Here is a 72,089-nt window from a genome sequence, read left to right on the forward strand (position 1 = left end):
CACCATACAATGAATTAGCCATGCACATAATCAGGTATTTTACATGCGAAGGTAGATTTTCATACCTACATGCACATCATTTCAAGATACTTAGTTGTGTAAGGCATAATCTTGCTGTGAATATTCCAAACTTCTTGTATAATGTGTTTTGCATTAGTGTGGAGGAGACTCAAAAAGGAAAAGAGAATTTTGTTATTGATCATACTTAGATTAAGTTGTCAATAGAGAGGTCATTTAGGGATGTATCCCCCTTAACATGGGATGAATTTGTACAATTTAAAACCCCGCAACCCGAAGTTGGCCCTAGTGAACAGCATAGTGAAGGAAATGTAGCTCCCACTAGTGAGCCTGCCAAACAAAACATTCAAGAGACTAAAGCTGAAAAGGCCGAAGGAAATTAACAAGAAACTACCCCTATTCAAGAAAATGTGCCTCCACCTGTGCAAGAAATTCCTAAACCTACTATCAGCAAAGCTAAGAGGAAACAAAAAATCCAGAAGAAATTTTTGTTCATCAAGAACTGAGCCCTACTATTGTAAAACAAAAAAGAACAAAGAAGGGTCCTATAGAAACTGCTCCTATAACAAAAAAACCCAAGGGGAAAGGTAGGCAAAAGGTTGTAACATAGAAAGAAACCCCTGTAAGGAGAAGCCGTAGAATGAAAGGGAAACTTTCTAAGGATCCTATTCTGTCTAAAACATCCATCAAGGAATCCTTTGTGCAAATTGTTTCCGATCATTCTCCTTCACATCCTAAGATTACAAGCACTCCTGATAATCTTATTGAAGAGTGTAGGGAAGAAATTAAAGAAAATCTGGATGATACCCCAGCAGACTTACCAAGCACTTCCAACTGTAGGGATGAGACAGTTCCTAAATATGTTGATCCAAACACTGCCTTAGTTACACATAGATCAACATGGATCACTGGTTTATTAGAATATCTATGGTAGGAACAAATAAAGAGGAAAAGGGATCATGAAGAAGACAACAACACTATCACACTACAGAAACTCCTCTTTCAATTGTATGGACAATTTTTTTTGTTGAGAAATTGTGGAAAGAAGAAAAGAAAAAGATGAATAAGATTATAATATCTTAAAATGAAAAAATTGCAGAATTAAAGAAATAGTTAGCAAGCCAAAAGCAACAAATGGACCATGCTCTTAAGCTAGCTGACCAGGCCCTTGCTTGTAGGCCACCACCTAGAGTTTATGCTCTCTGCTTGAAAGAGCAATATCTTTTGTTTCAATTAATGTTAACCCTCAAGAATGTGAATGTAGAGTTTAAATTAGAACATAAATTTTATGGACTATATCAAACTCTGCCACCATGGCAACATAACTTATTATGTGAATTATATGTTCATAATTTTGTTATTCCTTTGGAGACTAAATGGAATCCCTTGCTTTATATAGGAGATGTACACCTAAAAGCCCTTATGTCATGGATGTCCAATTAAGTGAATTATGATAGACAATTGAGTAACTATAGGGATGAGGAAAGAATAGACCCTTTACCTTTAAGAGCATAAAGTAGCAAGCCGGATGAAATGCTCAGGGATTGGTTCACATTGACCTATGGAAAGAAGAATCCAGAAGTGAGGGAGAAGATCTTTGCTGCGAAAACTAAGGTTTATGCTGAAAATGAAAATTTTCCCTACTTTGCATTTTAGAGAGCCATGACCGATGCTAGGAGTAGGTGGGCTACACTACCTAAATCTCTTAAGAAGTGAGAACCACACAGCCCTATTCACTTGGAAGTAGAACTTCACACAGTTCCAAAATATTTAGAATTAGGGAAGTAGCCTAGACCGAAGTTGTGGTGTCCCTTAACAATGCAGCCTCCAATGTTCCTATGGCCCTTGTATGACATTAATGTTGATAGACTTGACAAGTTGCAGGAAGATCATAGGAGAGAAGTGTGGGAGAGAACCAGAGGATTTTACTACACTTTCAAGAGCAATAGAAAAGGAAGATCAGAGGTTGGAGAATTCAGGTCATTAACAAGGAAGTGCAATGCTTGAGGACAAGCATTAGTTTGGCATGGAGCAGATGATGAGACCAAAATTTGCCTTTATTTTATGATGTTTAAGATACTACATTGATACTTTATTTTATCTTTGTCAAAACATTTGTGTACCTATTTTTACCAAACCTATGATAAACCTATGGGGTAGAAACTATGCCATCTTTTGCTAATATTATACATAGTATGCAGTATTTCATATAGTTATCAGAATGTGTGTTCTTATATTTGAATTTAATTTGATAAATTTTTATTTGCAAACATGTTTTGAATTATAACTAACCTATTAATGAAGATTGAAAGATGATTGGAGGAATTCAAAAGCTACACATCAAAAACATTTAAGGAGAAGAGAACGTCAAGGAGAAACCAGGGTGGAGGAAGTTGTAACGGTTCCAAAAGACACAACAGTGAGTAAGGAGGAACTATGAAGACTTATTTCCTTCTCTGCATTTATTCTTTGGTGAGTGGATGTTCAAACTTTATTATTCATGCCTTGAGTCGTTATTCCCTCTTCTCGCCTTTAGTTATTATCCTCCTATTTTCTCTCTTGCGGATTTAAAGCTAGGTCATTTACTTTTCTATTATGGAATAAATGTTGATTTCCTATATATATATGGATCAACCCAAGTGTGTTAAGTTTTGGGAATTAGTTAGAAGAAAGATTTTCTCAGAACAAATTGTTAACTTTTACAATTGTGTTTTTACATTTCTATGTTATGCAATGAATTTCTAAATTGAATGGAATAGTTTTTTTGCTTCTATCCTGTGTTAGTAGTTTAGAGAAGCCAACCAAGAGGTCCCACTTGGAAGGTGGATTAGATTAGGATAGAATAGATTTATTTCCAAGGATTCTTAGTTCTATAATTAGAAGTTGTAAGTTCTCTCCTATAGCATCGCACTTTGTGAATGTTCCTGCAGCATATGTGAGAATAGTTATTATGGATGAACCAAGTTGGAATATTTGTCATCTTTTCATTGTATTTGTAATATTCATAGAGTTAAGTATTTTAGTTTCCTATAGAAATAGTGTAATTTCTTTTGCTTGCATTTTTACTTTCCTACAACATAAGCTTAGTGACTCATTAAGAGACCTAGTGCACATACTGTGCCAACCATTTCAAGTATATGTCCCTAGGTTGATAAGATTAAATGCACCTCATAGTGGGAGAAATAGTCCTTAGTTTGAATATATCATTCCTAAGAAAGGCCTAGTGCATGACTATGATACACCTATTGTGAGGCAGGTCACCCTTCATGTCATTGGATGGCTCCTTGGTTTGGATACTTACACCCTCATAAGACTTCATGATGAAGGTGGCTTATCTTTGTTGTCTTAGGGGGGTGGTGGCCCATGGAGATTGGAGAAAACTCTAGCACCCGTGGATCTTACCAAAGATAAATTTATTTTAGTGTATGGCCCTACATGATTTTATCCTCACAATTGATAACCTTCAAAAGAGAGGGTGTCAGCTAGCTAAATGTTGTGTCTTATGTAATCAAGAGGAAAACTCTATCCCACACCTTCTCATCCACTGCCCTTTTTCTTCAGAAGTGTAGATGGGAGTCCTTGCCTTATGGGAGGTCCAGTGGCATGCCAATGAAAGCTTGTAGCCCTAGCTCTTCTATGTGGAATGAGAATTGTGAAGATAAGAGGAATTTAAAAAGTTAGCTATTGGGAGGAATTCAATGTTAATTATTAAAGTTGTTAAAGGGGAGGGATAAAGTAGTTGGATGATCAAAGCAACAATAGAAAAAATATGCAAGTTGATGGAGGAGTGCCAAGAGATCCACGTGGACCACATTTACCATGAAGGAAATGGCATGGTGCATGAGTTGGAAATATTTGGCCATAATATCATGTGAAATTTGAATGGGAGGATGTCAATAAAATTTCATCATCAACTTAATTGATGATGGAACATGAGCATACTTCTTACAATGCCACATGAATCATCACAATAGGTGGCACAACTCTAAGAATCCATGTGGGTGGGAGGGCAAGAGGATTTCCCTTCATTAAGTGATAGTTTGGTAAGATTGCATGAAAATTTCCTCTTATGATCCTCTTTCCATGAGCTTTAATTATTTTTATAAAAGGATGAATAGAGTGGATTTGTCAAGATTTAAAAAGCTAACAAAAAAATGATAAAGACTCTTTAATCAAACCCCACTCCAACTAAACCTGGTGAAGGGTGATCATAGAAGGAAAGGGACTAGTAACACATGTTGCTAAGGGAGGGTTTTTGGTTTTTGGGAAACCTTGTGGTATTATGATGTGTTTTTACTACCTTAACATTTTCATCTTGGGTGCAATTTATTTAACCTACAATGACTATCAAACCTAAAACAACATGATTTCAGAAAAATATGAGGAGCTTGTGGTTGGGCTGGGTGGAGTTATTGGCACCAGTGACTGCATTGAACTAGTGGGGATTAAGGCTTACATCTGTAAGACTAGAGTTGTGATGGTTTGTCTTCATGAAGTTTGTTTATTACTATTTATTGAAGGGATGGAAAAACATGATGAAAACATCACAACACAATTCTTCAACTCGTTGAGTGACAAAAAAGTGAACATCAATGGGATGAAGTTCAAAGTCACAAAATAGGTTTTCCCTAAGGTTGGAGGGTATTCCCTAGAGGGCAAGAAATGGCACAAGAAAGGTAGAGCGAATGATGAAACTAGTCTACAAAAATTCTTCAAGTTCAATGAGGAACTGGTTTGAATGTGTGGTGGGTTTTAAAGAGAGGATATTCCTAAGCCCTGAGATGTTATTTGCTATACCATAATAAGGTATATTACTCTCAAGATTTGGTTCCAAGTACTCTATTACTATCATTTCCCCATTTTAGGAACTTGGATCAGATTTCCTTTCCTAATGGAAGATAGTTTATATAAGGCTAGGAAAAAGAAAGAGCAGAGTAATCCCTTTTATCTCATTCACAAAGGTTTCATAAATAAAATGTATAACTATCATCTTTCCTTGAGCCCACTGCTTTTGGTTGACAAGCTAGCTACTATCACTCCCCAAATAACTATGAAGTTTGGCCCTGGCTCAAGTCACAAAAAAATCAATAAAACCTCTACCCCTAAGGTTAAAATAATCCACATTGATTTGGATAAAAACATGAGGAAGAGCAAGTAGAATACTCAGAGAACTATAAAATGTCTCCAATTGGAGAAATTCAAGTTCACCCCCCACTAAATAGGATTTTAGATTTGAGTCTACTAAGAGTGAGATAAAATCCACTAAGAGGAAGAGACCTCAATAGGACATTGGAAAAATGCCTATTTCTAGCTCTCCTAGTCCCTCACATATCTCGAATATCCTTGAAGCTACCCCATCTCTAGCTAGAAGTCGAGGGAAGGACATCAGTTCCCCCATGAAAGGCACTCCCACATGTGGGGTGAAAAAAGGGAAGCATAGCCATGGTTAGAGCCAAAGAAAGGCTCAAGTGCATAGGTTGGAGAAGTCAATGAAGGAGATGGAAGACAATCACATTGGCATCTAGCAAAAGAATGACACATTGGTGAATTCTCCACAAATTTTATGCATTCTACTACCACCATTCTTTACTTCTTGTAGGTGAATAAGGATGTGTAGGACTCAAGAAAGGAGAGAGAAAACACCCATTCCATTTATGCCTTTCTAGTGAAGGACTAGCTGAAGGTGCTACTAGAAAAATCTATCAAACAGGAGGGGATGGACATGAACAAGGACGAGCCTAAGGAGAAGAAGAATGAGGAACTAGAAAAGAATGAAGGAAACTTTCCCTAATTCTATTTTTAGTTTTTTGTTCTTATGTTCTTGATTAATCTTAACTTGGTGCCCTATCGAGTTATATTATTTATGTATGTGTCTAAGTGTTGGACTAATAGTAGCAATTTGTTCCCTTGCTACTAGAATGCTTTTGTATTTTCTTTGTAGATTAGTAGCATGAATGCTTTTCTATTTATTTTTTTGAACTTATATGAGTATAAAATTGGTATTGGTTAGATGATTGGGAGGTAATCTCTGGCTGATCTAGCCTTTTTGTACTTTGGGGTCAACCCCCATCCTTTTGGCTGCTATCTCATACTTCAAAAACAATTTTCTCTTAAAAGAATATGGACATTTGACTCACTATTCGCCAAAAAAATTAATTCAAACACCACTCCACACCTAGAGTGCAAATAATGGCATTCCTTTCCACTTGAAAATTATGTCATGTCCATCAACATTAAGAGTATAATATTCTTTGGAACCACATTTTCCTAATAAAAATTCAGCTTGATACATAGCTTCAAAGTTGAAGCTCTTTTTGTTGAACCCTGCTCATTTGAAGAACCTCCACACTATAAATATTAAAGAAGCAAAGAAATGAAACAAAATAGTAAACAACAAAGATGAACACAATAGAAATGTATTTATCATGGCTTAGAAAAACTAGCCCAAGCCCACACTCCAATAGGGAATTCTTGTATTACATAAACAATGTATTACATGGGCTACACAAAGCCTTTATAAAGAGCTTAATGAATATGAGGAGTTGAGGAAGAATGAACACTTAGTCACAAATGGGCTTAATATCCCAATAAACTCCCTAGTGTAGTCCAACTACTACACCCATGTGCATTACCATCCCTGCTTCCCATTTCAAATTTTAGAAAATAATAAGGTCTCGAGACGATCTCCAGGTTGTCAGAGTTTTCTCCAACACACTATGGATAAGTCTTCTCCACATTAGGTCAGAATCATAAACAGCTTCATTTCCAAAAATAAAAATTCCTCCATAACTTTGTGGTGAGACACCACTTTGTATAAATTCAAAGTACCTTTCTTGTCCATTAAGTCTGTGAGATACTATTGTAAGTTATTCCCACTTACTTTCTTGATTAGGAGACATCTTGTCACTTTTTGATAGCTGAAAACACTGGAGGAAGCCCTCAAACTATTATTTTACCTAGCCACATATGTCATTCTTGTCTACCTCTTCTTGCATCCATTCTCAACCTATATGCAGAATTTTTCCATCATCCAATTGATGATTATTGGCATTCAAACTCAATGTCTCTATTGGAAACATCGCAAGAGATCTAAGCACATTTCCATATTGTAGGGCATAAATATGGCATTACCATTTATAACTAGAAGTCTTAATAAGAATCTCATAGTAGCAAAAAACCTTCTTATATGTCTCATCTTCTCTCAATACTATGATATGTCCCATGCCATATGATACATCCAATCTAGATTCATGTGACAAGTTTGAGTTGCCTGCTATTATGCTCACATGAGAACTAGGTGAAAATGTTTCTATTTTATAACAAATCTTTTCACCCAACACAAGATGAAGAAAAATTCCCCTTACACATCACGAGATGTCCTACATATTCACTTTCCTACACACCATTACTTGGGGTTCCACTACTGCATCAATGATACTCCTACATTTCTTACCACTACCATTCTCATCTTCATTATTTGAAGATAATAACTTCTACAAGGGCCCAATCAAATCCTCCATCACCAGCTCCAACTTTATGACTTCTTCAAGCCAATTGTTATCAAACATCTCAACTACACTCCCACCCATTTCATGTTCACTCAAGCGTCTATACATCTTCCCATTCATTTGGGTGTAGGTTTGGTCATCCCCATCCCAACTTGATTTGTCATGCATCATACAACATCCTTCAATTTTCTTGTGAGAATCATTGTCTTCCACATGTGAAGGAAAATAAAACCTCCCACTTACCAATATCTTACGATATCCTTTACTTGGCTCCTTTCGAGCTCTTCCATCTTTAGAAGACAACATTGACAGATTATCTACTTCTTCTTGTCAATGAGCAGTAGTTTGCACTTCTTGACCTTCTCCTTGGTCAATATACATGCCTCTCCTTTTGGCCTCCACTTTTCAAGTTGCATCTCGCTCAACTTGAGAGGCAAACTCCAATCAATTTTGACCTGGGACTCTAATGAATAATCTTTTGAACCTTCATTATTCATAAAACCAGAAACTATCTCGCCCTTCAACATAGGAAAATTAAGTTGGAAATTTGTCTTACAAGGCTAGCTATTATTCTAAATAAATGTCATAGTTGCATCGATATTGTGAAAGGAAATAATTCCATCTTTCACCTTGTCTTCATTTGAGTCCTTTTTCTCTTTTCCAACCATCCCACCAGCATACACGATGTTCCTTTCTTACTTTCACATACACGAGATCTCTTTCTAAATTATCAGCAAACTCATTGATAACAAAATTAAATTCATCTTCTTCCATCTTTGCTCAACTTCACCTGGTGCTGATACCAGTTGTAAATATTAAAGAAGCAGATAAATGAGATAAAATAGTAAACAACAAAGATGAACACAATAGATAGGTATTTATCATGGTTCAGCAAAACTTGGCTACATCCACATTCTAACAGAAAATTCTTATAGTTAAATGATGTATTACATGGGGTGCACACAGCCTTTATAATGATCTTTATGAATATAAAGAGTTGAAGAAGAATGAACAGTAAGTGACAGTTGGACTTTATATCCCAACACATACATCAGTTCCAACATGCGTAACAAACCTCTCCTTCCCATGACAGACTATCATATTCCTTATACGAGTTCAAGGTAACAATCCTTCACGCTTCATCTTCCTAATATCACTTCTGTCCGTCATGCTAACATCCAGCAGATTAAAATAGGCCTTGTAATAGAAAAGCACCTCACTGAATCTTTTCGTAAAAGATGGAGAATTATGCTGCACTTCTGTTTCAATATTCACCATGATTCTTGGCCTCAGTTTCCATATAATCCTTAATAGATTTTCAACAATGGCAGGGTTGTGTAAGAAACTTTTCAGAACAAATGGGGCATGAACAGCCAATGCCTCGTCAGATTTCATCCCGACTGTTGTAATCTTGAGAAGCTGAAGCGCTGGGAAATCAGAGGAAATGGATCTGTGCGCCAGATATTCCATAAGTACCGTCCAAGGTGACCCAATTCGCATGTCCAGATCAATTACATGAATTTTCTAAGCATTCCCAACGACATCAATGATTGCCTGCACAGACGTGAACTACGTCACTCTGGCAAAGCGAAGAACTCTATTACAAATTTTGCATCAATGTTGGTGTTGTATTATCATTAAATACAAAGAGATATATAGAAATTCTGCATTAATATTGATGTTGTAATCTCATCAAATACAACGTCGGTGTGATTCAGATATACTCATTGTACAAAGTAAAACCAGAAACATACAGACTCAAATTAATCTACACTCGTAGACATATCTGTAAAATGAGGCACGCCTTCGAAGTATATTCGAAGCGTTGATCCTTTCGACAGCCCGAAATGGGGCTGTGAAAAAGACCGCTTAAACAATTGTCTATGTAGCATAATTATTATTGCTTAACCCACACTTATTCAATGGGGGTGTATGGTAGAAGGTGACTGGTTTTTAATTTGGAAGTATAAATTCATATAACAATAGAAAGTGGAAATGAAGTGTTAACCTACAAGTATGTATCGCTGTACTGGAAATCTTGTAGATAGTAGCACTCATTTTGGATAAATCAAAATTATTGTAGTACCACCTAATTTTATAGTCTTGATAGAATAGTAAATAATATATCGACCAAAATCTAGATCAATAATTATGTTATTTATGGTGTAAGATTTTAACAAAATGAAATGTTAATGATACGTCCATAATGAGGGTCTGACTTAAAGAGCACACACTAAGGTTTGACTCTTTAGGTGGCTTGTGGGCCCACCCTTCTATGTTTGTTAGATTTTCTTGTTTCATTCCTTATTCCCATTCCCCATTTGTTTTCTATTGTGCTAGTCTTAACTCTGAGTCAGTATTATCACCATGTTGGTTAAGTTTGAATCTCAACTCCCACGCAATCTAGTGAAAGGATTTCTTTAGTCCCAGATTGATAAATATTTTCCCTCTTGTGAACCTAGATGAAAATAGTTTTGTATTTGTTGTTGGGTAGAAGTAAACTAATTTTGGATGGAGGGTGTCCATCATCTCAGCTTAAATTGTAAAGAGTCATTCATTATTATGACAGCCCAAGTACTGGAATTGAACTATATTTTCTACAATTTCATGATCATTTGGTTTCCAATATATTTTTTTTTTATAGGATAATGATTTATCTTTACAAGTAATAGGTTAAGTTCTTAAAGAATTATAGGCAATACACAAATGAATTTTAGGAAGACAAAATATGTGAGACAATTTGTATAGAAAGGAAGGTAAAGTGGGTGTTGAAAAAATGTGAAACCTAGCCAAACTAGATTAACCTCCTAGTTGAGAAATTAAAGAGCTCCACCTTGTTCCCAACTTAAAGAATATTCAAAATATTGTGATTTCTCCTTAGTTTCCATTTCCATGGTTTCATTACTTAGTCAATTATGGAGAAGATGGGTGCACTATAATCATTTTGAATTCTTTTTTGTAAAATAAAATTGCTACCGTACTTACATGGAAAGCATAGTTGGTATATTACTCCCACCATGGTTTCACCCTAACACCAAAGATTTCCACTTAAAAATATATGTCATTCATGCATGCATCTGTGTGTAATCTAATATGGTTTTACATCATATATTCTCATTACCTTAACAGTAAAGGTGTTAGAAACAAAATTTGTATTTAAGACAGTTAAATTAACTAGTAGATTTTGTAGAATTGGACGCAATAATTTACACCCCCACCCCATACTGGTTGGGACCAACATAAATTGTGTACTACATTATATGATGTACTACATTGTTGTACACATTTTTTTTATAGGTTTTCTTGAATCTGAATGGTACTGAGATAGTCAAAAAATGAGACATATTAAAACATAGATTATAATCACTCTATTTGATTTTTTAATTTTAATGTTGGTTATATAACGAATCACTTTTAGTCATCAATTATGCACTCTTATTTATGATTGAGGTGTTCAATATGGATAGTTAGCCATTATGTATTAAGTGAGGGAGTTCCCATCGTATGATATTTGTTCTATCCCGGTAACAAATCTTGCATTATGATTATTTTTATGAGCTTTGTCTTTCAAGTTTGTTTAAGCATTTTTCATTTATCTGCTTAATTTCATTTCAAGATTTGCATGAATAGGAACATATAAAATACTTATTTATTGTTTAAGAAGATGAATTTTCAAATTGAATGTTAGAACATGTATTCATTCATCATCGTAGTGTTCTTTGTATGTTAAAAATCATTTATAGGATAGAATTTTTGTTCAACATGACGATTCTATTCCTTTTTAGAGGTCTTTATACTTGTTCACAATGTTTTAGTTTCTTGAAATGATGTCTATTATAAATGATCTATCACTTTGTGATCATTCTATTTTATCCTTTTCCATGTATAACTAAACATAGAAATAAGAAAGGTATGCATAATCAATTCTAATTCTTCAATCTCAGTGTTGTCATTTGTGTAGTACAAGGCCAATGTTTTTTTCCGCATTATAAAGTAGATATGATATCTTTGATAAAGTTTGTATCTCTTATCATATGATGTCTTCTATTTCAAGAATTAGTTTTTATATATAAGGATACTTATCCTTTTCCATATTTTTATATTCTTGTTTACAATCTCTTATATAATTGGATGTATGCATCTTGTTAGAAAATATCTATTTCTCTAGCTAGAGATGGAGCCAAATTTATTGTAGTAAATTATAGAAACCTTGATAAAGTATGCATTTATAATTATTTATTAATGGTTCTAGTGCATGCCTCATTCTTCCTTGTATTAAATAAAATTGTTAAATATTTATTAAATAAATCAATATATATCATTCACAAACTTAATTCACTTGTGGACCCTAAATCATAGGTTTGATCCCTTTTTCAATATCTTTTATTTCAATCATCTAGAATCTATAAGAAATATTTCACTTTATGTGGCCTTTTGTGTGTATGACAATATTAAACAATGATTTCATGTAAATTTGAAAAATTATCATTTCATGATTGATATTTGATTAATATTTCATACCCCAATTGTTTGGTATAGGGAACCCCATAAGGCCCATGGTGATATAGGTCATTCATTATTTCATGAGACACTACACACCCAGAAATTTAGCCCCAAATATGAAATGGGGAATTAGGATTCCTAAGTCATGGTTGGCCATTTTTACTTTTTTGCTTGAAATTATTCAAATATGTATAAAAGAAATATTAGGTCCCCCTCATTTCAACATCCAACCATCTACCAATCAATTAATCATAATTTTCTTCTATCCTAAGAATTGAATTGAAGAGAGATGAAGTGATTCAAGAATTCAAGCCATATTAACCTACCATATCCTTAATCTTCTATCAAGTTAAAATGGTCATTATGCAAGCATGTTTTTTGCTACATCCTTTTAGCTTATTTGTGGTGTCCAATTATGCCATTAATAGTTATCATTTATTTTCAAGCACGATTGGATCACTTGATGTACAATACACCTTCTTGTTTTACTCAAGCCTCTACTACTAACATTTCAATTTCTTATTTTGAGTATTTTAAGTCAATTTCATAGTTAGTTCCTATAAATGGTTTTTATTATGCAAACTCCTTTCTCTACATACTTGCCTCATTTTCTATTTTTAGGTGATAGGTGGTACAAGTTGATTCATGACTATCACTAGATCTAATCGAGAGTAATAGGTGGCATATGTTTCATTAGAAGCTATTAGACTAAAGGAACCTCTAGTGAAACTCTTCAAGTTTGGTCACTCCATACAATCCAGGTCATCAGTGACCTATTATTCTTATCTCAAATTTGGAGCATATCTTAGTCTTCATATTAGATATCTAAATCTAGTATCAAAATTAGGTTTAGAACTTGTACTCTATCTTTATATAATCATTGTATTATATCCTTACTAAACATCTTTCACTTTCAATTTTACATTTTCATCAATATCTTTTTAATGGAAGGAAATCCATTGCATCTACTTTAAAATGCTTCAACATATTTTAGCCTAATGGATCATATTTCCCTCCAATGTAAGATATGATCTGGGTGTGGGATTCCTAATTTTATAATTCTTCCTAGTGTTTGTTCATTGCATCCTCAATTTCCTTTTCCATAAAAGCACTTTCTATTTTGTTTTGTTTGAGAAATATAAATCATAGTGTCTATTTTTAAAATTTATTAGGAAACACATGAGTCTTTCAATATTTTACCCCATAATCTGGGCTATATCTTAAAACTTCTCTATTTGTAAGATAAATTGGGTATTGTTCATGTCCTTGAAAAGAATTGCATAATAGGAACCATTACAACTCTATAATATGTAATTGATAATTAATTTCTAATAATATGGTTCCATAATTTTTTAGAATACTCAAATTATATACACTAATTTAATATGCTAAAAACATTAATTTAATGAAAACAAAAGTATTTACACATTAAACTGCCATAACATATAAGAGAGACTAAGACAAACCTTCAATTGAGAATATGAACCATTAAGAGGTTCTCTCAATAAGGCCTTTCTTGTTTTGGGGATGAGTCTATTTGGATATGGATTTAGGATGTATGCTCAAGGTACTCAAACTATGCTTCAATGGAGATGGATTTGGGATTTTTGGTGTGGATGTATGTAAAAGTATGGATTTGGCTTCTCAAAATAGCATGGTAACTTTAGCTTAAGGATTGTGTTGAAATGGCTTGGGAGGGGATTCAATTTATAGGCTAAGGGCTTGAGGGTTTGAGGGCTAAGATGTAAGGATGGGGAAAAGATTATGGAGGGCTCAAATTGCATGAGACAAGAGCACATGGATTGTGCTTTCTTACAGCCAATCAGGGAGTGACACTTGTCACAAGGTCATTGGTTAGAGCAAGAGGGATTGAGGGGTCAACAAAGGAGGCTCAAAGCTTATTAAGACCTTCATAATGGCTTGTAAGAGAAATGAATGGGCTTGTAAGAGTCATTAATGGCTTTGTAAGAGCATTTATGGCTTGGTGGTTGGGATATTTTGAGGGAAGACTTTGGCTTGGCTTAGGAAAGTCTTAAGCTTGTTTAGGATTGTGCAAATGATTAAGGGTAGGAGTAGAGGTGGTTTAGGATTAGATTAGGGATGTTAGGGATGGGCAAGTGGATGGCATTTAATGAGGGTAGGTGAGTTAGTAGCTAAGCTTGGTTAGTATGGGTGGATGGGGTGGATTAGGCTAAATGTGGGATTAGAGATAGGCTTAGGAAGAGGATGAAGACTTTCTAGAAGAGTCTAGAACTTCCTAGGATGAGGATAAATAAGGTTTATTTATCTCAAACATTTCGGTTGAGGAGATATTTATTAAGACATTGTTAATAAACATGAGGATTAATATTTAATCTTAATTAAATAGTTTGAGTTGGGATTAGGGTAAAGAAATGATGGGATTAGCCTTTAATCAAAATTAAAGAAGGATTAGAAGATTTTGGAAGAGGTTAGTGGTCTTAAGAAAATTGGCCAAGTTTTGGGCAAAAAATAAATAAATTATTTATTTTGAGATTTTTGGTCAATTTATTAATTAAATAATTAATAAATAAGGAAATAATGTTTAAATAAGATTTAAACATTTTTTGGGAGGGATTCCTTAATTAAATATTTTTAATTAAGAAAAAGGGATTTAATGGCATAAAAATTAATTAATTAATTAATTAATTAATGATGATGTCATCATGGACTTTTTAGAAAATAAAATACTTTATTTTTTAAGGGATTTTAGGTGTCTACATTTTGCCTCTCTTTGACATAGTGAAGAGCGAACACTATTTCAAAGAAGTTTAGATATAAACAACATGGAGATGACTTTATGGAGCAACACAGTTGCCCCAGTCTCGGGTAGAAGAGAGTGAATGGACTGCAAGGTGCCCCCTCAAGAAGGTGGCGGGGAGAGAAAACAAGGCTTGACGATTTCTTGAAAAATACAAGAATTCGAGATGAGGAAGGAGACTTAGATTGGCAAGGAGAAGGGGCTGAATTAGCTCAAACTCTCACTACGGGAGAATGATAAAGGGAGAATCAGAGGCACAAGAGTAAATAAGCTTAAGACTTTCAGGAAAGGTGGAGGATGAAGGAGTGGAGTGCTATAAAGAGGAATCTAGGATAGGGAGAAGGATGAGGGGATTATAAAAGTTGATGCAATAGGATTTCAAAGAGTCAAATTGGTGGAAGATGGGTTTCGAAGATCCTTAGGACTAGGATTGTGGATCTGGAAAGATGAGGCTTGGTGGATTGATTTGATGGGTGGATCCCTAAAACTAGGATAGTGCATCCCTAAAGCTAAGAGTGATGATTGAGTCTGAGAGATACAGTTTGCACAAGCTAGGGTAGGAGAGACGGATGTTGGATATGGATGAGGGATGATGGAGATGAAGGGAATCCATTGAAGCTTTTTGAGCAGGGGGATACTTCAAAGAGAAGTACCACCATGTAGTTGAGCACTAGATTTGCTATAGGACTATTGGTTAACTGCCAAGGTTACCAAGAACATCAAGGCCTTTTCACCAACCATCAACAGGACTGACGAATTGACTCAAAACAAACACGCAAGGATTGCCCCAGCATCATAGATGAATCTCAGAAGAATCAGAGTGGAACCGACATTGGGTAACCAACAAGAAGAAAAGAAAAACAAACAAAAGAATTGATCAAGACCTTACACCTAGATTGCCCCATTCACAGTATACCATGATATGGAAGATCATGGCAACCTTGAGGAGGGAACAAAAAGATTGTTTGGAAAAGATACTTCAAGACCCAAAAGGGAAGATTCCAAATCAAAAGAAAGAAAAAATCCAAAAGAGAACCATTTGCCAATGAGATGGGTGGGACGAGGTACTAACGAACCAAGAGTAGACATGAGGAATGCTATATCCTACAAGGATCTATCAAAGAGCACCTAAACTGATGGATTTGGATGAGTGATGCATCTAGCAAGTTGAACTAAGAAGGATAACACTATGGTGACAGGAGATCTAGCTAAAGGATGCATTGGAATAGCTAACAAAGGGTTGTGTGATGTGTGCAAGATGCTGATCAAGGATGAACCTACGCGAAAGCTGGATAGATACAATGGTACTAGGCTAAAGAGGATGTACAAGCTGATAGACCAAGATATGTTACAAATGTACAAGGTTGTTCATGTTTTGGTTTTGTGAGATGGAAATGTTTGTGAAGGGTGGGATGTATGTAATAGTTGATAGGTGGATAAGTAGATGGTTTGCAAAAAGCTTAAGTGAAAATGGGGTTCTTTGTGTGCATGTGATAGGATACAAACTAGGTTACAAGCTTTGGTATATAATACAAGTTGGAATATGGTACAAGCTTTGGACAAGATTTGGATATACAAGCTATGATACAAGGGATGATACAAGATTTACAAGCTGTATAGGAGGTATTTACAAGTTTTATTAGATTTTGGATATTTGGTTAGAACACCAAGGGAACAAGTAGGTGTTTTATGGGATGGTGGGTGAGTGAATGAGGGATAGGATAGTGATAGATAATGGATTAGTCTTAGTACACAAGGTGCCTAAATTACCATGTTTTCACTAAGGTACCTATCCAAGGTGCTTGAATTGCCAAGTTTTCACCATTGGATGCTTATTTCTCTTTACTATTTTTTTTTTGTATTTTTCAAAAGCTGGGTATACCAAGGATCTTCAAGCATAGAACTTCTTGATATAAATGATGTTAGTAGGATCATTCAAGAGTTCTCCTTCTGGTGTAGATAGCTGATAGGCTCTAGAGCCAAAGGAGGTAGTGAAAACATAAGGACCAAGCCATGTAGGTTCAAACTTGCCTTTTTTTTCTCGATCAGCTTGGACTTTCATATTTTCTTTGAGGACCATGTTGCCTGGTTGAATGTGTCATGGAAGCACCTTCTTGTTGAAATTCCTTTTGAGATGAGTTTGATAGACTATGCGATGATCATAGGCTTGTTATCACTTCTTGTCTAAGATATCTAGTTGGGTGAGCCGAGCTACTCTGTATTCTTCATTCGATATTTTCCCTCGCAAAGATATGTGCAAGGAGGGAAGTTCAACCTCTATAGGTAGTACCGCTTTAGCACTATAGACTAGGGAGTATGGAGTTGTTCCTATGGATGTATGAAAGGAGGTTCGATAGGCCCATAGGGCTGGATTTATTTGTAGGTGCCAATCGTAGCCTAAGTCATTGACAACTTTCTTTAGGATTTTGAGGAGAGTTTTGTTAGTTGCCTCTGCCTAGCCGTTACCTTGTGGGAAATATGGGCTAGAAAAGTGGTGATGGATGTGGAGGGAAGTGCATAGTTCTTCCATGTTGAGATTTTCAAAGTTACCTCCATGATCGGTAAAGATGGTGGATGGGATGCCGAAGCGAAAAACAATGTGGTACAAGATGAACTTGGAGAGCTGAACTCCTGTAGTTGAGACTAGGGGGACTACTTCCACCCACTTAGTGAAATAGTCTATAGCTGTTATTATCCATTTATGTCCATCAGATGAGAGAGGTGTGATAGTTTCAACTAGATCAAGGCCCCAACAAGTGAAAGGCCAAGGTGGTGCAATAGGTTGTAGATCCTGTGCTAAAGCGTGCACAAGATTTGTGTTCTATTGACATGGGAGACATTTTTTGACTAAGTCATAGGAATCTTCTTCAATGGTAGACCAATAGTAGCCTACTCTAAGGATTTGTCATGCTATGAAAATACCACTCATATGGGCACTAAAAAGTTCAGAGTGTACTTCTTTTAATGCCATCACAGACTCATTTTGGTCTAAACACCTAGAGAGAGTATCATGATAACCATGACAATATAGGGTATTGGCTATGATGACATAGCGGGATGATTTTCAGATGAGGTTTTGGCATTGGGTTTGTGTGAGGTGAGGGGATATGATACCATCTTTAAGGTAAGTGTGGATTTCATGGTACCAATGGGATTGAGGACCAACCAAGATGCAAACACGATTTGAATCCCCATTTGCATAGGTGGGTGTGAGGAGCTACTCAACTAAAAACTCATACTACATAGCTGCTTGGAGAATTTCCAAGAGTGAGCCGATAGTAACCATAGCGTCCACTGCTTTGTTGTACATTCGAGGCACTTGTGTAAACTGAAGCTTTGTAAAATGTTGGGTTAGCTGATCAAGTAGCTCTTTGTAGGGTAATAGCTTTTCATCTTTGGTTTGATATTCATTAAGGACTTGCTTGATGATGAGTTGAGAATAGCCAAAGATTTTTAACTCATTGATGTTCCATTCTGCTGCTATCTTTAATCCTACTATGAGAGCCTCATATTTAGCTATATTGTTGGTGCTAGAGAATTGTAGCTTAAAAGCTTTTGGAATGTAATCTGCTTGAGGTGTGACCAACAATATTCCTGCCCTTGATCCGTGAGATGTGTATGAGCCATCAAAATAAAGTTTTCATGGGGGTTGTTCTTCAATTAGATAGATATGCTCATGTGTAAATTCTGTGATCAAAGGATATGTATCTACTAGAGGCACATCAGCTAGGTGATCTACTATAGCTTGCTCTTTGATTGCCTTTCTATCCACATACTAGATGTCAAATTTTCTAAGGAGCATAACCCATTTGGCCAAATGGCCTATAAGTGTTGTTCTAGAGAGCATGTACTTAAGAGGGTCTATCTTGGAGACTAGTTGGATGGTATGACTTAGCATGTAGTGGCAAAGCTTTTGAGTTGAGAAAACAACTGCCAAACAAGCTTTTTTCATAGGAGTGTAATTGAGTTCATAACCAACTAGGGTTCTACTGATATAGTAGATGGCTCTTTCTCTACCATAGTCATCATGTTGTGCTAGAAGTTCCCCGAGAGTAGTAGATGTTGCTGATATGTACAAGATCAAGGGACGACTAGGAACTGGTGGAACTAAGATAGGGGGATTGGTGAGATACTACTTGAGATGATTGAAGTTGCGTTGACATAAAGGATCCCACTTGAAGTTTTCATCCTTCTTCAGTAAATGTGCAAATGGCGTACACTTATCTGCAAGCTGGGAGATGAAGTGTTGGACGGATTAAAGCTATCCCTAAAGAGTGTGAAGCTGTCGCAGTGTCTAAGGAGGAGGCATGTCTAAGATAGCCTTCACCTTCTTTGGGTCGATCTCTATACCTCATTTAGAAGCTATAAAGCCTAGAAGCTTGCTAGATGTGACCTCAAAGACACATTTCTTGGGATTCAGCATGAGATGATATTTGGCTAACCTATCAAAGACTTTCTCTAGGTCAACAAGATGATCCATGAAGGTATGAGATTTGACCAAGATATCATCCATGTAATCCTCCAAAATGCTATGGATAAGATCATGGAAAATGGCTGTCATAGCTCTTTGATAAGTAGCCCCAGCATTCTTTAGGCCAAAAGGCATCATGTTGTAGCAAAAGGTTCCCTAAGGGGTAGTGAATGCTATCTTATGCTAATCTTCTGCTGCAATCTTGATCTGATTATACTTAAAAAATCCATCCATGAGGGATAGAATTTCATGTCTAGCTATAATATCTACAATCATATCTATGTTGGGAAAGGGGAAATCATCCTTTGGACAAGCTTTATTAAGATCTCTGAAATCAGTGCAGATTCTAATGTCACCAAAAGGCTTAGTGACGGGGACCATGTTGGAGATCCACTCTGAGTAGTCGATAGGTCAGATCACCTTAGTAGCTAACATTATTTCTAATTTAGCTTTGACCAATAATGCCACCTTGGGGTGCATTTTTCTAAGCTTTTGTCTAATGGGCTTGATCTTTGGATCGACTACAAGATGATGAACTACATGCTTTGGATCAAGTCCTGGCATGTCCTGATATGACAATGCAAATCGGCCAATGTTCTCTCTTAAGACCTCAAAGAGGAGGTCAGCTTGGTCTTGTGGTAGGGAGGCAGCAATGTGAACAAGTCTAGGGATCTTTGAAGAACCAGTGTTGACTTCTCTAGTATCCTTAATTAGAATAGAAGACACCTTTGGTCGATTATCTTGAGGAGGCAATGCTAAATCCTCATGTTTTTCTTGTGACTCTAGATTTTCTTGCTGAGGGGTTCCCTTCACTACCTTAGGTAGTTCTGGATTCACCTTAGTTCTAGTTTTGGGTGTATCGAAACTAGGTTGGGGATTTTCTCCAAAATGCGCCTTGGGATCTAGCTTATACATATAGGCAAAATTTGGATTTGTTTTCTTGTGAGGTGTTTCAGCTCCCACGAATCTTAGAAGCACTTCCTCTGATGTGAACTCATCAATGTGTATGACGCTTGGTTGATCCCAACCTATGAGTTGTGGATGGGCGAATGGTAGGTCAATGAAATGGATGGATAGTTCTTGGAGAACAGAGTCTCCAAGGAAGATTTGGTTTGGGATATCGTCGTAGGCTCTCTTTTCAACTTCCTTAGGAATGTCTTCAATTTCGACAAGGTCATGGTGAATGTTCAAAAAAGTGTGACTATTCTCATTGGTGCCCCCAGTTGTGGGTATGCCAAAGCCAAGACCTGACTTTGTTTCCCACTTGTGTGCTTCGATGGGGCACTACATGCCTCTTTCTTCTAGGCATAGACCACCACCTTTATAGTTATATTTGTTAGTGATGAGCTTATGTTCTTGGGGATACTTTTGGCTGAAGTGATCAAGGTGTGCTTGATTTCTTGGAGGTGCATCCTTATGTAACCAATTATTGATATTTGGAGTGAGCTCCTCATGAAGAGGGATTTTCAAGGATACAAAGGTTGTTGGGCCAAACTGTTTGTATCGAGGAGGTGGAATCTCCTTAGCTTTGTGATATGTTGATCGTCCATGGGCATGTGGATCAAGTGGGAGTGCCCTGACAACAAATGCATCTAATAGACTATACTCTCCACAACCTTTATTATTGATCTTCACGATAGATAAGGTGGAGGCGAGGATGGTTTCTGGGTCATTACAAGTGTGGGATGAGCTAACAATGGCTATGCTGATATCAATTCTAGGGCAATGGTTTGTATATGAAGCTTCAACCACATTGCAGTAAGCAAAGGGTTCTAGATCGACATGGATGGTTACCTCAATGTCTTGATGCGGAAATTTGATGCACTGATGGTAAGTGGATGGAATGGCTTTCATTGCATGAATCCATGGGCGACTGAGGAGGATATTAAATGGTAGGTTTAGATCAATAACATGGCAGAGTGTTTCTTGGATGACTAGCCCAACCTTGATTGGTAGCAAAATAGTTCCTTTTGTGGTTGTTTCCAAGTTGTCATAAGCTTTGATGGTGATAACCTCACTAATGATTACTGCCTTAGTATACCCAGCTTGTTTTATGAATTTTAGGGTACAAATATTCAAGGCTGATCCATTATCTATCATTACTCTTTTTACGACAAAATTGGATACCATGATGGCTATGCAAAGTAGAAGGGTGTGATATGGCTTGACCACGAGTATGTTGGTGGGTTTGAATGATAGGGCACATGAGGAAGATAGGTGTCCAACGAGATTATGACAATTAGTAGCATTGATATCTAAAGGGACATAGAATTCTATGAGAGCACTGCCAAGGATGTTTTTGTACACATGACCAGTGCAGAGAAGGTCTAAAATGGAGATTTGGGCTGGCATTTTCCCAAGGTGTTCCAAGATATTGTATTGGCTTTTGGATGGAGTTGATGATACTGTTGGGGTTGATATTGCAGATGGGACTAATGGGGCTACAATGTTCAATTGTACTCTTCTAGTGGTGACTCCACACTCATTGTTTGGGCCTTGGATATTGATAACATTGACAGAAGGCTCTTTCTCGGATATACAACCTATGAGGCTACAATAGTCTATGTAGGATGAAGTGTGGTCATTGTTCTTCTCATACCATTGGTTTGGCTGGCAATTGTTGGTGTTGTTTTTTTTGGTTTGGATAGGTGCTTTTCCATGATTTTGGTTGTTGTGAGGAGGAAAAGCATTTTGATAGATCTGTAAGCCTGCATTGGGAGAGGTTTGGGCACCAACGGTGATTTCTTTCCAATCAATGAGGTCCTGCACATAATCTTTTAATTTCATGCATCTAAGGGTGGTGTGACCTTTTACCCTATGAAATTTGCAGTACTCAGTGTCTTTCTACCATGCAGCTTTGGATTGGCCTAGGTCAATTTGCTGGGTAGGAGGAAATTTGATGAGGTTTTCTTTAGTCAATTTCTCAAAAATGACATCCAATGGCTCACCAAGGGGTGTATAATTTCTAGGTGCAGGTTAGAACTTGGGCTTTGGTCCTGCAACTACATTGATGGCATTAGCTTGATTGCTAGACCTTTGAAAGTTGGGTCCTAGATTATGGCTTTGATAGCTTTGGTGATTCTACTATTGGTAGTTGATAGCTTGTTAATTTTTTGATTGATACGGTGGGTTGGACTGATTTTGGGAGGGACCAACAATATTCACATGTCTCGTATCAATAACCTCATCTATTGCAACGTGCTTGTTTTTGTTCCAATACCTAGACTTGTCATTTGAATGTGTTTGATTTTGGTTGGCTTCCTTCTAAATCTTGAACACACCATATTTAATGAGTCCTTGCTCAAGGATCATTCCTTTCTCTTTGATATCTTTGTAGGTCTGCAAACAGTTCATGGTCATGTGGTGAGCCAAGCTGGGATGGGCATTATCAATAAACATTTTCACCAAATGGCACTCTGGAAAGGTGCAAGATATGCGGGTGGTAAGGGTTTGCCATCTTTGCAAATATTCGGGAAGGCTTTCTCCACCTTTTTGCTTAGTGTGGACAAGATCAACTACTGATAGTTCTGTTTGAACAAGATGGTCATATTGGGCTACAAATGCCTCAGACAATTTAGCAAAGTTTTTAATTGTGCCATATGGGATTCTATAAAACCATTCAAGAGCTGGTCCAGCCAAGCTTTTGGGAAAGAGACGCAAGAGGAAGACCTCACTATATGCCACTTCTTGGAAGTGCATGTAAAATTCTTTGATATGTGTGACAGGGTCTCCTTTTCCTCTAAATTTGTCAAACTTGGGTATCTCAAAGTGTTTGAGAAATGGTGTCATGGTAATGGCTCTGTCAAATGGGTAAGGACACACATTCTCAAACTTGAAGGTTTTTGGATCATTTCCCTCCTGGATGTTCTTCAAAGTTGTCTTCATGGCTTTCCATTCTGAATTAATGGGTGATGGCTGGGGTGCCCCTAATGTAGGAATGCCCTAAGGTAGGTATGTGCTATATGGGGCAATGGAATATGGATGGCTTTGAGGTATGGGCTGGTATGGATTGTACATGGCTTGGGCAACTGAATGGTGGATGATGGGTTGTTGAGGTGGAGGTGGTATATATTGTTGCATGTGTTGGGAGGCTTACTACTGATATTCGATTTGAGGTTGGGATGGAGGAACATAAGCTGGCTGTGGGATAAATGGATTGCTTTATGAAGGAAAGGTGTAAGATGGTTGTGAAGCTTGGGGAGCTTGTGGAACTTGACTTTGGATTTGAGGAGTTTGACTAATATATGTGGGTTGTGCCCCCATTTGGGAAGGTATCTGCATGGCAAAAGAGGCCAATTATTTGGTGGTTGGTGGTGGTGGATTTCCTCCTAGAAGTGGCATAGAAAAATAGTTGGTAATAGGAGGTAATGGATTAATTGGTGGTGGAGGTGGTGGGAATTGAAAGCTTGGGAATGGAACTGATGGGGGTTTGATAGCTTGGTAGAGTGCTGGCAGGAGCTTGGGTCACTTGAGAGCTTGGCAAAACATTGGTAGTAGTTTGTGGGGTTTGATAGCTTTGTGGAGTGAGGATACTAGCTTGTGGGATTTTGGTTGATGGCACTCAGCTCCAAGGACCTAGTGGAAATGATGGAATTGTGCTTTGGGCTATGGTGAATAAGCTAGGGGAGACGAAAGGTTGATTACTTGGCCCTATGGGTGGCATCCCTGTTGTATATTAATGAGGTTGGCCAAAGATGCTAGCACTGATTTGGGAGATGGGTGGATTTGGAAGGTTGGTTTGGAGAGCAGCAGCGACAATAGTGAAGAGAGTAAATGGTGAGGTGTTTTGGGAAAAGATAGTTTGGAGTGGCGAGGTATGAATCAAGGATGGAGTGGTGGTGGCTGGATTGGCTTGTGGAATGGAGATTTCAACTTGGGTGGAGGATGGTATGTTTGGGTCTATTGGATCAAAAGGATTGGCTTGAGGCTCTTCTTTTGGCACTTATTGAGGATAATTTGAATCATAAGAGCCTATCAGGAGTGGTAGTTTCCCAAACAATGGGTGAGATGGATCTGATAAGGGAGGAGGTCTTCCAAAGTCGAAGGCTCCTATGTTGTCCCTTCAAAAGTTAGCCATGATTGTTTCTTTGTTCTTGTCTATAATGGCATTCACCAATACTACATTTCCTGGTTGGTTCATGAAAGCTTCAATGTCAGTAGGTGATGGTATAGTGTTCTCTGGGCTGAAGGATGGTTGAGTGCTCAAGGGGAGTGATGCTATTTGATCCAAATGATAGGGCTCCATTGTTTCCTTCTTCTTCTTGGCTAAGTGAGTGACGAGTGGCATGAAAGTGTTCCTAGGGATGAGATGCAACAATGTTGATGGATGCAAAGGGGAAAGGCTTTTCTATGCAAATGATTCTCTAGGTTGATGCAAAGCTATATGAAAAACCTAAGGAGGATTGTGTTGGAGATTCTAATTTCAAAGATATGTTGCCAAAGCATGAAAGGTTTTCTTTCCTATGTGCAAGTTTGGTGGTGATTCTGTCAACTTAAAGATAGACTGATGATCCTTTAGGAAAAACGTTTGAGATTGACCACTTTTGGATCCCAACCTTTAGCTGAAGGTGATGAGGGATGACAAGTGACAAGGCTAGATTACCCTAGACAAAGCTCTGTACAAGGGATAACCTTGGTGAGGTTGGTGGATTTGCAAGATGGTAGGAATAGCATAATCTTAGCAAGGTGAAAACAATTTTGAAGGCTTGGATGTGAGATTTAGGCTTTTGGGATGCTAGCTAGGTTTGATGGGATTGGTTTGATTCTAAGGCAAAGACCTAGATGAGATGAATGAGCTAAAATGATTTAAAAGGATAACCTAGAATGGTTGGCTTTCCTATAAAGATGACTCTAAAATGAAACTTTTGCAAAAAGATGTGGAGAAACAAGGGGGCCTAATCATAGAAATCATGCCTAGTTGGTAAGACATAAACAGGGTTAACTCCTGGATGCTTGCTAAATCTAATAGTGTGATCTAACCAGGCATCTTGACAGGTTTTGTCGGCAACTTTGTCTTCTGCTTTGTAGAGTTTAGCAATTCGATGGCTTGGTGTTACTTCCTTTCTCTTAACTAAAATTTCTTGGTATGCCTGAGATGGCTTGAGTTTGGCTTCGTGAAACTTCTATTTGGGTTTGAGTTGTTCTGACATAAATTCCTGAATCTGCTTGGCTTTGAGAGATCTTGGTTGTTTTTCTTCAACTTGTTCAACTTCTGAAACAGGCAGTGACTATGCTAAGTGTGCCCTAAGCTAGGATTGAACAAGTTTGGCAAACATTCATTCAACAAGTCAAAGATCAAGCAATAGATAGGAACAACCAGATAGAAGCTTTTGATTCTCAGAATGTGATACATGCGCCAAGGAGTGTGTATATTCTACAAATGTTTTGATCAGTCACTTCAAACACATTAACATCCTAGATGGTTGTCTACAAGGCTGACAGTTGGTTTAGCTAGGGAGTCCTCGATATACCCAAGGTACGTGAGGTCCAAACTCGTAGATGAAACCAAAACAATGTCACATAGCCGAAAGGAGTGGTAACCCACTTCTCCTCTTTCACTTCTCAAGGGTATAAAGTTCCTTGAGGCTTAGCCTAAGTGACAGAATTTTGATCCCAAGAGAGTTGTCTTTGGATTCACCTCCTGATCTTTATACTCCGTCGGAACGCTGGAGTTGAGGTTGTCCCAAGGGGTGATGAAATCCCCAAGCAAGCCTCCTAAAACTTAAACAAGATTTTGGATCCTAATCTTATGCACCCAAGATGGCCTCGAAAGACGACAAGGGGAGAGAAGACTTGGATGATTTTGGGCTAAAAGACAGAGTTCTTTTCCAACTGACGCTTAAGTTTTCTGATCTAAACCTTGCAAACACACATGTTTAGGATGCAAATTTTTAATTCCAACTTGAAGTGTTAACAAAAGTAAAATTGATTGAAGAATGCAAGCAAGAAGAAGAGTTAGGGTCAACAAGAAAATAAACCCGCATGCCCAGAGGCCCTCCATGTCAAGTATCGATTGATTTTCTTTAAGGCATTCAAGATTGAGTATGAGTTTGTTTTAAGCCCAAAACAAAGATGTGTGAAATACGATTGTCAAGCGTGTGCCCAGAGGCCCTCCATGTCAAGAGTTGTTCAATTTTTATGCCCAAATGAAGTGTTAGCGAGACTAATGTGCATTCAAGAAATTTTTTAACTTAGAAAAACCAATAAAAACTCAAGTGAGCGGAGTTTGATTTTTTTTGTGGACCACTTAACACCTTCTTAGGTAGACCCATCCCCATATATGGTGTTGATATTGCAACCAATGGTTAGAATGATGGGTAATTAAAGAGGGTGAGTCCAACAACAAACTCACTCAAAGTGTTTTTATTTATTTTTATAACTTAGAAGGTTTCTAAAATGTAGATTCTTTTTATGCCCCAAAAGATGAAGTGTGAGATATTGTAATGATTAATTGACCTTTTGCATTTAAGATTATGTTTGTTGTTTTAAGCATGCATTCCAAGAAAAAATTGATTTTAATCCATGGCATTCAAGATTGATTTGAGCGACATACATTCAAAGATAATTGTTTAAACATTCAAGTTCATTTTAGCAATATGCATTCAAAGACAAATGTTTAAACATTCAAGTTTATTTTCCAAGAGCATTAAACCATGTAAAGAGAACCTACAAGAAACATGGTTCATGATTTAATGGATGCTCTAATCTGAAAAGCTACAAAAGCCAATTTGATTAGTCACCCAAAAATCTCAAAAATTGAAGCTTAACTATGGGAAAAATAAAATCAACTTTTTTTGTTCTTTTTCACAGGTGTAAAAATGCTTAGAAAAACCTCTACTCTATGGAACCACCAAAAGTTTTTTAAAAAAATTATTATTTTTATACACTAATCTAATATGCTAAAAACACTAATTTAATGAAAATAAAAGCATTTACACATTAAACTACCATAACATATAATAGAGACTAAGACAAACCCTCAATTGAGAATATGAACCATTAAGAGGTTCTCTCAATGAGGCCTTTCTTGTTTTGGGGATGAGTCTGTTTGGATATGGATTTAGGATGTATGCTCAAGGTACTCAAACTATGCTTCAATGGAGATGGATTTGAGATTTTTGGTGTGGATGTATGCAAAAGTATGGATTTGGCTTCTCAAAATAGCATGGTAACTTTAGCTTAAGGATTGTGTTGAAATGACTTGGGAGGAAATTCAATTTATAGGCTAAGGGCTTGAGGGTTTGAGGGCTAAGATGTAAGGATGGGGAAAAACTTATGGAGGGCTCAGATTGCATGAGAGGAGAGCACATGGATTGTGCTTCCTTATAGCCAATCAGGGAGTGACACTTGTCACAGCGTTATTAGTTAAAGCAAGATGGGTTGAGGGGTCAACAAAGGAGGCTCAAAACTCATAAAGACCTTCATAATGGCTTGTAAGAGCAATGAATGGGCTTGTAAGAGTCATTTATGGCTTTGGAAGAGAATTTATGGCTTGGTGGTTAGGATATTTTGAGGGAAGACTTTGGCTTGGCTTAGGAAAGTCTTAAGCTTGTTTAGGATTGCACAAATGATTAAGGGTAGGATTAGATGTGGTCTAAGATTAGATTAGGGATGTTACAGATGGGCAAGTGAATGGCATTTAATGAGGGTGGGTGAGTTAGTAGCTAAGCTTGGTTAGTATGGGTGGATGGGGTGGATTAGGCTAAATGGGGGATTAGAGATAGGCTTAGGATGAGGATGAAGACTTTCTATAAGAGTCTAGAACTTCCTAGGATGAGGAGAAATAAGATTTATTTATCTCAAAGGTTTCGGTTGAGGAGATATTTATTAAAACATTTTTAATAAACATGAGGATAAATATTTAATCTTAATTGAATAGTTTGAGTTGGGATTAGGGTAAGGAAATAATGGGATTAGCCTTTAATCAAAATTAAAGAAGGATTAGAAGATTTTGGAAGAGGTTAGTGGTCTTAAGAAAATTGGCCAAGTTTTGAGCAAAAAATAAATAAATTATTTATTTTAGAATTTTTGGTCAATTTATTAATTAAATAATTAATAAATAATGAAATAATGTTTAAATAAGATTTAAACATTTTTGGGAGGGATTCCTTAATTAAATATTTTTAATTAAGACAAAGAGATTTAATGGCATAAAAATAAATAAATAAATTAAATAATTAATTAATTAATAAATGATGATGTCATCAAAACTTTTTAGAAAATAAAAATACTTTATTTTCTAAGGGATTTTAGGTGTCTACACAAACAAGCAAAATTTCAACCAAAACCTACTAGAGGGAACATATAGTTTTAATTTTTCTTCTACAAAATTGTTTTAAATGTATATTATATTAATGTTGCTTCACTCTATTCTTGAGGATGTGTTAATCTAAATATAATAGCTAATGAAGAATAACTGACTAAATTTTTGTGTGCTATCAGGTTTGGTTCAATTTGTGATCCACAAAGTAGCACTTGAAAGGATTCAAGAAATCCTGACATAGGGATCTTAAAAAGATGTGTGCATGTCAATGTGTTACTTTCAAGAAATATATTGTCTAGCAATGTTACAAAGACAAGCAAATGATCCTTGATTAATGATGTCCCTAGTTCTACATGGAACTCTAAATATGAGTACTAGCACTTGGCAGCTTCATTATGATATTTTGCCTTATTTTGAGGTTTCATTGATTGACCTTAATTGGATAGTTGCTTCTATTACTTTTTCCACACCAGTTCTCCTTCAAGGAAGAGTTTAACAATATGTTTTCATCTTCCCAATGTCGTCATCTCTCTACTTCTTGTAATCTTTGGTGGTTGGGAGATACCTCACATCTATATGTGCCTTCCTAGCAGTTTGTGTATGACTCTAAGTCTTGCTTTGTTATTATTTTGGTATTCAAGATCACTAGGAGCTTCTGCATTGATATCTGATTTTCTTATATCTTGATGATGTAATTATTTGTATTATAGTACAAAAATCAGATATATGTTTAATACAAATTCATCTAACTATTTAAAAAATTGTTTTGTGGCTTCCTCATTACTGTTTGCTTGTTTAATCTTCATTATAATCATTATTTATCTGTTACTAAAGTTGATTTAATTGCACACAAAAAAACAGTAATAATGTCCCAAATTGTATCTTGGAATTATATCTGCCGAATCACGTTATATGCTGAGTTTGTATGTATCTTGGTGTATTTGGTATATGCCGAACATGCATGTATGTCATCGCATTTGACGTAATTACGAGATTAACATTGTAGACTGTTTCCTACAGGTTATGTGAAATATCGCCCATATGTCGCTGTGTTTACCTAGACGACAACATTAACGTTGTGCTCTGTGCTCCTGCCGCTTATGTGAAATAATTTCGCTTTGTAAAATAATCTTCTTATTAGTGGAATAGATATTGAAAAAGCCAATTAAACCAAACAAAAACTTTCCACTATTCCTCTTTCCATATTGGATTCTACATTCAAAGACACAGATTGTAGTGAGCTCGACCCACATCTGTTCATGCCCATGGACGACATCTTTGGTCTGTCATACCATGAATGTTTTCCTTGTGCAAGAGAAGTAGTTAATGAAAGCCAATTGGAAGGAGATAGACTAAATATGAGTTTATCTAACAATGGAAATGATCCTGTCTCCATGTTCATGTCGGTCCCCTCATGTGAGTTAGAAGCTACTGAGGTTGACCAGTATCCGAGTGTGGAAGACATCTTTGGTCTTCCACAACATGAAATATTTCCTTTCGACGACGACCTCATAAATAGCTATGAAATTTCCGGGCAAGGGAATTCTAAGGCTGCAAATGATATTTCCGGGCTGCCAAGCACTGATATCATGTCGTCTGAGGAGAACCCTAATTCGGAAGGAGGTAAGACAATAAGTGTATGCGCTACCTCTGATATTGACCAGGCTCTTAATGGAGAGAAAGAAGAGGAATTGGTTCAACTTCTGCTACTGTCTGGAGGATTGATAGGCAAGGAGAAATATGAAGAGGCTGCTGAAATTGTGACCAAATGCAAACAATTGTCATGTCAGACTGGGAATGGCACACAGAGACTCGGCTTTTATGTTGCCGCGGCACTCCAGGAGAGAATCGAACGCCAGACTCTCAGAGCGTTAAATAACGCAGCTAAACCAGTCCCAGATTTCGCCTTCAATATTTATGCTGAGTTTGACAGAAAAGAGTTCTTTAGTCGAATTGCTTATTATAATATTGCTCTGCCCTTTGTCAATGTGTTCCAGTTCACGGCTGTGCAGGCGATCATAGACGTCGTGGGGAAGGCAGAGAAAATTCATGTGATTGATCTCGGGATGCGAACTGGATCGCACTGGACAGTATTGATGGAATATCTCGCACACAGATCCATTTCCTCTTCTTTGCCAAGGCTCAAGCTTCTCAAGATTACAGCAGTTGGGACGGACGGCGAAGAGCTTTTGAAAACAGGAATAAGACTTCATGAGCTGGCTAAATCTTTCGCGATTCCATTGTCATACAACGTGGAGATCGGAGGCATCGCTGACATTAAAGAAGGTTTGTTCTCCGTAAAATCAGTTGAGGCGTTGGCAGTTTATGCTCCTATTGTTCTCAGAAGTCTCTTGTACGACCCCGTCCTTTTGGAAAATCTCATTCGTGTGATAAATAAAATGAGACCAAGAATATTGGTGAATGTAGAAATGGAAGCCCAGCATAATTCTCCATCTTTTGTCAATAGATTCCGCAATGTGCTTTCGCATTACATTGCGTATTTCGATCTGTTGGATGTTACCATGGAGGACAGAAATGATATAATGCGGGTGAAGCATGAGGAATTGATCACTGCAAGTCAGTTGAGGAACATGATAGTCTGTGAGGGGAATGAGCGGTTCGTTAGGCATGTTAGAACTGATGTGTGGAGGTGTATTTTTAAACATGCAGGGTTCAGGGAAATCGGGTTCAGCTTTAAAGGTATATATCAGGTAAGATTGTTATTAGCAGACTGTGCCTCAAGAGAACATTATACTCTGGAGGCCGATGGAGATGCCATCATTATAAAGTGGAAAGGAACACCTCTCATTGCACTCTCGGCATGGAGAGGTCGCAGAATGAAGTTTGATGGAGTTTTCTGAAACAAGTGGCTACGTATTTCAAAAATCTTTGTAATAATATGGTTAGATTTAGTCGCCTTATTTGCATGAACAACAAAACTGTATAGGCCAAACATGTGAGTTTTATTTGAGAATTTAAGTCGAAGCAATACTATCTGACGCCTGGATAAGTTGAACTGCGAAAATGCACCACTACTATTGTATTTTTTGTTCCTTTCATATAATTGTCTCTATTTTCTTTATCCAACTGCTTATTTCTTCTCGTGACAATAGAATTACATTATGCATAATTTTCTCTCTTCTGTTTCTGTTGCTCATAATTTAGGAGGAAGAGGTAAGGCTCTATCTGAGCCTAATTCCGAAACAATCATTTTTATAGATTGTGGAAAAAATAGATCTAACAATACTGTCATTTTTCATCTACCTCAAAATACTAATAAATTATCTTCTTGCAACTATATGAAATATTGTTTGTTAAATGTCTGCAAAAAATACTTACTACATAAAAGAACTCAAAAGCCAAAAGACAGTCATCCAGAATGTAATTTGGTCTATAAGTTCTGCATGCTTTTGGTCTATTAGTTAATTATCTAAAGGAAACGATAAAGAGATCTTCATTTTGTCGTGCCCTAGATGGATCATAGTACAGAATATACCTTCATTTTTGTGGAAAATATGTCTTATATTGTATCAATAATGTTTTGGAATGTTTGTGGAAATTATGTCTTATAATGTATCAATAATGTTGGGAATGTTCTTAGATTGGATTATTTTGTATCTTTGGTGTCTCACAAGCATGCAAGGCTATTATTTTTGTTTAATCATGGACACAACCATTTGAAAGTAGTAAAAGTTTATTTAGATGAATTAATTGTGGTGTGCTCATTAGATAAGATAAGATAAATTTATTAATGTCTAATAGGAGACCAACAAGAGTCTATGGGACTGAAAACTTATAGAACAAGAACCAAATAACTAGCAAACCACCAAATAGTGGTTGGGAAAGCAAACATGAGAGAAAATAAAACTAGATACAAGATGCAAACTAAGGGTTCTTCCTAGGCTAGGAGAAGTCCAGCACTAAAAGATACAGACCCAGGTGAAGGAGAGCATCTAGCTATCTTTGAGATCTACTGGTGGGTTGATGCTGATGAAGATGAAGATGAAGATAAGCCCTGCGAGGTTGCATGGATCTGGAGTGAATAGTGGTGGAGGTATCCAAGGGCCACTTCACACCCTGCCCAAAGGGTAAGGGCAAGAAGAAGTTTGTAATGAGCTTCTATGCAGCCTACGTTAGGGGGAATAGAAGCTGTAGGGTATGATCAATAAGAAAAACATAGACAAAGTGCCAAACATCTCTGATCTATGTAGCTGAAGAAGGAGGTCAATGAGCCACATTCTCTGAATAAACAATAAAATCTTCCTCTAATCTCGTAATAAATAGGGAAATGAAAAATAATGTGTAACTCAGTCTCGATTATGGAAAATGTGCATAGCCTACAAATATGGTCCTCTCTATCAATGTGGTGGTCTGTCTAGGGTCATAGATGGTGTGAACCAACCCTAAAAGTTCCTAGTGCAAAATGATGAGCATGGCACCAATTCTGAGATAAATATCTGGGTCAAGCAATAATCCTATCATGTGTGTCCAGAAAGTGCTCAGCATAAAAAGTCATCCTCAGACTTTACCCCCCAAGCGGGTTAGTCCAAGTCGTAATGAGGTACTATTTCTAGATGTCAAGTCTGATTTGCACATTCAACTCTTGTCTAGAAGGGAGAAGATGAGCATGAGCATCTAATGAGAATCGAAATGGGGGCTGGGAATCAATGTCTATCTCAATGGAGCTCAAATGGGATGTAGCCTAGGTATTCCAGTAGCAAGGTCTCACAAAGGTGTCAGATTTGGCAAGAACAACTGAGGAGTAGTATGCAAGGTAGGTGTATTTGTCTCAGTTATCTATGGAGTCTGCAAAGAAATGGAGATGATGGAGAAACCATATCAGGTTAGAAATAGCCCCCAACCTAAAGGGATGAGCTTCAAACTCAGCTAGAATGATACTATAGGAGATGGAGTGATGACATATGATAATCTACTAAAGGAAGAGAGTCTGAATACGCTCAATGGATGCCCAATCTTAATCAAACAATGATGGTCCCTAAATGACCAAACAATATAGAATAGTAGGTCTAACCAAAGAGTCCAAGAGGGATAGCTTACATGAGGTGTCCTAGCAATGGTGTCTAAAGCATTGTCTCTTAATCATGGCAAGGGAATCCATCCCCTTGTCGATCCTAGGCTGAATGGAAAGTCTCAAACTAAAATGAGGACTAGAGAACTTGACCCCAAGGTAAGTGTATGAGGAGGTGATCTCAATCTCCTAACCCTGCAAGTAGAAATGTAAGTGTGAGGTCTTCAAGCAATTGAAGACCATGACCTGATTCTTCCCCAAGTTAACCACAAGCTGTCTCAAGTCACAAAAGGAGGCTAAGCTATCAAAAGTTCTTTGAAGGCTCTCGAGTGAGGAGTCAAGAAGAATCACATCATTTGTGAAAAGAAGGATGGAGACTAAAACCTTATGTAAGTAACAACCATCACCTTGAAGGGAAGAGTCTCTAATAAATCCCTCAAGCTCGTTGATGTAGATGCCAAAAAGAGTGGTGAAGAGAGGGCACCCCTGCTTTACCCTAATAGTACTCTAAATAGGCTCAGAGAGCCCCACTGAAGTCTTGAATCTACCCTCAACCTGCTCATAGAATCTCATAATGGTTGTCAAAAGAATCTCTGATCTACCAATGTCTCTAAGCCTCTAAAAAGGGGAAACTTTAGGTATGGAATCAAATGCCTTATGAAAGTCCAAAAAATAATAGTAGACTTTCATAGAGCAATGATAAGCCTCCTTAATGATTGACCATAAGGTCAAGATATGATCCATAGTCTGATAATATGCTCTGAAACCTACTCTATCTCTAGACCTATAGTTTATCTTGTCTAGTTCCCCCATTAGAATAGTATTCAATGTTGTGGCATAAAGTTTGGCAAAGGTATGCCCAATCATGATGATCCTATAATTGTTGGGGTCATAAATTGATCCCATCTTATGAATTACATGTATCATGTGCCATAACCAAGCCTCCAAAAAGTCGATACAAACTACTCTATTAAAGAGTGTGGCAAGATAGGAGCCAACCACCAGGCTACCAAGCTTGAGTAATTCTTCCTAGAAGCCATACTCATCAGTAGCTCTACTACATCTCATAGTTCTGACGACCTCATGGATGATGGAAGTGGTAAAGATATAGTAGTGAGAGGGTGAGATCTGAATTGGGATGTCATAAAGGATGGTGTTGGGTGAGATGAGGGAGCATAGGTCGATGGAGGAAGGTGGGGGCAGATACCACGGGAACAAGGTGCACCAAAAGAGTTTAGTTACCTGGCTAAGCATATTGTATAAGGATATGCACTATAAAGCAATGTAAGTGTCTTTCTTTGCATGAAGAAATTGAAGATAGGAATGTTAAAAATTGGTGATAGTTGAAGGGGAGGTCAAGTTAAAGTCAAGTAGTGGTGAAAGGCTTTATAGTTGGCATCAAACCAGTGGTTCATGGGGCACGTGTTCTAGCACTTGGATCTAAGGATAAGGTGGTAGGGGAAGGAAAGTAAATCTGACTCCTAAATGGCTATGGTTAAGAAATCCAACATGGAGGAATCATGGTTACACTCAGAGAAACACAAAGGTGAGAGGAGTCAATAAGGGTGGAAAGTAAAGAGGACCCCTTCACCCTCAGCAAAGTGGAAGTGGAAATGGCTAGGGGTGTGATCCAAATCAATCGGAAGGTGAGGGTGTTGGTAAAGGTTTGGAGTGGCCTTCCCGATATAGGGAAGGTGTGACTAGTGAGAGGGGGGGAAAGAAGTGAAGCACAAGGCACAAAAGAGCATGGTTGGAAAGTAGGAGACATGAGATGGTGAAGTTGTAGATGGAAGAGATGAAAGAAGCACCAGTGATAACATTGTCAACCACACTGGTGCCCCTACAGTGTAGCCAAGATGTAAAAAGCTCAGATCCTAGAAAATAAATAAAGTTATTCAGAATAACTAGATCAGAAGACTCATACAGTTGGAGGAGGTGATGACCATAGATAGATAAAGGTCCATCGCAATCCTTAGAAATATGTTGGAGTCCAAAACTGGTATGATCAAGTTTAGTAGTATAGGTCTAGTATGTGTCTTGATCATGTGTAGGGGTCTATCATTCCCTACTCCATGCATTGAAGTTGCCTAAGAAAATGATATCACCAAAGGCACTGAATCTGGAAATACACTCAGTCAAATCAGTAAATGGATCACCATCCTAAGTACTATGAATAGCATAGGGTGAAAAAGCTAGTAGAAAGTAACAAACTATGAGGAAGGTATCTTGCTAATGGTGTCTATCATTTCATACATGGATCTAGATAAATTCGGCATGTGTGTTAAAATAGACCACAAAAGTAGCACTAAAGAGGTTTTCTCTAATTAGGCAGGCAACACCTCTAGACCCCCACACCCCACCTGAGGAACAAACCTCATCCCTAAAGACTGAAAACCACTGATAACTATCAAGACCTAGAGGGGGACAAGCATGACTCTCATGGGTCTCAATGATAGCTAAGATATCGACCGACCCAACAACATCCTGAAAAAGACCTAGCAATGACCAAAAGGATCTGTTACCATTCCAATAATTAATAAGGAGAGAGCCAGAGGGGGTGGGACCCTCTTGTCAAACTGCTAGCATGGTCGTCATTTTCCCTTAGTAGCCTTATTGGAATAGATCAATTCCCACCAACTAGGTGGAGAATCTTGTATCACTTCTTTGAGTTTCTTGATGGCCGCCCACCTACTGCAATGTCTGGCTTCCACTACAAGGTTCCTAGTCTATTTTAATTCAGTCACATGTGCTCTAGTGAGATCTTCATCCAAAAAATTCTTAGATGGAAGAGAAAATGGTTTTCTTTTCACTCCAAGAACCCGTAGCCTACCCTATAAAGAGAGAAACCTAATAATGAGATTTCTATTAGGGTATGTCCAACATCTGTCAAGTAAAATATTATGAATATCGAGCTGATTGTTGAGGAAGGAATTTTTTGCAAAGGAGGGATCAGCGGTGGGGGGGAGGCCATGAACTCATAAATTCAGTTCACGTGTTTGTCTCACCCACTCATCATTCATCTTACCCTTAACCAACTTTTCAATTCCTAGGAGAGGTGTAGTATTGATTGTGTTTTTGCAAATGGAAGCCCAAATTTAACTTTTTCCTCTATCTTTGACATTAAGGTTGAATTTTTAGCCACTATATCAGCTTGTGCATTTTTGTAGCTCTCAAGACCTTCCAAACTCACAATAAATGATTCCATATTAGATTTCATTCCCGTTGTTCCTACATTGAAGACTAATGAAAATTTGTCTAAAAGTTTCTTTAGTTCTAACACCAAAGAGGATAGACTAAGTACGGTATTTGGAGCTATGAGTTTTTAGCCTCAAGTTTGATGAGGTAGTTGTGCAATTAAGATTTATGGAAAATCTTATAATTGTATTTACAATTTTATAAGATCTAAATATGACCATGATGTGTATTATGTAGATCAAAATGGTCACATTTTTATCAATATTTGTATATGTAAAAAATATGTTGTTTATTAAGAATGTTCAAATAGTAGTTTTAGATTTTATGTCTCTGTTGACAAAATAGCATGATATGAAAGACTAAGGTGTAACAAGACCTTTTTTGGTGGGATTGAGATCATAATACAAAAAGGGTGCAAATTTTTTTAGAAAGTCCAAGCTAAGTATGTTAATTCTGAGCTGGGCAGATTCAATATAATAGCTTATGTAGGGGGTGAGGGAGAACATGCCAATTTCTGCCTGTGTACACATTGCCATCATGTCCAAACCCCCAATTATTGCCATAAAAAGGTACTAATGGAAAATCACATATGTATTGGGTAGAAGCAAGAAGTTGGGTCTCAATTTCATGGAAGTCCATGGATTGAGACCGTGCTCTTTTAGAGATAGGTACCCATTTTAGGTTCGGGCAGCTGACCCAAAATTTAAAAAATGGGCACCTATTCTTTTTAAATTAGGTACCCATTTTTTATTTTCAAAAAATGGGTACTGGTTTTTGAAAACATAAAGAATTATATCTTTTATAATTTTTTTCTTTTGGGGGGGCGGGGTGGGGGGGCAATTTTAAATGTTCATTTGACTTTTTCAAAATGGGTACCCATTTTTTGAATTTCAAATAATAGGTGCCCGTTTCTTACAACATAGGGTGGGATTTTTTTCTCCTACCTTGGATTTTTGTTTGGGATAGGCTTGGTGAGACCAAGCCTATATCTTGACCTCTCAAGATTTGGCTAAGGCATTGAACTGAAAAATTCATATCTTGCCATAATTTATAGAGGGTCTTCCCAATCAAATTTTTTTATGAAAAAAAAACCCATTAGAGATCTCATTGTCCTAATTTCATAAATATAAGTTTTATAGTGCTATGATTTTATTTACTATTTTTGCATTATTTTTTAACGAAAGGTGGTACCTAAATATAAAATATTGAAGTTCACTAAAATTTATTTTTTTTAATTTTATAACTTTTCTTGAATTAACTTATATGTTATCAATCTAGATACAATTTTTTTGAGGAAAAAAATAATAATTTTTGAAAAAAGTGAAATTTTGATCAAATTATGGTGTCCATACATGAGAAGTTTTAAAATTGACCTTTATAGCCAATTAATAATTAATAAAAAAAAATATTCAATAAAAAATTAGGAAAAAATATTATCATCAATCTTAGGTGTATTAGGTAACTCCCTTTAAAAGGATTCACAAAAAATCATTTATTTGTGTCAAATTATGGTGTTCGTATGCAAGTGTGGTATGGTCCTGAAACAAGGATTTTGAAAAAGTAGTTTTTAAAGATCCACCAAAAAAGGAATCTATCATATGGGTACACAAATAAATTATGTATTCAAAATGTAGATTTCGAACACTAAAAATTTTATTCCTAAAGTTTTTTTATATTCAATTTCTAAATGCCTCAAATTTTGACATCAATTGAAAAGAAATTTCAAAATAGGAAAACCACTTCCACTTCTTTCCCAAAAGTGAAACCTAACTTCTTGCACTTATTCTACTAATAGTTGATCATTTTTTAGTTTTCTTGGTTGTTGGTTTGTCCATTTATGTAAAAAGTATTATAGTTTCTATTTAGGGGTTTTAGTGGTAGGTATTAGTCAAACATGTTTAAATGACACTTCTAGACCACCTCATACTCTACAAATTCTAGACAGAGCTTCGTAAATGTGGGATTTTCAAAAGGTTTTCTTTAAGATATTCACTCATCTATGAAGATTCACCAAAGAAAATAACAAATTTCAATATACATATGAGGAACTAAAGGTGAATTAAGTTAGTTAGGGTAGCTACTAGGTCATTTCCCCTATATTTTTAGTTATTGTAATGTTATGAGAGAAAAATATCTCTATAAATGATTATTCAAAATCTTCTACTAAGATGGAGGGAATTTCTAAATTAGTTTATGTAAGGATTTATAGTAGGCTGATTTTTTCTAGGTCATGTATAGTGCTATACATTTCCAAAAAAGTGAGACTCCTTAGTATACAACTGAAATTTTTAAATACATATTTGTCAAGATATAGATTTTTCTTATAAATCATTTGATTAAGAAAAGAGACTTGGAGATTAGGAAAAACATGTTTGGTAGAAAACCTTATGTAACAATCCTAGAGATTGAGTTGTTTGATGACTTGATTTCTATGTCGAGTGAATTGAGATAGGTCAGCTAACTTATAAAAGAAACTTGTGAGATGACATGCATTGTATGTTATTAGAAAGTAAAGTCTACCAAAACAACTCAGGGCAGGGCAAGGATTAAATCAGTTTTGTTCTTGAACCACTCAAATTAATCTTAACAAATTTAAATCTTATAACCAATATATGAAACAACCATAAGATAAGAATCATCCACAAGAACACAAGATTTGTTAACTAAAGAAACCGTTGATTTAAGGGAAAACCCTAGTAGGAATGACCCCCACAAGATGATGTGCCAATATAAGAATTACTTTCAAAATAGTATGAATGTGTTAAGATGAATTATATACAATTAGAACATGTGAGTCTCTATTAGGAGAATTTGAATCCTTGTTAGAAGATTCCAACCCTACTAGGAGTTGATAGGAAGTCAACTAAACCCACTGATCTAATTTCTTTAGAGTTGTTCTGCAAAACAGATCCTAGGATAACCTATCCAAGCATGAATTGACCAATGCAAACTACTATATTTGGCCCTAATTTTGGATGTTAATTTCCAACATCAGGTGTACATTTTATTAAATTGGTATTTTTTTCTAATTTCCCCCTAATTTAATCAAAATTATGACTATCTATTTTGAGACTGTTAGAATACCAATGATAACAAGCAATACTTAAAAAATAAAAGACAAACTCTAAATTATTTTCTTGAAAGGTACAATTCAGGTGTGATGAGGTTTTAATGTGAAATTCTAGGGTGAGTCACTCAACACTTCAAGCCCATATCTCATTGACACTACCTAGGTAAGGAGATGCATTTCTTCAATTTTATTAGATTTATAGATGAAATTGCTTAAAACTTGATTTATGTGATTTGAAAATGAAATTGTTTGAAACCTGATTTATGTGATTTAAAAATGAAATTTTCTAGCTTCAAACCATTTTTATTTTGAAAATAAATTTCTTTCAATAACATAAATTCTGTTCAAAAACACCATCAATTATGATCTAAGAACATTGAACCCTTGTCCCCTTTGAGAAGTATAATTCGTGGCACCACTCTTTTTGGGATAGCTTCCTAGATATCAACACTAAGTTGTAACACAAAAGAAATGCCCTAGCCTAAATATAAAACATGCATCTTTACATAAAATTCATATATTAATTTAGTATATCTACTGACCCTCATTATGGTTTCTTTTAATTCTAGTTTATAGGGTTTTGATCTAGAATTTGGTGAGAAATAGTTAGGATTTTTTTCAATGTGGGTAAGAATATTGTTGGTGTAAATAAGTATTTACTTATTACACTTACTTAAGTTTACTTACGTTAATGCATTATTTATTTAATTTGCATTATTTTATTTGTGAGACACTTAGGAGTTTGTGAACTCTTGTGAGATATCATGATGACATCACAGGGGGTCCGCACCTCTTTTAAGCACATGTTGTCTACAACACAGGAATCTTCTACACACATATGACACTTTATCATTCTTATCCATTCATCTAGAATGTTGGATAAGGTTCTTAGTTGTCTTATCTCCTGGTTCTTTCTAGAGACATTCTAGGTGCTTCCTAAGAGGCCTTTATATATAGGCACTCCTATTGTGTTTGATCATCACATTTTGAATAGAGCAATCTATTCAGACATACTCTAATTAATTGATCATATCCATTTTTGGTCTACTGTGGGCTTGTGTTTGAGTTCTTAGTTCTTGGGTGAATTTTGCCCTTAGGCGAATTTTTACATGGTATCAGAGCAACTTGGAGACTTTCTCATCACATAGTCATTCGAGACCATGCTTGCTTCATCACCTCAACCCGAATCTAGAGTACTACTAAAATTGGGAGTGTCCAGCACTAGATCTAACGTCAGCATTGCATCTGGAATGCTGAATCAGTGAAAATCGGCTACAAAATTGCCTACCCTAGCCCAAAGTCGATTGTGAAGCAAATTTTTTTTGCAAACTGGCACTTGAAGGACTGATTTGCAAAATTGGTATGATCATTTCAGATCTATATATTTAATTTTCAGATCTACATATTTTTCATCTGCATCTCTGCTCTTTTTTTCGGATTTGCATTATTTTCTAGAAATTTTTTGGCCATGGGGCCATAGGAGAGATTTTTTGTAGGTGAAGATTGAAGCTTGTTGGTGCAAATCTGATATTTGCATCACATTCAAAAGGTCCAAAAACCCCCAGATCAAATTTTGTTTCATCCAAATCGGACATCTAAGGCAAAATCTAGAGCCATTTGTTTTTTGGAGGTGCGGTGGCGATTCAGAAAAAATAACCACAGCAACGGTTTTCAAACAGCGATATCTTCCTCATACAAACTCCTTTTTGCGAGCAATTTTTTTTGTTTTGGGGTAGGATTTCATGATCTACACATTGGTGTAGGTGGTTTGAGATCATTGTTTCTGAATTTTTCTGCAACTCCAAAATCTTGAATTTTGCCACTTAAAATGCTTAGTATGGGCTCATCTAGACTCCAAAGTAGGTTCCATTTTTTTTGAAAGTGTATTTTTTTTGTCTCCTTTCCAAATTTGCAATCACATTATAAGTTTTGTAGACAAAAACAATACATTCAGAAATAGGCCCTAAATTGGCAAGTGGCTTTCAAGTGCCAACAACATCTTTTTCGAGGTGGTTCTTCTTTGTTTTGGAGGTTTCATTGATTGATCCATCATGGAAGAGGAATATTTGATTAAATTGACCCCACACAACTATCATGAATGGAGTCAACTTGCTATCAGATATCTCTGTCAGCACAATGTACTACCCTGTACACCAGATCTTGAGTTTACTTTTGATCAGCATGACATCATTTGGCGTACTCTCTATTTACATATGGAATATAAAGTTTTGAAAAAGCTGATCAAAATTAAGTCATCTGATCCATATGTTTTTTGGATGTATCTTTGGGAGCATTATGGAGATCCAGCTATTCCTCCATTCCCACAAGTTCTTCTTCCACCAGTTGCAGCTAACTCCTCTTCAAATAAGATCACATCTCTAGCTCCTGTTGCTCCAACTAATCCTATTTTAGCCACAGATGCTTCAGATTCAGTGCAGTAGGACACTTTATGTCTTCCTACTCTACCTTCATATAAAGAATCCCTTTCAGACATTGCACAATTGTTTTTGGAGTCCCACATTGAAGATGTGGGAGGCATTCTTGATTACATTCATCTTCTTTTTGAGGCAGATACTTCATCCTTTTCCATAGTGGCAGATTCATGTACTTCAGCACTGCAAGGTACTCATGGTCTTCCAAGTGATGATTTCTTGCTAGACATTTCAGTTCTATTCTTGGAGTCACACACAGTAGATATGGGATACTTTTATGATGATTTCTCACTTCTCTTTGCTAAGGAGTCTTCTATATTTGTTGCGAGGGCCCACTCTAACCCTCAACTCCATGCTCTGCATGATCAATCCTTCTAGATTGGCGTGATTATGGATTCTTCTTTACAACATCTGCAGGAGGTCTCTTCATTAGTTGAGAAGAGTGTTGGTTTCATGAAGAAGGTTCTACCACATTCCTTGTTCGATCTACACTTCTCTTCAGCAGCTTTGGAGGAAGCCATCATCAGTATTGACACAGGAACTTTTGAACAAGTTTTAGAGATACCACTCATCATTGAGATTCCTTCTCCATCCAGGGGATGTATCTTGTAGGTACCCTTGCTCTTATTTCTTTCAAAGGGGAGGAACATAATCCAAAGGTCATGGATCAGCTTCTACATCAGAGCATTTCTCACTGATCAACACACTACTTTTAAGCATGGGGGGGGGGGGAGGGACTACCTTGTCTCCTCCTTCTCTTTTTTGGGTGGGACTTTTTCCTCATAGGAGGTTTTTTCCTTCTCCATTCTTTCTTGTATATACATGGATGTATGTCGTAATGGGGGGGTCTTGATTACTCCATCCATGCATGCATCCATATTAATCTCTCTTTTTGGGGGAGGGTTTTTCCCATGAGATTTTCCCTCTTTCCTCGCTTTATGGGAGATTGCATCTTCATTATGTACATGGGTACCTAATATGGCCTAGTAGCTGGGACCAATTATGCATCTTCATCATAGTTTCGTAAGCTTAAGGGCATTCCCCTAAGTTGCCCTTAAGGGGGGGTGTTGGTGTAAATAAGTATTTACTTATTTCACTTACTTAAGTTTACTTACGTTAATGCATTATTTATTTAATTTGCATTATTTCATTTGTGAGACAGTTAGGAGTTTGTGCACTCTTGTGAGATGTCATGATGACATCATAGGGGGTCCACACCTCTTTTACACACATGTTGTCTACAACATAGGAATCTTCTACACACATATGACACTTTGTCATTCTTATCCATTAATCTAGAATGTTGGATAAGGTGCTTAGTTGTCTTATCTCTTGGTTGTTTCTAGAGACATTCTAGGTGCTTTATAAGAGGCCTTTATATATAAGCACTCCTAGTGTGTTTGATCATCACATTTTGAACAAAGCAATGTATTCGGACATACTTTAATTAATTGGTCATATCCATTTTTGGTCTACTGTGTGCTTGTGTTTGAATTCTTAGTTCCTGGGTGAATTTTTCCCTTAGGAAAATTCTTACAAATATAAAAATTCTTTGTCATATATACACAATCTTCCAACACCTATAAATCTTGTCTATGTTGATTCTTTTATTATGCATGTGCAAAATGTGCTAAGGCAATCTATTTCAGACTAGCAATAGGAATCACCTATATTTATCTTTGATCTATGTCTCTCCATACATCCCATCTAATCTCATTTGCCCATATCTCCTAACACCTATATAAGAAGTCAACAAAACATTTCCCCACAACTCACATATCATATTTTACAAAAGGCTAGCTAAGTGGCCATCTATAGAATTGGGCAAGGTAGCCTTAGCTCATAAAATGGAGGAAAATTGAAAGAATCTATTTGTTTTCTTGTTTTTTGAGGGTATATTAGAAAGAGAACTCAATAATGGAGGCTCTTAACTTTGGTTAACCTCATGATAAAAGTGGTGTACAACTATCTCTTGGCTTCAAGTTCCAGCCCCTTGATGAAGAGCTCATAACACATTATCTCATGAGAAAGGTTTTAGACAATAGTTTCATAGGAACAGTCATTTTCAGAGCTGATCTTAATAAGTGTGGGCCTTGGCACCTCCCTTTTTTGATCAATTCCCTCCTTTTATCCTTACTATGTGTATAATCATGTTGTGGTTTCACAACACACGCCCCATTTCTCATAGAAATGGGGACCCCCTAGTTGAAATTTCTACATCAAGCTCTTAGTCCAGAGAACTAGTCATATTGTACCCTCTCATGGATCTAAGATAAACCCTAGTATCTGACTAGGGAGGTTTAGGTAGCCAGAAACTAAATAAAATGAGTGTTTCTACTCTATTATGCTTCAAAGTGCACACATGTTCAAATGCACACTGCACGCCTAGCCCAGGGGTAAGCAATAGGTTCTCGAAGGCTATATAAGGCCCCAGACCCCTCCGCTCTCTACACTTTCTCTTACCTCCCTACAAAGTGCACATATCCATAGCCAAGTCATCTATGTTTCTCCACCTCTACTCCCTAATACAAAACAAAATACACAAGGTTAGTACTTCATTAGGTGCACACATGCACACCTTCATGAGGTGTGCACGTGCGGACCTTCACCAACCATGAAAAGAGAACCTAATAAAACAAGCTAAAAAGCACAAGGCTCCATGAAGGTATGCACATGCACACCTCCATAAGGTGCACATGTGCATACCTCTTCTCAAGTAGAAAACTTAAATTAAAAGAATGCAAATCTTCAAAGCCTATGAAGATGTGCATGTGCACACCTCTACTCTAAAAGGAGAGGCTTAAGACTCCCACCCCACCCATTTGCACTGTACACTTGCACATGTATTGTGCACATGTGCATGTGCACACCTCACCAAGGTGTGCAGGTGCGCAACTATGCAAAAAGCTATTTCAAGGCTAAATACAGCACACTAGTACACCAGTAAGGGTGTGTTAGGTGTGCTAAATTCATAACAAGGTGTTTTGATGCGGGCATATTTCTTTTTTGTCTACTTTGAATAGTTCTAACCTATTTGGGAGTTATTCTAGTGTATTTTTTAGGTCAATTGTTTCATTCTGACCGATGTTTATCTCTTCCCTATAGATTAAATGGCATCCTCTTTATTATGTGGAAGACAAAATGGCTCCAAAACCTATCACATTCAAGTATCAAGGAGCACCAAATAAGTCAAGGTTCCAAGATGAATACATAGAGATCAAAGACACAAAACTCAGAAATATAGACTAGAATAGATTCCTCACAATCTGTAATAAACCAGGGGAAAGGTCGGCAATGGTATCTACACTCATCCAATTAGGGCTGGTGAATGCAACATCTCACCCAATGTCAGTTCTATCCTCGAGACTGATAATGACCTTTAGCTAAGCACTATGTAACTAAAGAAAAGGTCATCAAGAGCATATCTGGAGAAATTATCTTGGATCTCCGACTTGGAAACATTGATAAAGTGTTTCACCTTCCAATGGCAAACCAATACCTACAAATCTCATATGAAGGAGCAGAACAATGGTACAAGGATAATTTGAAAGAGGCAAGAGAAATAGTAACTCTCTTTCCTAATTGATAGGACACCTATGGGCTACAAAGTGGGCAAGATAGATATGATGGATTATATCAAATATGTGATTGTCTTCTTAGAAAACTCATGTGTCTTTTAGCAATAGGTCACCTTCAGGCTTGGATGGCTCATTTCATTGAAACCATCACAATGACAAAAATACCCATTAATTATGCTACCATCGTGATGACAACCTAGATGAGCAAGTAGTAGTTGTCAAAGACAACCTACACTTCTATATGACATCAGACATGGTGCACTTACTGGTGGCTAGAAACATGGATTACCGAAGCCTCTATAGAAGGGGAAGCATGCAAGATGCAAACGCTTGGCCCCATGTGCTATACCCACAATTGGTAAAGAAGAAGCTCTCACTGTAAAGTGTCAAATATAGAGTGGTCAATGATGGGTTTATCTTTGCAATCATCAGGTTTATTGAAGGCAATTACACAAAGAGAATGTCAATAAAGGTAGCAGCTAGAATCATAGAGATTGGCACCTACTACATTCAATTCAAGACCTTCACATATCCTCAGGTAGGTCGTACTTTGATGTGCCCAAAGAATCTCCCAAGATACCCATTAGATAGGCTCATACTCTTGGAGATAGCCCGCCAACTCACTTTTGCATATGACAGAGTGAGAAAATAACATAAAAAGATATGAGTGTGGCCCATTACAATTAGTGTCTTCAAGGTGAAGTAGAAGAAAGATATTTCCACCTTTGACTCTAAATGGGATCAATATCCCTTAGATGAATATAGCTACCCTTGCTCATTATTTGATAACATCGGGATGGTGCAACATCTGGCAAGAAAGGAGTTTGTTCATTTGGAAGTGTTAGAAGATCACTAGATGAAACCTATAGATGAATATGATGTTTGTATAAGGGACTATTGTAGGATGACTCTATAATTAGTAGAAAATGTTCTAAAAATAAAGATCCCTCTCAAGGCCATGCAAAAGGATGCCATAGAAGTTTTGTATCCTTTATATAACAAAGATAAAATAATGATCGATCAATTATTAATGTTGAGATAGGGTGGGATGAGAGTGATGAAATAGTTCATCAGGCTAAGAATATAGTTGAATTAACAAGGTAATGGATCCGAAAGATGTTTGGAATGGATCTAGTTACTCAAGCCATACCCCTATAGGCTACAAATAGACCTATCAAAGGTAGAGGTGCAAAGGTCACTATACAAACCTTCCTTGCTCAATTCCTAGTAAGGCCAAAAATGGTACATCAACATTAGTGGGAAGTTTAGTACTTTGAGGCTGAAAAGGGCACAAAGAGGAAGAGGGTACCTCCTAGGGAAATGAAACAAGAAACTCAAGCTTAAGCACCTCTACAATAGGTAAATCCTAAATAGGCACAAGCTAAGCCTCAAACAGAGCTGGTACAAGAGCCACAAGACCAAGCATAGTTGGGACAGCTAGAAGAGGAACAAGTAGAGAAGAAGAGGGTTCCACTTGTAACAACTAAAGAGGAAGAGGCTCCCCCTCAGCTCCAAAGAAATAAATAATTGAAAAAAATGTGGTGTTACATGGAAGAGGAGGCTAAAGAAAACAAATACCCCATCCCTGTGGGTTCCTAAGACCATCCCAAATGCTAAGGATGAGGAAGAAGGGGAACAATAGAAATTTTCCCCTTGAGCTAAAGAACTTGCTTGACCAAAGCCACTTAGGAAGAGAGGAGAAGAAGCTCAAAAATAACACCTCCATCTGCTCCAAGAGAGCCTACCGAGGTATCAACTTTAGAGGATGAACAACAAAAATGGATAGTAGAGATGGAGAGTGAGGAAATTGATATCTTCAACCTCTCTGACTTTGACTTTATGCCATGGGGTGTTGAGATGGTAAATGAGAATATTAGAGATACATTGGAATCAACTGCCTCCTCCACCTTAAGGACCTTTGGGAATTCCACCACAATCATCTCAAGATTTTTCCATTTTGGATAAAGGGTCAGTAACTCCAATTCCTCCAGTTACCCAAGGAAAAGAAGAACAAGCAATCAAGGAATGAGAATTCCAACATAATGTTGATGAAGTATCTATGCAAGGAAAAATTCTTGAAGAAATTCAAAAAACTCCTCAAGATACAGAGGGTGGGACCTTGTCCCAACAAGAGACAAAGACTCCTATTGCAGATCTTCGACATGAGAAGACTCTTGAGAGAAGTGACAAGGGAAACAATCCAACTCGAGAACCAACCTCTTTAGTGAAGTATACATTACCCATGGGCACTACATTAGCATGGCTGAAGATGGAGAGTATGGTTCATCAAAAAAGGAAGTTGGACCTAAGAGTACGGGAAGGAATGAAGGAGCTTATCAAAATAGTAAAGAGGCATGAGCCACCTAAGGGTGATGCAAGAATATTGGCCTTCATAATGAAGAACCAAGATTAGGACCTCCTTGCACATATTTTTATTCCTCCTCACACTGACACCAAAATACTAACTCTAAAATATTACCAAATCAAGGAGGTCATGTTGGGAAAGCCCATGGTGGAAACAACTAAAGTGATGATCACCACAAGCATGAAAGAAGTGTTGAGGCACATGGATCAAGATGAATCAGAGCTAATAATGATGCAAAAGAAAAATGATCTACTCAAATGATAACTAAACAAAGTAGTGGGCCCCATTGATCTAGAGAATCTAGAGGTCACTCTTGGAGTGATATTAGGAAGATAAGGGAAAGGAACACAATTGGATCCATTTTTGGAAGCATGTTAGCAATGGCATGACAGTTTTGAAGAGAAAGGTGTGCAAATAATATAGGTCAATTTGAACCTATTGTACCACATCCAATCAAGTATTGAAAATATGGTTTCCATAGTGAACCAAGATTTTGGATTAAATGATGAAGTACATACCAAGGCCAAGGACCTACAGATGTAAAAATCAATAAAAGGTCAAAGGTATCAGAGCTTATGGAGGTGTATACTATAGAGAAGCTAGATAAGCTTGACAACTGGATATAAAAGATATTATAAAGGAATAAAGTAATGGAGGGATCGCATTAAGAGATCTAGTAGATCAAGGATAAAAATGAAGAGTAGTTTTTGGAAGTAGAGAATTACTACTAGTTTAACAAGATCAAAGTTCAACTCAAGAGGTAGAACAAAAACTCTTTTGGAAATATATTTGAAAGAAAAAATATATGATAGGGAGAATGGAACAAGTGAAAAACCAAATGGAAATATATCATGAAGATGAAAAAAAGGCTAGAACAAAAAAGAGTACTAAGAGAACAATGTTTAAAAATATCCAAACATAAAGAGGCATTCTAGAAGAAGAAGGCATGGATTTAATGGCTAACTGATGGAGATGGGAACACTAGATTTTTTTTCTCAATTCACTCTAAAACATGAATGAAAAAATTGAATAAGTTCCATAACTTAAATATGGATGCAATCAAGTATTTCATAAATACATGATCTAACACCTTTTTGGAAGACCCTAGAGACCTATTTAATTATATGCTAGAGCTTATTAGTAAAGTAGATAACCAAAATCTTATAAGAAAAGTTAGCAGAGATGAAGTTAAATTGGATCCCTTATCTTTTAAGGATTTCAAGTCTCCTGATCCTAATAGGTTCTGTCTTACTTTCTTCCAAGAGTATTGGCATATTACGGAAGAGGTGGTCTTCAAGGATGTGTGTCACTTCTTCAGAATTCAGTAGTTCGCAAAGGACCTTAATAACACCTATATTTCCCTTGTTCCAAAAACAACCCCTCCTCTCTTATGGATTATCAACATATTAGTCTTTGCAATACTACTTATAAGATTATTTCTAAAGTGATGGTGACTAGAATAAAATCTATTCTTGATAAACTAGTATCTAAAGAACAAAAAGACTTTTTGGGAGGAAGGAACATTATGGATGTAGTGATCACTATACATGAATTGGTTCATACTATGGAATCAAAATGGCATCCTTCAAGGGCTCTTAAGATAAAAAAATCCAAAGCATATAATGGAGTCGGTTGGACCTCTCTAGAGGAATTTATAAAAATGTTTGGATTCAAAGGAAATTTCCTTGATATGATACTGAATTATGTCAAAACCACCAAGTATGTTAATCTACTAAATGGAGCTCCCACTAGATTCTTCTCTGTGCATATTGGCCTAAGGCAAGGAGACCCTTTATCCCAATACCATTTTAATCTTATGAGTGAGATCCTTTGTAGAAACCTATCCATTCTCAATAGTAGTCATGCCCTAAAATTTATCAAAGGTTCTCCTTTCTTCTACTACTCAATACACTAGCAACTTGTAGATGATACTACCCTATTTGAAGAATCTTAGAAGAGGGAAGATCAAAGGTGGAAGACTTTTCTTGATGACTATTCTATTCTTTGATGATAATGTATCAACCTCCAAAAAAGTGAGTTAATCTTCTTTAATAGTAATTTTTCCACCCAAGTTAAAATGTCCAACATCCTTTGCTATGATATATCTTCTATTTTAGATATCTACCTTAGTCTCCCTTTTTCTCCTAAGCAACCTCCTTTATCCTTTTTGAACAAAGTAGTGGAGAGTTTCTAGAAAATCTTGTTGCATGGAAAGGAAAACTACTAAGTCAATAGGGGAAATTACAACTTATAAAGAATTTCCTCTAGAGCATCCATATTTACTTTATGTCTATGGTGGTCATGTCCAAAAAAATTCTAAAACATTGGAAAAAATACAAAAGCATGTTTTGTGGGATGGTAATGAGGACAAAAGAAAAATTTCCCTGGTCAAATGGGAGATAATTTGAAAACCCATAGAGAATGGTGATCTACGGATAAAGAAATTCAAAGATATGAATAGAGACTCTATTTATAACATAAGATGGCAACTAACTAAAGGAAAAAAAGAGTGGACTATCATCCTATAGGATAAGTATATGCCCCTCTACTTAGGTGGCACTATGCTGGAAAAAAGGTAATGTTATTAATTGCTCTTTTCTCATGAAAGCTGCCAATAAAGCCAAATATATATATAAGAAAGTGAAGTAGGAAAATAATAGGCAATGGAACTAACACCTTTTTCTTTTCTAAACTGTGGAAAGAAGATAAACAACTTAAAGATGTCTTCTTAAAAAATCCTATGCAAGAATGCTTAAAAAATCCTTTACGATAGAAAGTTAAAGAATATATGCTATGGGAAGAAGGAAGAGCTATATGGGTGGATCTCAGAAACTTATGGGAAAGACACAATTAAATGAGTAGAATATCTATAAAAAAAAAAATTTGAAGTGGGACAAATTGACTAATCTACTCTTGAACCACTAGGAATTCAATTCCACTTTTGAAGATTGGTGGATTTGGAGATATGCCAGTAATGGTTTTAAATTGGAAAAAAATGAAAACTTAAATCAACCCTAATTTACAAAAGGAATTATCCAAATTGATTAAACACAAGAGAGTGTTCAATGCAAAAATGGATCAATTGATAGAAAATAGGGAGAAAGGGGGTTATATGATCTTCCTATTGTGGGGGAGTATCTGCCTAAATCCTAAAATAGATAAAAGATAAATACAAACCTTGAATCTAGAAAGAGCTATTTTCTGATGTCTATATGTAGTTTCTGGAACATCTATAATTCCTTCTAGATTGGAAATATCAAGATGGAGAAAACCCAAAAAAAATTGTCTTCTTGAAGGGAGGTCGGCCTTGACCCTAATGATGGGGCACAATCTTGCCACGGGGCACAAATGTACCCCAAAAAATCAACCTTGACCTACACTACTCCAACAAAAATTTTGTTTCCAAATCTCACAAGTTCAACGAAAGGGGTATCTAAAGTTGCTCTCCAATTTGTTGTTCCACACCTATATCTGCAACAGAAATTGTTTGTTTGTTGGATGGGGGGTTTTCCTTAGTCAAACCCTAGTTTGGAATTAACCTTGAAATATAATTAAAATTGTAATATGCATAAACAAAGTAAATGGAACTATTCACCTTCCTTATGTAGAAATCCTTGTGGAGGATTCAAATCCTCAAATCCACAAGTATGCATGCTCCAAATGTATGTAAAAATGTATGTAGGATGTATCAAATAAATTTCATTAGATCTTCAACAACAATCTTGAATGTATCTTTGTATAGAAGAAGGCTTAGATGAATTTGGATGAAATCTTCAACAAGAGAGCTTCATGGAGATTGAATCCTTCAATGGCTGACAATGGATATCCTTGATGAGTTGGATGCTTGAAAATTTGAATTCTTGAATAATTAATATAACTTCACTTCATTTAGGTGGATTCACTTCATAAAGGGTAGCTCCTAGCTCATAGAAAAGTAGATCAATCATGCATAGATTATAGAGGTTTTTTGATTAAAAGTAGATAGAAAGTAGATGTCAAAAAGAGGGAAGAAGGCTTCCTTATATACTAATCTAGAGCATTAACTCCTAGAGAAGGCTGACATAGGAGCATTAAATCCCATTTAACCACAACCCCTAGGAATAGACCTAGATTAAATGTAATTTAAGAGTCTACCATTTTGAAACCTAAAATAGTTAACCTAGAAGCAAGAAAAGAAACTTTTGGAAGCCTAAGATACTAAAACTCCCAAAAATTGAAAATGGGACCTAGTCTTAGAGACGAGGTCGATCCTACCCTAGTTTAGGATCAAGGTCATCCTTCACCTTGGTTAGGGTCCAGGTCGACCTTGACCCAAATGGTCATCCTTGACCCAGAGGCCAAAGTCCTTAGTTTCATAGAGCAGTTTGTCAAAAATAGGCTAGAAATAGAGAGAGAGAGAATTAGAACTGGGGGGAACAACCAGATCCATGCAAAAAACCATTAAAGGCACTTGATATGAGCCCAAACCACTTACTTGGAGGGCTAAATGCTCTTAACATGGAAGTGCTTCCATTTTAAGGCAATACATTAAGCCCCCACTTTAGCAAGAGTATGGACTCAATGTAAACTCTTGGTAATTTAGATCATAACGAAAGGATAATCTTATTATCAAAGGGACAAAGAAAGCCTCAAGCCCCCAGAGACTCTTCAACTCTAATATCACAATAAGAGAGATATCTCCAAGAAAAAGAGAAAAGAAAAAAGGAGTTTGATTATCTTGCCCAATGAGAACTTATAGTCCCATTGTGAACCACACAAGGAAACTAAACAACTAGAAAGATGGAATTGAACCACCTAATGAATGTGGCTACTCACTAGTCAACCCATCAAGGATTCACCCTAAAGAATATTCTATTCCATAAGAGTAAAACCAAAAGAGATCAACAATATTTGAAACTGGAGGGATCTAGAGATCCTGAAATATAAATCCATGCTTTAAGGATTAGTCACTAATCCAAAAAGCGAGAAAATTATCTTGAAATTTTTTATATACATACATACATACATACATACATACATACATACATACATACATGCATGCATGCATTTGTGCATACATATATATATATATATATATATATATATATATATATATATATATATATATATATATATATATATATATATATATATATATATATATATATATATAATTTTATTTTATTTTTGAAAAGTGTGTATGTGTAATCAATGAGCAAAGCATATGCCTCCATTTCAAAGTCATTTTTAACACTTTAATTTGAGAAATGGCTTTGACGAAAACATAAACAACTCTGTTGATTACATTTCCACTATGAGATGCCCCCAGATGAAGACAAATCAAGGGAAATATTACATAAACATGCAAAGAACACAAAAGGACTACCTACTATGGGGTCAATATGATCATAAGATAATATGTATATGATATTATTGCAAATGGATTAACATCATCCCCCAAAGAAAGTAGAACTAGAATCACAAAGGACGAAAGATTACATAAGAAATATGAAGAAGAATTGTTTCAGACCATGACCTAGAGACCAAAAAGAATCAGTGCTACCAAGTCACAAATCCAAGAAGATTATAGAAAGAATCATGTATGAAAAATAGAAAAATTAAAACATAACATGAAACAACATATGGAAGAATAGAGATAAATATAGAGGAATAATACAATAGGTTCTATTCTTTTATCTCCTTGCACCAACAAACATTGTATAAAAGAATCTAAAAAAATTTAGCAAACATATTATGGGAGAAGCATAGTACAACAAACAAACACACAAAAGAGGCCATCATGAAGGACTTAGCCAATCAAGTGCATCGCCTACTCTCCCCATCTCATTTTTTATCATTTAGGGAAGTTGGGTAACTCACAATAGGGACTATATCCAACACAGGAGGAATGATATCTAGTTCCAAAAAAGGATCCTCTTGAGAATCACAATGTTCAATACTAGGTGTAAGTGTTAATTGTGAGGAAAACATATTAGCTAAATCAACATTAATGTCAATAGTTTCATATTCATAATTAACATCATCAGTATCATCAAGAGTATCTTCATCATCTAGATTAATCAAAATATGATCTAAGATACAAATAGAATCATTAGAATTGGGTAACTTAACATCATTATTAGTAACAACTTCTTCTAACACATCATGAATAGTTGCATCCAAAGAAGATAAATATTTTTTAATAATAGAATTATGAGCTTTAGCTTGAGCATGAAACTTCTTAGGGAATTCATTAGTAGATCAATTATATTTTTCCTAACTTGAAATTTGTTGAGAACTAGGAGGAACAATTACAGGATGAGGTTCACATGTTCGAATCAAGAATTAATAGGATTACTAGTAGACTAACAAGCAATGGGAAGAACTTGATTAATAGATGTAGAAGCCGTAGATAAAGGGTATGGAAGGTCTAGGAAAAAGACCATGGTTAAGATCCATAGGTGGTAAGCATAACTCAAGAATCTTTCACTACTTATAGACTTGATATGAATGGAAAAGATGATCAAGTTGGCTAGGAAATGAATTAGGTAATGAAGGCCAAATGAAGTCAATCATAGTAGAATATCTAGGCCTAGAAGTATGGTATAAGCTATGATTAACTGTTTTCACTTCATCATCATAAACAAACTGAAGAAATTTATGAATAGGTGAAGCAAAAACATGCATTCCATTTAACCATGGTAAACCAAGCTTAACTTGAAATTGATTAGAAGTAGGAACAACAACAAAGGTGTTGTTCACAATCTTTCCACAAAGTTCAACTAGTAAATCAATAGATCCAAATGATGGATCTAAAGAAAACCATTACAAGTTTGAATTCATGCATCTGATTTATCATAAAAATCATGTTGCAAACTTTTCATAAAAATATTCTCTTCTATAATAACATTGACTAAGGAGGTGGGATCAACAAGACAACCATGACTAGGTATCTTAGCAATCTTAGCATAAATATAAAGGGGACAATTAGGAGCTCTAATAATCTCAAAATCATCAAAGGTAATTAAAAGTTCCCAATGTCATTTTTTCTTAGGTTTTTATCAAGGTTTAGGTTGAGGTTTCAAGTTACTCGTAGGTTTCAGTTGAGATGGAGCCAAAACTTGAGATTGAAGTGAAGGTTCACATTTAGGTACAGATACAAACCACATGCTCCACTTGATTAACCACATCCATCTTGGAATAATACGCAATATCCATAGAAGATGGTTGAGCAATAGTATTAGTATCATGTATAGGCAAAGGATTTGTATTGATTTGAAAATTTTGATTAGGAGGAGTAGCATATTTATTCCCACTACCATCAAAATTATTAATAGATAAATTATTATAATCAGTTAAGTCCTAAAACTTATGTTTTAAAGAATAACATTCTCAATATCATGACCATTTTGGTGATGATACTGATAAAAATCTTCCAGATCAAAAGATTTAGCCGCCATTATAGCAGATAAAAGAGGATGAATACAAGGTAAAGTAATCATACTAGCAATTAACAACCTATTCATAATTGAATGTAAAGATTTAGAGAGATGAGCAAACATATGATTCAATCAAAAAGTAGTGGATGCAAAAGTGGCATTATGAGATACAACAATAACTTGATTAGAAATTGCATTTTCTTGTTTATTTATTTTTTAGACATAGTTGTTAAATTTTTGAACTTTATGTGGATTAGGAGTAACACCACTTTTATCAACATGAATAGGAGCCATTGCAGTCATGCTCTCAAATTGACTCACTTCTAATTGATAATGATGAAGCATTGCACAAAATTGTCGAAAAGAAGTAAATTCAATATGCAAAATTTTATCTCTAATATCCTTTTGCATATTTGAAATAAACATACATTGAATATCAATATCATTAAAAAGATAGGAAATATAAGCATACAAATGCTTAAATCTACCAATAAGTTCAGTCAATGTTTCCTTAGAATTTTGTATACAATGCATCAAATGAATAAAAGACAATTGTGGTCCAATGTTGTTTTGAAATTATTGAATAAAAGCATTAACAAGTTGAGGAAATGAATGAATAAAATAAGAAGTCAAAGAAAAAAACCATTGTAAAGCCTTGTCATGAAAATTTCGAGCAAACAACTTTGCTAAAATCCTATTATCATGAGAATAATCAGTACAAAAGATTTGAAATGGTTTAACATGATGAACAAGGTCTCTTGTGCCATTATAATTCTCAAGATGAAGCATATCATCTTGCTAAGGAACAAGAATACAAATAATATCCTAAGACAAAGGACTTCCCATGTCACCAGTAGGGATAATAAACTAGTTTTGAGTCAAGGATGCAAGTTGTTGTTGTGAAGATGACACATTTTGAGCCAAAATGATAACTGTAGAATCATGAGAAGAAATAGGAGAACTAGAAACATTAGAAACACTAGGTAAAGTGTACAAAGCTATAGGAATAAAAGACACAACTGGAGGAACACTAGAAATTGTAGTTGGCATAGGAGCATAATAAGTAAAAAGAACATTATGATAAGAAGGTTGTGAAGTAGGAAGGGACACAGGAAGAAAACTCATAGGAATAGATGGAACCATCGTAGTCACCAAAGAAAGAGTATAGGTAGGAGCACTAGGGAAAGGAATAGAAAAAGGTTCTATACTAGTGGTAGTAGGAGTCAGCTCTAAATCTTGAGCTTCTTCAGCTAAAGGTTTAACATTGGAATGTATAAGATGAGTAATACCATACAAGACACTAACATCTTGGTCACTATCATGAAGAACTTTCTTAAGAGCCTCTATAGCTTGAATAGAATCTTGATATGGTTTTCTTGAAGAAGCCAATAACCCATTTTATCAAGTTCATTAGAAAGTTTTTCGACCTATTTAGGAGAAAATTTTAAATCATCATCCTCATCATGAGATGAGTGAGAAGAGTTTCACTCCATAAGAGGATTAGAATTAAGAGGAATCAAAGTTTCATATGGAATCCTAAGGAAAAGAGAAGAAGACTCAGGCTCAAAGGTACTCGTAAGTCTACGACTATGTCTAACCCTAACAATAGAAGTAGGAATGGAAGTTATAAAGCTCATAAATCAATACAAGGCAAATAAATTGAACTATAAAACAAAAATATTTTTGGATTTTGAAGGAAATTTTACAATTTTTTGTATTTTTGAATTTAAAATGCAAGACCATAAACTAAATTTAATCTTAATGCAAGAAAAACCTAATGAAATGAAAGCAAATATAATAACACAAAGTACAATAGGGCATCAAATTCCACAAAATAAAATATGAAAGGAAACCTAATACAAAATTTAAATCTAACATTGCAGGTTCGCAAAAATGAATAGAAAGAAAATGGAAACCTAAATCAACCCTAATTTCCAAAATGAATGATCCAAATTGATTAAACACAAGAGAGTGTTCAATGCAAAAATGGATCAAGTGATAGAAAATAGGGAGAAAAGAGGTTGCATGATCTTCCTATTATGGGCATGTGCCTAAATCCTAAAATAGATAAAAGATAAATACTAACCTTCAATCTGGGAAATGTTTTTTTCTGATGTTTGTATGTAGTTTTTAGGGAATATGCAACTCATTCCATATTGAAAATGTTGAGACATAGAAAACCAAAAAATATTTTGTCTTTTTGAAGGGAGGTTGACCTTGACCGTATAGGTGGTGCATAATCTTACCTCAGGGCACAATTGTAGGCAAAAAATTCAACCTTGACCTACACTGCTCTGACAAAAATTTTGTTCGCAAATCTCAAAAGTTTGACAAAATGGATATCCAAAGCTACTTTCCAGTTTGTTGTTCCACACCTATATCTGGAGGAAAAATGGTTTGTTTATTGGATGGGGAGTTTTCGTTAGTCAAACCCTAGTTTGGAATTACCCTTGAAATATGATTGAAATTGTAAGATGCATGAACAACGTACATGGAATTAGTCACCTTACTTATGTGGAAATCCTTGTGGAGGATTCAAATCCCTGAATCCACAAGTATGCATGCTCCAAATGTATGTAGAAATGTATGTAGGATGTCTCAAATCAATGTCATTAGATCTTCAACACCAATCTTGAATGTATCTTTGCATAGAAGAAGGTTTCGATGAATGTGGATGAAATCTTCAACAAGAGGGCTCCATAGAGATTGAATCCTTCAATGGCTAACAATGGATCTCCTTAACGAATTAGGTGCTTGAACACTTGAATAGTTAATAGAACTTCACTTCATGTAGGTATATTCACTTCATAAAAGGTAGCTCCTAGCTCATAGAAAAGTAGATTGATTGCGCATATATTATAGATGTGTCTAGATTAAAAGTAGATAGAAAGTAGATGTCAAAATGAGGGAAGAAGGCTTCCTTATATAGTGATCTAGGGCACTAACACCTTGAGAAGGTCGACACAGGAGCATTAAATCCCATTTAACCTTAACCCCAAGGAATGGACTTAGATTAAATGTAATTTAAGAGTCTGCCATTATGAAACCCAAAATAGCTGACCTGAAAGTAGGAAAAGAAATTTTTTGATGCTCGAGATCCTAAAACTCCCAAAAATTGAAAATGGGACCTAGGGTGAGTGATGAGATCAACCCTACCCTAGGTCAAGGTTAAGGTCATCCTTGACCTAGGATAGAGTCAATGTCAACCTTGATCCAAAAGGTCATCCTTGACCCAGAGGCCAAAGTCCTTAGTTTCATAGAGTAGTTTGTTAGAAATAGGTTGGAGAGAGAGAGAGAGAGAGAGAGAGAGAGAGAGAGAGAGAGAGAGAGAGAGAGAGAGAGAGAGAGAGAGATGCATAATAGGGGGGAAAGAACTAGATCCATGAAACGACCCATTCAAGGCACTTAACATGACCCCAAACCACTCACTCGGAGGGCTAAATGCTCTTAACATGGAAGTGTTTCCATTTTAAGATGATATAGGTTCATACTCTATTAAAATGACCTATCTTTTCCAAATCTAGTTTCAAGATAGGTACCATAAGTGGAATCTCATATGGACTCCTAAGATTCCCCATAAAATTAACAAATTTATGTGTGCAGTGATTCACAAAAAAATTTAAACCTAGAAAATATTTATATATATGGATTATGCCTAACAAATGGATGCATCCTATGTAAAAATGATCAAGGATCCATAGATCACATGTTCTTTAGTTTCTCCTTCTCTAATGACCTATGGATTCTTATGTCTCATTCTCTCCAAACCCTATGGGTTATGCCAAAAACTATCACAGACTTGCTTACCACTTGGAATTAGTCTCCCCTATCCCATCCTATGTTAAATAATTGATGACAAAAAATAATCCCTAGTGTAACTTAGAAATTATCAAAAGAAATAAATAATAGATCCCTTAGGCAGGAGATAAAATCTACTACTAAATTATTTCATATTATTAAGAGATTTATTAATGAGAATTTCAATCCTTCTTCCTACCTGAAGTGTGTTGATTACTCGTCCCTCTATGAAACTAGAATCAAAAAAACTTGGTGCATTTACAAGAACCTCACCAATTTGAACTAGTTTAATATATGAAAAAGTCCAAGTAAACTCAATGGATCCCTCCATACCCAAATTTGTGGAAATGCAATGTAGATGGTAGTTCTAAAGGTGATGGTTATTCTAAAGGTAACTTCAAAATCTCTAGAATATGTGGTCTTGTTAGGAATAGAAGATTAGAACTAACTCATGGTTTTTCTAAAAATATAGGAATCAATTCTAACAACTATGTTGAAGGTCTAGAGTGATGCAGTAGGGTATCAAAGCTCCTCTAGATCTAAGGGTTGATAAATTTATCATGGAACAGGACTCAAAACTAATAGTTGTATCCTTTTGGGTAATGGTAAGAATCCTTAGAGGATTTTCAACCTTATGGAGGATTGCAACTAAAGAACAACTTTATTTAGGGAAGTCAAGATCATATGACATACTCTAAGAGAAGGGAATGGATTAGAGAATTTCATTGCTAACTCGAGCTTGGGATGCCAAAAAAGAAAAGTAATTATTGAAGTTAACTTCCTGGATCAACTCAAGTCTATATTAATTAATGATGAAGCAGTAAATGTCCAAGGAAAGAAGAATTAACAAGGCTTCTTTAGGGTCTACATAAAGAATTCATATCATTATATTTTTCTTAGATAATAGTAAATATTACTATAAAAAAGACAACACTAGGAAATTTCAGATTAATTATGGGAAAATTAAATTGTTAAAATATAGAAAAGTGATTAGGAACCGATGGAGGATTACCAAATTTAGAAGAACACCTAAGATAGTATGGTAGAAAAGTACAACTCACTAAACAATAGTAATAATGACATCATTAAAAAAATCCCTTGTATAGATCTTAATGAAAAGATATGCAAAAGATTTAATAATAGTAAGGAAAAGGGGAAGTACAAAAAATTAAACTAAGTTCTCAATTTTTCATTACTCACCAATTGGTGCAAAGATCTTAGTTCTAATCATAAAGGTTTTAATAAATATAATGACATCCTCTTATCAAGAAAAGACTTATCAAGAAATTATTATAATCATGCCTTATTAATCCTTGAAAACACAAACACCTAAACCATTCTCAAAGTTTCCTAGATCTCCATTCTAAAAATAATAATTTGGCTATGAATAAAATGCAAAAGTGTGAGGATTGTCATAGAGAATACTTTGAAGAAGACAATAAAGTATTTAGGAAGTGATGTAGGGGTTGGGTAAAATGAATAACATGGGAGAACTATTAAAGAAAGTTCGGCCAAAAGATAATAGGGAGCTAAAGCAGAACTAGGAAATTTGGAATTATTTCTAAGACGTTGAGCTCACCTCCTACATTGAAGTTATGAGGGATTTGAGCACATATCATTCATCTAGTTTATCCATTTCATGGAATAAAGGTATTATTTCTATTGGTAGTATTGATTTTGTAGTGATGCCTAAACTCATTGTGGAAGCTACTGGTTTGAAGTCTGAAGGTCATTGCATGGAAAGAAAAAGCAAGGGAAAGTACAACAAATACAAGAAAAAGTTCTTACCCAATAAGGAGAAACTAGAAAGGGTGAATGCAAAAAATAGGTTTGATAGATTTTATTTCCCTCCTCTTTTTGTGATTATATGCCTCTAGGTTATGAAATATTTTACCTGTGAAGGGAGATTTAAACCTTACCATTCCTACTACTTTCACCTACTGAATTTCCTGTGACATGATAAAAAGTCAATGTCTCATTCATTTTTGTTTCCTCTTTAAAAGGTAGCATAAAAAATGGATGCAAGCTACCTTTATATCACCATGTTTTCGACCATCATCTAGCCCTTAGCAGAGGCCTTATCCACATGAAAGGGAAATAGTCGATTGAGACCAAGCCATCTATTAAAATTGAAAAATTAAACCCTGCCCCTATTTGGAGCCCTATGAAAGAGAGTTACAACATTGGGATCCATAAAAAAATCCACTAAGGAACATTTTTTGTCTTCTCTTGACCCATAAAATTCCCTTTGGGAATCCCTATTGCCCAAAACCCTATTTAAGAGGGAAAACTCCCCCAAAATAGCAAAGACCCCATCTTGAAAAAGAGTAAGATGGATAAAGACATTATATGTTGACAACCATGGTTCTAAGGAAGATGCAAGAAATGACATGAATGCGATGGGGAAAGGTAGCCAAAAAGAGGCTACCTCTACCAAAAGGAGATTGTAAAGAAAGAGAAAGAAAGAAAATAGAATTAGTAGAAGCATGAAAAGGTCATTCTTGATGGTATGGGGGAATTTAAATTCATCGAGGGTAAGTGTGAGATAGAGGATGAATCTAAAAATGAGGAAATGTAAGATGTGAACTACATAGAGGAAGAGGAGGTTAGCTATGATGGGGAAGATGAGGATGTAGAAATGGTGAAACATGAAGCTATTATTGAATTGAACCTAGGGTGGCTAGCTGATAATAAAAATATTTTAGTGACCCTATTGAGGCTAGGGAGAAAAAATAGGAGGATACTTGATACATTGAGGAAGAGCAGCAGAGGAACATGGAAAAAAATTCATTCTTATAAAGGTTGAAGACCTTGAAGACAACCTTAATGGTAGATTGGAAGACATTCAATCAAAATTAATTCCTTGGACAAACTATATAAAGAAGCCTTAACAAACATTGAGATAGGTGGCTTTGCTGAAACTATGTACCATATCCAAAGGGAGATTATGGAAAGAATGGTTCTAGGAATGGTCATGGGAAAGAGTAGGATATGAAATAATAAGGAGGTGGACCTATCTAGTAAGGACAAGGAAAAGAGACAAGAGGATAGAAGCATCATGGATTGGCAAGGGGAGCTCACTTGAGTGATAAAGGACTAGAATGATATTAAAAAACTTTAGTCTTGGTCTCTATTTTAGTTTTTTGTTCACCGCTTGCAAAGGTGTTAATACTTTTATTAGTATTGAGTTTAAAATCCTTTATGTTTTTGTGAAATATGCTAACTTAAGATCTCTAAGTTTTTAGTTGCTAAGAACTTGTGGACTATTAAGACTTTCAGTTACTATAGGTATGTTATTGGAAGACAATTAATTGATTCCTATATTTTGGGTAGATTTTTGTTATTGCAAGCTATTCCTTTGGTTTTGCATTTGATGCAATCTTCAATCAATTTAATTTTTTCTCTTGTGATTGGTATTAGGAGTAGTGGTAGATCTTGGATACTTTTTATTATTTTGAGGGTGACTTGTATACATTGGTTTCTCTTTCTGGCTAGTTGCTTGGCTGCAATGGCCCAGAGATGTGCATTTTTATATTTTTAATCTTTGAGTTCAGGGTCCTAGTCCTACCTCCTTTATAAAAAAATGTTTAGACTCATCCTTTCAGGTTCCTTGGTCAGGCATTAGATTTGGTATTAGATCGTTAGGTTTTTCTTATAGAGCTCCAAGGCCAATTATGCTTAGCAAAAAAAGAGCAAGGAAAAGATTAAAGAAAAATAGACCTTGTTTCCTAGTATTCTCTACTATACCTCCTATGCCATGAAGGTTAGTAAAGAGTAGATCTCTCCACTAGTTCCTACTGAGGTATTTTACCAAGAGGGCATATAGATCAAATTTGAATCACATAGGCCTAACTCATAGAAAATGATAGAACACTAAGGATAGGTATGTCCTAGAAGATTTATGTACTTTATCTTGTACACAAATAAACTCAAATATAGGATGTTTCTGTGGCATAAAAAGTACACAAATAAACTCCAAATTAAGAAAATCTAGCATGTGAGATATATGACTCTTTATGAAAATTTAGAATCTGAATTACTATAGATTACCCTAATTTTTATGGCCTTCTTTTCCATATGTGAAAGTCCTTACTTATTTTTTCTTCAAAGATGGTCTTTTCTAGATGTGAATTCATATGAATATGTAACCCCAAATTTTCTAATATAACTAACCATTTCAAACATGAAAAATTGATTTCATTATATAGTCACATGGACATAGTTGTTGGGGTCCTATTTACATGAATAGGAAGAATAACATTGCCATGTATAAGTTGTAGTGTTTATTCATATCCAATGACCATAGAGAAATTTCTACCTCTTTGATAGACATAGATTGCTCAAATTTCAAACAAATAAATACATCAACACACCTTATTTCAAGTTATCAAGCTAACTTTTTGAGGAATACCTATGCTAATTTGAGAGAGACATGACAACACTAGAGGCCCCATGACACCATTACACAAACTTCTCTCATGAATCTCCTCCAATTTATGTATAATTCAAACATGGAACATAATGGTTTATGATTATATAGTGCATGTTTTCTTAACATTAGTTGCATGAATAATTCTTTTCATTGTGAAGTGTGAATAAATTCTATAGGTGCTTCCTGGTCTGCTAGGGCGTGCATGCCCTAGCCTGACCTATGTTCTCTCTTGCTGAGACGTCTATCTTGCTGGCTTCATGGCCCATGGCTTGTTGTCGACTATTGTGTGGTGAGGCTCTGCATGTGGGAATCTATTTTGGCCATGGATGTTTTGTTTTAGTTAATTTTTGGTGATCATTGCTGCGTATTTGGTGGAACCCATGGTAGTGCAGGGTTAAGGGGCTCCTACCCAATTTTTTCCTTGTCGGTGTGCTTTATCCAGGCTTAGGGTGAATGGGGAACCTTGGTGTCACCTCTCCCCATCCTTCAAGTGAAGATTTTGTGATGGGTGAGCCAACTTTAGGGGTGCATGCTAGTAGTAGGGCTCTTAATGGTAAATTCCAATCGGGGGAAGGAGAATCCTCTTCCAATGGGAAGCTTCAACTACAAAAAATTAATGGATGCTTGCAGAAAGCTGAGGTTCAACCAATTCTATTCATTCAACCTCAACAAGTTTTGGAGGATGTTGAGTACTGGAGTAATCATACTATTATCTGCAAATTTTTGGGTCTTCGTCTTTCATTGCTTGTGTTGGACTCTTGGGCCCATCGAGTGTGGAACCCATAAGGAGACATGGAAATTCTATTAGCACCTCATAATTGCTTTATGGTCATCTTCTAATGCATGTCAGATAGGAATATGGCCTTTGAAGGTGGCCCTTATTTCTTTAACTAGGTGGGGCTATTCATCAAGCCGTGGCACACAGGCTTTAACTCTACTGGGGAAATTCCCTCTCAGGTTTCTAGTATGGGTACGCTTGCCAAAACTTTCTTTGGAGTTCTAAAGGGAAGATATTCTTCACTCAATCTTGATGCTTCTTGGAAAACCTATGGGATCGGCTGCACAGACTCAAGATCAAAAGGTAATTTCTTTTTCTCATATTTGCGTAGAAGTTGATTTAAATAACCCATTCCCAGATTCTATGGAGATTTGTATGGGCTTTATTTCCTAGATTCAGTAGTTGAATTATGAGACCCTATCATTTAGATGCAAAATATGCCATAAATGTGGACATCTTCTTCGCAGATGTTCCAGGTATAAGATCCCTTCCTTGGATGCTCTAGGTCACCTTAGGGAGGACAAGGGAAAGGCCATAGTATCTAATGGACCTATTGACAGTGAGGGATTTACTCAAGTTAAATCTCGTAATAAGGGCAAAGCTAAGAAGAGAACCTAGATGGATAGGTAGACTGATGGCACCTTTAATAAGTTTGAGGCTCTTGGAGACATGGTCTAGGAGGAAGGCATCCCATTCGAGCTCTCTTCTAAGGCCAAAAGTCAGCATGAGATTCAGGAAGGAGATATGCAGAGGGAGGATCAGATTCTAGTTACAGAGGACCTACAAGCTAAGCAATTAGATATTGATTTGCCCCCTCCAGTTCAGGATATCAAGGATCTTAGTGGATCAAAGAGTTTGCAAGGCCCAATCTTGGTGGCCTCTAACCCCCTTAGGTCTAAGGGGACATCTGATTCTGCAAAAAGTAATAAGGCTCCCCTTGTTCTAGGCATTCACTAGAAACCATTCAAAAAGGGACCTTTAGATAAACTGTCAAAAAGTGGTAGGAAGACTGATCAGGAGAAAGTGAAGATAATGTTGGATACAATTGTTCAATTGTGTGTTGTCTTTGATGTCACACAAATGTCATATCAGTCATCAGATAGAGTCTACCGAGCTCAGAAGGTCAGCAAGGCAAAGGACGTTGTCTACTGAGCTCATAAGGTGAGCAAGGAAAAGGATAGAGTCTACTGAGCTCTAAAGGTTGGCAAGGAAAAAGGATAGAATCTATTAAGCCGAGGAGGTTAGTAAAGAAAACTTGCAGTATCTAACAAAGAAACAGTTCTTACTGAGCTCACTCGGTCATCAAAGGAAATGTGGCAGAAACAGTTCTTACCAAGCTCACTCGATCATCAAAGGAAATATGGCAGAAGCAGTTCTTACCAAGCTCTCATGAAGGAATTCAGTTCTTACCAAGTAAACTCAGCAGCCAAAGGATTTTACAAATATTGCAATGTTAACCGAGTCAAGAAGGTTAACTTAGGAAATTTTTGGAAGTAGTATTTACTGAGCAAGGTTGGCCAATAAAGGATTTCATTGTTTTATGAAATAATGTTTATTTGTTTAGAGTAATATTTGTAGCCGGCTGATGTATTATTTATTGGTAAATGTAACATGTAAATGGGCCGACTTGATAATCTGAATGGTATAATTAAGAGGTCAAGTTGTGAATTCTAAGTGTGAAGAGGAAGTGTGTGTGGAATTAATGTAATATGAGGATTGGTTATTGTGAAAGTGAGTTGGAAGGATGATCAGAGATCATTGAGGAGTAGCAAAGCTATATTTGATCAAGGAGGATCTAATAATGCTGAATGGAGACCTATAGTCAACAAATTCAATTGCATCTTGTTCAAGTCAATTCATTGTTGCTTTCTAACCATTGTAGCAATGATTTCAAATCTCTTAACAGAGTTCGTTTAACAGCCATTTTGTAAATCCTCTAACAAGGTGACAGTTCAGTTGAATTGTTCTAAAGACCTCTAGCAACGCCACTCCTAATAGGGTGATTAAATCCTCTAATAGGGTCACAACTAATAGTGTGTATTGTAACCTTTAACAAGGTCAGCTCCTAATAGGGCTCATTTCAGAAGAGTGAAAAATTGGTGACTAGTTACTTGGTGGTTTTTCCCATGTTGGGTTTCCATGTTAAATTTGGTGTCTCTTGTGTTCATTTTGTTTTTCAATTACATGCATGTTTTCTTGAAGATAAGTAACAGTTTAATTTACTGAGTTACAACATTTTTGTTATGTTTACCAAGTATCAACAATAATTGAATCTTTAAGACATCTAAGGGATCTATGGATGAATTTTTGTGAGTAACTGATTCACCCCTCTCTCAGTTACTCTACCTTTAATTCCAACAGATAATGGGTGAAAATTTAGTTGAGTTCGGGTCTGTGCGACCCATTGATTCTTATTTTTCTCACCCCCATAAATGATAGTGCTATCATGGAATGTAAGGGGGGTGAACAACATCCCCAGACAAAAGGTTGTTCATAGATTAATTGAGTCCCAATCTCCTAATATGGTCTTTATTCAGGAAACTAAACTTTCATTGGATGGATTGGCTAATTGTGCTGCGTATATTTGGCCCCAAGGCTCTTGGTAGGGGTGAGTGCCTTGAATAGTTATAGAGGGGTGGCTTGCTTCTAAGACCCAAGGAAAGTCTCCCTACTATGGTGGATTTCCAGCCGGTCATCCATTTCTTTGATTGCCACAAGCTTTGAGAATTGAGAAAGGTGCCTCTTATCCAATATTTATGCCCCTACAAATTTTTCAGTTAAATCTCAGTTATGGAACCATATTAGATTCATCTGATCCTTGGAACCCTATCTTCCATGGATTATGGCAAGTGATTTCAATGCCGTTATTAGCCTAGAGGAAAAAAGAGGAGGGTTAGCTAGCTTCGACTAGTCCTCAACTCTGCTCAGAGATATGATTGGCTCATTGGTTCTTATTGATGTGATGCCGACTAATGGTGTCTTTACTTGGAATAATCAAAGATGTGGTGGTGAGGCTATCTCAGAAAGGCTTGACAAATTTTTGGTTTCCAATTATTGGATGGACAACAGGTGGATCACTAGTTCTAAAAGTCTTGACTGGAGGGGATCGAATCACTAGCCCGTTAAGCTTTCCATCACTCCATACAGAGTCACCAAGAATCCTTCTTTCAAATTCCAGTTGATGTGGCTCAGAGACTTGTCTCTACATGATCTTATGGTGGATTGGTGGTATGAGGGAATGCCTGATCATGGTATAGCCATGTAGACTTTTAGTAAGAGGCTTCAACATGTGAAATATAGGCTTAAGAGGTGGAATAAATAGTGTTTCGGGTATCTACATGTACAGAAGACTGCTGCTCAAACCAAGTTAGATAATATTACCTGCCAAATTTGGGACCAGGGATTGAACTCTATGATGAGTGAAGCTAAGTCCCTAGCTCTTAAGGAGTTGGAAGAATGGGAGCTTCAGGAGGAGATTTTCTAGAAGTAGAAACCCCGTATTGAGTGGCTTCAGGAGGGGGATAGGAACACAGCCTTTTTCCACAAATCTATTAAGGCACGAAGGCATGGGAACTCTATCTCCTCTCTTGTCTTATTGGATGCAATTTAGATCTTTTCTCGTGAAGACATCTCAAGGGAAGCAGTTAATTATTTCTTTGATCTGTTCTCTAGGGAGGATCGTCATGTTGAGACTGAAGAGCATGATATTTTGGATTGTATCCCTCATCTAGTCTCTGCAGAGATGAATGTTGATTGCTTAAGCCCTATCTTGCTTCCAAAGTTGGAGAAAATTGTGTTTAATATGAAGAAAGGTAAGGCCCCTGGTCCAGACACATTTTTGATTGAGTTTTTCCAAGAATTTTGGGAGATAATAAAGTATGATCTCCTAGATGTGGTCCAGGAATCATATAGGAATAAATAGATGCTGAAGTCTTTAAATTCAACCTTCTTAGCTCTCATACCTAAGAAGGAAGGGGCCAATCGGCTAGATCAATTTAGGCCTATAGCACTATGCAATGTTGTCTACAAGATCATCACCAAATTGATTGCTGAGAGGCTCAAGCCATTCCTTGGTTTTCTTGATCTCTACTGAATAGGGTGGCTTTGTTGATGAAAGTCAAAATTTGGATGGAATTGTGATAGTAACAGAGGCAGTCCACTCTATGGATACTTCAAAAGAGAAAGCTATGTTCATTAAACTTGACATGGCTAAGGCTTATGATCAAGTGAATTAGGAGTTCTTGTAGAAAATTCTTTTGGCTTTTGGGTTTTCTGTGGAGTGGGTTGAATGGGTTCTTAGCTGTGTGACATCGCCGTCCTTCTTAGTTCTTATTAATGGAGAACCTTTAGAGTTGTTTGGCGCATCTAGGGAACTTCGGCAAGGTGACCCTCTTTCTCCCTACTTGTTCATTATCATGGTGGAGGGTCTTGGCAGGTTTTTAAAAGCTCAAGTGCGGCAGGGTATTATCCAAGGTTGGAGCAAGAATAACAACCTTCCTTCATTTTCTCATCTTCAGTTTGTGGATGATACCAGTTTGATGGGCATTGCTAAAATTAGTGAGGCAGTGAATATTAAGAAAGCTTTGGATATATATTTGATAGCCTCAGGGCAGAGAATTAATGATGACAATTCTTCTATTTATTTCTTTAACACTCCTCGGCTTATTTAGAACAGGATTGCTAGAATTCTTAGATTCCAAATTGCCTCCCTTCCTCTGTTGTATCTTGGGGTCCCTTTGTTCTTGGATGCTTAGCAAAAGGATTATTAGCAAGGGATTTTGGATAAATTTAGAAGCAAGGTTAGTCACTGGATCCATAGATGGTTATATTTTGCTGGGAGAGTGGTTCTACTAGAGACTGTGGTGCAATCTCTTCCTATTTACAGGTGTTGTGTTCAGGTTCCCCCTTCTAATTTTTTCAGGGACTTTGATGCTTTATCTTGGCAATTCCTTTGGTTTGGAAGTCTCCTATCCTCGAAGTGGAGCCTAGTCAAGTGGGAGTATGTGTGTAGGCCAAAACATGCGAGTGGCCTTGGGTTTCACTTGATGGCTCTTGTTGTCATGCCTCCGGCTGCCAAAGTATACTGGTGATGGTGTAACAATCAAGATCAAAACTAGGCTAAGATTCTTACCCATAAGTACTTTCCTAGTGCGGATTTCTCTAAGGTTCCATGTCTTCCTTTGGTGGGTAAAGGCTCCTGCATTTGGGATACTCTTAAGAAGGGAGCTCAACTTGTTAAGGAGGGGCTCTTCTAGATTTGTAATAGAGGATCAGATACTTTGTTTTGGCAGGACTCGTGGGATGGCCATCCTCCCATTCTTTCTAATTTTCCCCAGCTTCTTCCCCTTTCCCAATCTTTCACTAATGTTGGTTGGCTTAAGGTGGAGCATTTTAAGATTGTCAGGTGCCTGAGGCAAGTTGAGATGACTTGCTAGAAGGATTCTCAGGAGTGGTCGATGGCTGGTTCTAATGAGGATCAGGCCCTTCTCTCTAGAGTTCTAGAGGATAAGTTTTGTAGCTTTCTCAATGGGAGGGATAGTTTAGCTTGGAGCCCCACTCCAAAAGGTAAATTTACAATGGCTCGAGGCTATGCTATTCTTGATAGGAAATTACACGGTCTAGCTAAAGTGAATTGGTGGAAGAAGGTTTGGAGCAGCTTTCTGTGGCCCAAGTGTAACTATTTCTTATGGTTGTTGGCTCAGAAGAAATGTCTCACTTGAAAGAATCTCCACAAACGAGGGTCTTAGGGACCTTGGGTTTGCATCCTTTGTTGGCACAATGAGGAGTGTGTCTCCCACTTTTTTTTTCTCTGGCCTTTTTCAAGAGAGATATGGCATAGATGGTGGGAGGCTTGGTGTCATGGTTGTATTCATGCTACTTCTATTATTGATTTCTGGGAAAGCTTTGGCAGACCTCTAGCAAAGACTTCCTTCTTATAGATTGCCTGGATGGTTGGTCCGATCTTCATTCTTTGGAAAATTTGGTTGGAAAGGAATCGTAGAATCTTTTGTGATTCCAAATTAGGCAACTCCCAATTATGGAAGTTGACTCTCAATAGGCTCTAGGAGATGGTCAATGCAAAGTGTGATATGTTTGTTAATATAGATCCTGGGGACCATGTTATCGTGAGGAATCTAAAACTAGGAGATAACTGTCAGGGATGCATTCCCAGTAAAAGATCGAGCCAGGGAAAGCAACGGGTGTGTTGGGATGGGAGGTGGTCTCCCCCCTCGACTGGGTTCCTGAAGAGAAATACGAATGGATTTTCTTGGGGGAACCCTAGTCATGCTTGTATTGGGGCTATTGGTAGAGGCAATGATGGTGGTGTGGTTTTTCTACTCTTTGCTTACAAGGGTCAAGATTCTAATAATCTGATGGAGGCCCTGGCTATTAAGGTTGTCATTGAGCATAGTTGTTCGTTAGGGTGGCAGAGGATCATCTGTGAATTCGACTCTCAAATTATTGTGGATATGTTGAATAACCAGAGGTTGGAAGATGTTAGTTGGCAACTTGCCTCTTTGGCTAGACAGATTCTTAGTTTTTGTAGTTCCTTGGACTCTATTTCCTTTCGTCATATCCCTCGCAAATGGAATAGAGTGGTGGATTGTCTAGCTAAGTGGGCATCAGAGAATGTGGCTAGATGGGTTATTAATGGTAGGGATGAGCTACCTTCTAAGTATTGTGAGATCATTGATTAGATGGTGCTAGAGGATAGGAGTACGTAATGTTGTTTTGGGCCTTCAGCCTTTGCTCTATAACTTGATTTTGAGTGAATAAATTTTTACCCCTCTTTTTTCAAAAAAAACATTAGTTGCATCTTCCATACTCAATGAAAAGTGTTGAATAATACAGATTATTCTTGTAATTCAATAAGAAACTTCCCAATACATTGTAGATGTCATTTATACATCAATGTGAAAATGGTATGAGATGAATGATCTCACTTGCTAGTCACAAGAATATCCACAATTGTCCCTAAAACTAATTAATTTGATATTAAGGTATGTCAAAATGGTTGACAAAAATGACAACCCCAAAAACATATAAGAAGTAGCACACATTGCTATAACTTTATTATGTTAAGCTTTAAGTGGCATGTAAATGATTTACCTTACTATCTTACAAATTTCCCATTACTAGCTCACATTAAATACTTGTGAAACAAAATACTAACCAATACACTCTAGGCATTTGTTTTGGATCAAGATGCTCATTAATAAATAGAGTCAACCCTAGGAATCATGCACGCCCATTAAATAATTCATATAACATGCTTCAATTTAATCTAAGAAAATTCAACCAAAACTATCTTCACTCAAATTCTATCTATATAGTGGGAAGACTTTTGGAGTTGAAGGACTTCATATATATGAAATAAATACTACGTATCATAATAATGTTACTATTTGTAAAATAATCAATAAATATTAACATTTTTATCAATTGAATATAG

At 36.4% G+C, this 72,089-nt stretch overlaps 1 protein-coding gene across 1 annotated transcript; it reads left to right on the forward strand.

Annotated features, from left to right (window-relative positions):
* Positions 1-29,806: 29,806 nt before the first annotated feature.
* Positions 29,807-31,402, forward strand: LOC149561500 (scarecrow-like protein 21). Its single transcript, XM_089827848.1, has one exon. The coding sequence runs from the start codon at positions 29,807-29,809 to the stop codon at positions 31,400-31,402; it is 1,596 nt and encodes a 531-aa protein (XP_089683974.1).
* Positions 31,403-72,089: the final 40,687 nt, after the last annotated feature.

Source organism: Cupressus sempervirens, chromosome 4 (assembly GCF_028749045.1).
Source record: "Cupressus sempervirens isolate cs-2001-9-10 chromosome 4, ASM2874904v1, whole genome shotgun sequence".
Taxonomy (NCBI): Eukaryota; Viridiplantae; Streptophyta; class Pinopsida; order Cupressales; family Cupressaceae; genus Cupressus; species Cupressus sempervirens.

Excerpts from the sequence above, each read along its gene's own strand:
- LOC149561500 (XM_089827848.1), top strand. The coding sequence starts at position 29,807 with ATGGACGACATCTTTGGTCTGTCATACCATGAATGTTTTCCTTGTGCA.